The 72,089-nt window shown below is 34.7% G+C and overlaps 5 protein-coding genes across 5 annotated transcripts in view; 1 reads left to right on the top strand and 4 right to left on the bottom strand.

Annotated features, from left to right (window-relative positions):
• The window catches only part of LOC132543933 (F-box and WD repeat domain containing protein 10B-like), a 23,197-nt gene extending 13,156 nt beyond the window's left edge, over positions 1–10,041 (bottom strand). The window contains exon 1 of the mRNA XM_060207487.1: positions 9,456–10,041. Within this exon, the coding sequence (XP_060063470.1) occupies positions 9,456–10,041 (586 nt within the window). The remainder of the gene's footprint in view (positions 1–9,455) is intronic.
• Positions 10,042–21,242: 11,201 nt separating this feature from the next.
• Positions 21,243–29,907, bottom strand: LOC132543940 (uncharacterized). The gene is made up of 11 exons (XM_060207493.1): positions 29,838–29,907; positions 29,513–29,617; positions 29,121–29,175; positions 28,873–28,976; positions 26,266–26,386; positions 25,809–25,875; positions 25,355–25,382; positions 24,012–24,186; positions 22,727–22,862; positions 21,780–22,297; positions 21,243–21,354 (listed from the first exon to the last, which is right to left on the bottom strand). Exons 1-11 carry the CDS (start codon positions 29,905–29,907, stop codon positions 21,243–21,245), a joined length of 1,491 nt encoding a protein of 496 aa, XP_060063476.1.
• Positions 29,908–30,995: 1,088 nt separating this feature from the next.
• On the top strand, positions 30,996–44,453 carry LOC132543838 (epsin-2-like). The gene is made up of 9 exons (XM_060207354.1): positions 30,996–31,013; positions 32,413–33,067; positions 33,655–33,763; positions 34,090–34,295; positions 35,256–35,282; positions 36,871–37,126; positions 37,585–37,836; positions 38,420–38,581; positions 39,767–44,453. The coding sequence occupies exons 2-9, from the start codon at positions 32,570–32,572 to the stop codon at positions 39,970–39,972; spliced, it is 1,716 nt and encodes a 571-aa protein (XP_060063337.1). The 5' UTR covers positions 30,996–31,013; positions 32,413–32,569; the 3' UTR covers positions 39,973–44,453.
• A 10,830-nt stretch (positions 44,454–55,283) lies between these two features.
• LOC132543857 (inactive polypeptide N-acetylgalactosaminyltransferase-like protein 5) lies at positions 55,284–59,267 on the bottom strand. The gene is made up of 3 exons (XM_060207373.1): positions 59,104–59,267; positions 57,211–57,864; positions 55,284–56,235 (listed from the first exon to the last, which is right to left on the bottom strand). The coding sequence occupies exons 1-3, from the start codon at positions 59,265–59,267 to the stop codon at positions 55,284–55,286; spliced, it is 1,770 nt and encodes a 589-aa protein (XP_060063356.1).
• A 2,460-nt stretch (positions 59,268–61,727) lies between these two features.
• On the bottom strand, positions 61,728–65,638 carry LOC132543847 (inactive polypeptide N-acetylgalactosaminyltransferase-like protein 5). Its single transcript, XM_060207363.1, has 3 exons — positions 65,469–65,638; positions 62,880–63,530; positions 61,728–62,682 (listed from the first exon to the last, which is right to left on the bottom strand). The coding sequence occupies exons 1-3, from the start codon at positions 65,636–65,638 to the stop codon at positions 61,728–61,730; spliced, it is 1,776 nt and encodes a 591-aa protein (XP_060063346.1).
• Positions 65,639–72,089: the final 6,451 nt, after the last annotated feature.

The following is a 72,089-nucleotide window of genomic DNA, read 5'->3' as shown; positions in this document are numbered from 1 at the left end:
CAATTAAAACTATTAGATTATTGGTTCTTTTTCATTAATGGTCCTTTAAAACACTCCTCCACTTTTGATTCACTATAGGTTGTTGATAGCCTCAGACAATATTAAAACTCCACTTCATTGTATTCTGGAAAAACTTCTACCTGTATAATAAAAGCTTATTGAAAACCAGTTGAGATCAATCACTAAGTTTTATAGTGTGTTGCTTCTGTCTGAGCATATTAGACTTTTCTATCATGTTTGCAGTTTTTTTTTTTTTTACACAATAATTTTGTTCCATTTCCTCTGTATCCTAAGGAGAATCAATACAGTGAACAATTCACGTCCACTACAGTGAACAATTCACAGTGATTATGGCATCCAAGCCTTATCAGCTTGTAGAATACTTTCATCGAAATATTCAAATTAAAGATTTTTCAAAAATACTGAATTTCAAAATAAAGAATTGAAATGTTCATATATACATTCAATATTTTCACATAGGCTTATTACCAATACTGCATCAACAAAATCTTCAGTGAAAAAGAAATTCCTTGTATTTTATTTCATCATTTTCATCCTTTTTTTTAACAAAAATATGATTATTAATCTTTAAAACTTTTTATTCATTCTTTTCATGTAATTTTTTACATTCCCAATTCAACGAACCAATTTTGTGCTATTTACAATAGAATTTAGATTTCTTTGTCTTTGCTAACAAAGTTTTTGAACACATTTAATTAGTCGATAAATATCATGCACTCAAATGATTTCTCTTTCATTTTTTTTTAAATAAGTTAGTCATTTTATGGAAAATTTCATCAGTGTATACTGTTGAATCAAAACTACTCTGCCAAATACAATAGAGGTAAGATGAGAGACATATTACAAACAGTGCATTTCATTAATTCTTCATTCTGAATATCTTTTATCACTATATTTATGATTTATCGTTCTGTTTTTAAATCGTGACAACCTTAAAAAACACTAACTTGCTGGATTTCAGTAATACTTCTTGCCAACTCACTAAATATTGATGACTTGGTAATGGTGTATCATATTATACTGTCATTGAAAAAGGGGGTTCTCATGTGTATATGTTATAAAGCTGATAAAATGGAGACACATTTCTGTAAGTATTACATAGACTAGCAATTATGAAAAGAACAAAATTTATGAAGACAATGTAATAATAAAAAAAGATTACCTCTCTAAGCTAGCTGTTTTTAGGTAAAGTTTTAAATATTAAAGCCTTGTCAGTGTATCTTAACTGAGCAGCATGCAAGGATGTATTAGCCAGCAAAACAAGTGGATATATACATTATTACATACAAACACTGATGAAAAACCTACAACATTAGCCACCAAAAGAAGTGGATATATACATTATTACATACAAACACTGATGAAAAACCTACAATATTAGCCACCAAAAGAAGTGGATATATACATTATTACATACAAACACTGATGAAAAACCTACAATATTAGCCACCAAAAGAAGTGGATATATACATTATTACATACAAACACTGATGAAAAACCTACAATATTAGCCACCAAAAGAAGTGGATATATACATTATTACATACAAACACTGATGAAAAACCTACAACATTAGCCACCAAAAGAAGTGGATATATACATTATTACATACAAACACTGATGTGAAAACCTACAGTGTCATGATGAGAGATACATTACAATTTCAATCAAAGGAAAGTTCATAGGTAAAACAGAGAAAGGCAAGTGAACAAAAAGTATCCCTGGAAATCATAACTTGTATAAATTATCTTCTCGTACACTAAGTATGTACATGATACCACACTACACGATCTACCTAAAGTAAGGAAAGTTTTCAAGTATAACATATTTCAGTTGAACTTGAAATTTATCTCGTTAATGATATTGATTGATTGAATTCAAAGTTAACAAAAGAATACATGTAATTGTAAAATGTTAAGTTTATTTCAGATAAAACAGCTGGCTGATTGACAGCAATGTGTTCACTCCCATACCTGATAAATGACACTTAAACAGCAATGTATGAACTGGAAATAGCATTTTAAAATTTCATCTTTATTAATCTATAACAGAAAATATCTCAGAAGTGCTACTGCCATTAAAGGTTTGACTTTGAGGCAATTTAGTACTTTTTCATGATGAATGTTTATTGACAAATTGCATAAATGTTAAAAGCTTTCTTTAAAAACATTTATTTTATGTATGTCAAAATGAATAGCAATGTCATATGAAGGAGAGGTAAATATGTTCAATATTTAACAATGTATGCAAAGTATTCTAGCAACATAGTACTTTCTATCAGGAAAGTACAATGTATTATACATCCTTGTTTCTAGTAATTAGAACCTTACATGGATGAAATACAACAAGAAAATAACAACATGTGAACATAATCAAAATCCAACCTCAAATTCAGTAACACTAGGGCAAAATGCACAAAAAAGAAAGAAGAGAATAAGACTAGGTGTTCCAGAAAACTAAGCATCTTCTGCTTCGTCAATGACACCTGCCATGAAAATGTTGGTCAATTAAAGTAAGTAATGTCAGAACTGACAGACAAACTAATGACCATCAAAGAAATGGAAAATTCACAATAGGGAAATTGAAATAATCACACTTAACATAATGTTTGATGGTCAGTGCTGCATATGTAGAAAATATTTTTGACTTTTTCAATCATAAAAATAATATATGATGTCTTCCTTCAACAACTTTCTTAAAAGGAATTAAACATAACAAGTCTTCTTGAGTCAAGATATTAATAGTATCTCTAATTAGGACTATCGAAAAAAAACATCTACCACACTGCATGAGGAATATGATATTGATATGTTTTATATATCTTTTATTGAAAATCAATTTTCGAAAATCTGAAGAATGGACCAGACCAAAATGAACTAATACACCATAGGATGGTATTGTTGTAGTATACTGATATGTAGTTTATTGTTCGACGATTAAAAGAAAGAATACAGTGTGTTAATTGGTGAAGAACAAAATAGTCAATGTGTGCCTGACGCAGCTGAGTGATTCCACATGGGGTGATAAACAGTCATACAATTTAATGAAGATGACCTATGACAGGAGACCTGGAAAATGTTGTATCGGCTTGCTCTCACGTAGGCTGCCAGACTTAGACACAGATTGGTCGTTTTGTTTCCAGTTTGACTGACCCCGATCATTTTACCATAAGGTAGACTCAAAAGGTTCACAGATCTACATTTACATTTCACAGCATGTCGTCTCCCTCAAAGTGGTTTCTGCCAAACAAGGGCACAAAGTCAATAACATTGATTTCTTCACAAAGAGTTTCGATCTCCACAAACCCAGGGTCTTTATCTCGACAACATTGATTGTGTTATGTCGTCATGACGTTTACCGGGGTATTTTGTTGATAATTTGTTGTCACATTATCAAACGACCCACCGCATTTATCTTAAATTGATGTAGATTGTAGAATTTTTATACCAATAGATGACAAGACTTCCCTAAATAATAATAACTATCATATTTCAAGTTTAAGTGGGAGTATTTAATTTTCCAGTAATTACAAATGAAGATCAAGTTCAACATCACACAAAATTTAATTTGCTAAACATGAAGAATATGTTTATAGTGACTTCCAATGCTCCTTCGATTCTATATGCAAAATTATAGCAAAGCTTCAATCATCAAAGTTTGTTTTTTTTTAAATTAAAGGATATCTTTTACACGAAAATCTGAGGATATGATGAGCTTTGGGAAATTCATGATTTGTTATGCATAACTATACAAAAAAAAAGACATCATGACAGATCAAGGAAAAACAAAAGAAAAAAAAATCCTTTCTTTTCATATGAATAAATTTAGGCCAAATCATTGAAAAACAAAATACAGGATAAAATTATGACACACAATGGGGTAGCGTGTATATATGATATAGTACATGTACCAATATAGATCAATTTTCCCATGACAGGAGAAAAAATATGTGCATAGAATATGGTGTATACTTAATGAAATCCACTTCAAAAGACTTTGTAGATAAGAGCTTAATCCACGATAAATAAGTCACGTTCAGACATTGACAGATTTTTATAAGTTCTGATAAGACTTAAGTTAATGCCTGTTTGGGGGCCTCCACTAGTAAATCATACAGAGCCAAACCCTCTAATCTTAATCCATGTCCAATTACTAATATCTAAATCAATCCTGTATAAGCCTGTGTACTCGCGATATCTGTACAGCTTTACACAGACAATTTTCATACATATTTTGAGCAATAAAACTGGTATCAAAATATATCTGCTTTGTTCAAATAAATAATGTATAAATATATTCACTGCACTGTACATGAATTTCAAACCAAGAGTATGACATTTTTATGGAAATTGTATGGTCTGCCTTCCTGAAAAGTTTGCCACTAATTGCCAAAAGTTGAATCTACAGGCATTAATCAAGATCTTGGGCATTTGTCAACGAGCTCTGGGAAAGTAAATTTTTTCAATAAGTATGTATGTCAATTTATTGTCAAAAAATAACTTACTCCGAAGTTCAACTTCCATTTCACAACCCATGTAAAATGAACATGTATCTAGAAGGCTAATAGCCTGTAACCCGGTCATAACTATGGGAACCTGACATTACTAGTATTTACCCAGATCTACATGGTGGATGTCATTCACAATGTCAAGAAAGCAGAAGATGATTGCCCTTCTGTAACACCTGGTCTTATTCTCCTTGTACTTTCTGTTTGTTCCATATGTTGCTCTCATTTCATCAATTTTTTAGTATTATTTGTGTTGTTTATATATATTTGTATTCTGCCTTTTTTTCTTTTTTTTCAAATTAACTAATAATGCACATGCCACTGAGATTTAATCAAACATTTGTGCTAAGATATCACATACTTGTGATAGGTTCATTCAAAATCCAAGGTCTCAACACAGTTTTAACAATAGCCTTTTAAAAATGATTTGAAGCAGTTGTTTATAATGTAATGTCAATAGAAATAAAATAAAAAGGAGATACTGTCAATAACAAAACTACAAAAAAAAGAGGTCCAAGGGCCTTAACAGTCACCTGAGTCACAATGCTTCTTGTAACATGTCATGTTAAAAAAAGTAATATAACTTTAACTATATTGTACACACAATGCAAATGTAAATTGTGTATACATTAACTGCTGTCTCATGCTAATTCTTCTAATCAAGTTTGAATCAAAGGAAATTCCACACAAGATTTGAATTTTCCCATATAAAATCTTTCATCTAGGAACCATAGAACATATTTGAATTTTCAGTCAATTTGACCCATTTTGACTCCAACCATCAGCCCCTGGGGGTCAGCCAAAGTCAATATAAGCATCTCATTAAATGGTCATCTTAAACTAATAATTCTAACCAGTTTAGAATGCTTTCCAACAGAAAATAAACAAATAATGTTCAAAAATAGTTTCCTTTATAATCTATAGTAAATTTTACCCCCTTTCCAGGGGAAAATCTGAGACCTAGAGTCATGAAATTTACAATTTTGGTTAAGCATCTTAATGCCTTTCCATCCACGAAGAGTACTTGATTCTACCATACCTGGAATTTGAGACGAAAATTTTTGAAGTTTCAATCAATTTGACCAGTTTTGGCTCCACCCCTCAGGTCCCTGGGGGTTGGGGACCATATAATTTAACATTTTAGTGCATCTTTAGCATTGAAAGATTTTTTTTTCAATTTCACTGGCATCGGTTCAGGAGTTAGCCAGAAGTTAAAAATGATAAAAGCTTACAACGCACAACGCCAGACAAAAGGAGATCGCAATAGGTCACCCCGCGACTTTGTCTAAGGTGACCTAACAATACCTTATAAATATACATCAATAATTTCCATACAACTTCCTTTAAGGCTTTCGCTATCCGGCATTTTCTTTGATCACTTTTATCAATAATATCCAGGTAGCTCCTTGGCATTACGAAAAGAATTGAAAGAAGTCGTGACAAACCTTAGAATGAAGCGAAAATCTATTTGTATTGTAATATTACTTTAAGAAGAAATTATTACTTCAAAGAAAGCATTCACTCACAATATGCCTTTTGTTTCATTATTTTCCAATTCTGGGAAGGCAAGATATTGATTACAACAAGATGTGGTGTTTAGACCATTAAGATATATATCTGATAATGGATTCACATGCACATGTGTGATGTATGAAACCAACTATATTCTCCAATTACACAGTTTCCATTTGAACCATTTCAATTATATCAAAACAATAAATATTTAAGAAAATAATTTTAAACTTTTTTTTCTCATGTTTGCATTAGATTATTATCTTTTCAACAACTATTTGCATTCATTAGGACCAAATTTCAGACATCTATTTTTGTGTGTGTGTTTGTTCGCAGTGTGGTTTACATGTTAGGTTAAAAACAGTATATTCAACACAGAGTTATGTTGACATAGAGTGAGCATCAGTATAATAGACTTAAAGATAGATGTAATAAGGATTCGAGATAAATCATTGTAGTCTTTCTTCTTTTGAAAATTTATTCCCTTTGAATATGCATATTAGTTTCCTCCAAGTTTCGTTGTAAAGAGACTGTTCATGCATTCTGTTCTCTCTGAATAAACAATACATGTGATATTGTCTTTGAAATCTTTAGAATACATGTATATAATGTAATAATTTTGAGAACAAGATAATATTTAATCTTTTTAAACTTTTGTAAAACTTATCTGTCCTACAAATCTTTATTCCAACTCCTAGATAAAGCACACAATAACTGTTTTACAAAATTTTACAGACTTTGTTGAATTTTTTCCAACATGAATATCTGATTCTGGAGGTGTGACAGATGTCCTAGCCAATGAGAAAATCAGGCTAAGAAATGGATGCCCACAAAATATGCTTGAGTCATGAAATTATTTGTTATATTTTGTTAATTCAATGTAAGAAACTTATAAGAGTATGGATCTTATAGGTGAAGTATACACATCATCAGATTGTCTATAACTGCTAGCTATCTCATACTGAAAGTAGAACAGAAAACCCTTCAGAATGTGTTACTTCCTGCCCAAGGTGCGAGCATTCACCAGTTGAAGATATTTCATAGGGACCTCCACTGTACAGAGGAGTTTTGGGGTTTGTTTGTTAGCTTTATTGTCTTATCAACTGCAGGGATCATTCTGAGGCATGGTCTTCTTGAAGTACCTGGTGGCTACTTCACTGAACAACATGTGAGAGGCCCATTACATGCCATAGAGAGCAATTAGGTGATCTTCACCGAAGGATATGAGCCACTAGTCAGCATCAGAGTGGTATACTGAGTCATTAGTATGCACTGTCACCTACCATTTTAATGACATGGAACAAAACAAGTAAGATTTAAGATATAATAACAACCAAAACCATTTATTTAAGGTTTTTTTTCTGGATGTCAACAAAACAGCAAATCAACAGAATGTAGCCAGCCTTTAGGTGCTCTCGTCACAAATTTGAATTACAATGTTATACCAATATTCATTATTCAAACAAATATGTACAATTCCCAAACATATAGTATACACAAATATGTATAGTGCCCATCCTACCTTAGAATGACAGGTCTATATAGTAGAAGCAAACATACACAATACACACTTGAATTGACATCAAGTGAGATTTTCACACCAGTCGACCAATACCTAAATGTATCACCATCATATTTTGTTGGTTTTCAGTAAGGCACTTCAGCAATTTACAGAGGTAAACAAAAATGAATAGATGATATACATCTGATCAAATGACAAAAAATTCCAACAGGTTTTATTTGATAAATACATCTATATGTAATATATATCTAATCATTTGTTTTCATACAAATATGTATGTGTATACCAAGTATATATAGCTAGCTTACTGAACCTTTGGATTTTACTTTCATGGTGATGAGGTGGGGGTGGGTGGGGTGTGTGTGTGTGTGGAGCTGGGGTACCTGAGGAAAACTCACATGCTCGGGCAGGTGACCCCCCCTACCTGTTCACATTTAATAGGATAATCTAATCCCTGTTGCCTATGTTAAAGTGTTAAAGATTGAACCTCTGTTGCCTAGGTGAAAGATTAGTGAATTTTACTGTATCACCCAACCAACCATTACAAATATTCTGCCCCATGCTGAAACCGTAGTTCACGAAGGACCTATGCAAAGTTTTTAGATGGTTACTCAAATTATGAACATATAATTACGTAGATAATGTTATGAAACATCTTAAATGACCTAGCATTTAAATGCCTCCCTTCAAACTTTTTAATTACACATAATTACTTTAAAGGTTTTATTTAAAAACCTGATGAAACTATATACCTGGGCTTTAAAGCAATCTTTAACTAGTTCACCTAGAGGTCTCCCTAAGTACATATGTAATTTTGAAGTTGAAATTTATGACTTATAGGGGTGAAATGATTGTTAGACAAAAAACCTTAATTCTAAAAGAGCTTGAATTAATAGTTAATTCCATTTTGATTATAATTTTACCTCTATTCTCTACCTTTTTTGTATCTCCATACTTTACAAAATTAGATATCATGCTCATGTCTTGGATACAGTAACATAAAAAAAAGATTTAATGATAATCAATTATAAAATCTAAAAAAATACCGGTAGTTCCCTTTTCAAAAAAAGATATTTGAATCCAGCTGATTAAAAAGTCATTTTAATCTCATGATCATCATTTTTTTTGAGAAATTTGGAAGGTTTCCCAGAACTACAGGATAGTTTTTTCAAAAGGATTTGGGGAAGTTGGTTCCAGTAGCTTTTCACTCTGATTGTAGTTTCATTACACATTATTCATGAATGTAATTATCTCATTATCATTGAGTCTCGAGTTCTTCAGGTTTATTACACCAGTCTGTCCCTAAAGGTAGAATATAAGAGTAGTACCTGCTGCCCCCACTGCATGATTATAAGAGGGGATTAAACTTGGGATATCCATCTCTTCTTGTATTCTTTTACATCTTTCATATCATTTCCCTTGACTTTAACCTCACTTTTGACTTTTGAGATGAGCGCTGGCTTGAGTGAAGAAGGTAATGGATTTTACCTAAACTAGACTAAGACAAATCGAAGTCTGAATAGATTTACTGCTATCTATTTCAGTGTCAGTAATAATGCCTTGGGAGTAAGGACTGGTCAAAGAGCTGGCAGTATTACATGACCAGGTGAAATGTCATGCTACCATGCCATAATTATGACATTTCAGTGAGATGACACTATAAAGCGCCCTTGAGTGTCTCCTTTATCTGTGGATATCATCTTCTCCAAATCACCTTTGCTATTGTCAAGATATAATACACAAAATAAACAAGCAAACAAACCTACAACAGGATTAATTTTTTTCACCTTCACAACTCTCCTGTACATTGTACCATGTACATATTTTGCACCAGAAGGTTAATTTGATGAACAAAGAAAGAAATACTGTACAAGTGTACTTCTGGTTACATACCTGCTGCAAAGGATGCTGCTCGCTCTTCAGACACAAGAAGGGTTCGTGCTTGGGTCCCAAGAATATGGAGCAGATGGCTGTCACAAAGTTGCAGCAAAGACATTGCATAGTTTGCTTTTGACCAATAGTTGGCCTTCTGAAACCAATTCCATGTTGTCAAAATGAAAGCTTCAACATCTTTGGATGGAACAGCACGATCAGAACTGAGCGAAGCTGTATCAGTTTTCAGACTGGGCGTTGTTCGACTCCTGGCATATGTAAAATCTTTATATAACAAAGGCTGTAACAAAGTCACCATCTGCTGCAGCAAATCAACACTCTGAAACCGTCGCATTAGCCCTAACATAAAACGTTTTTTAGAATGGTCTCCAAATTTTCCCAACCATTCCTTAGCCTCTTTTAATTTAGTATTCAGCTGACAAGATTCACATTGTCCACATGCTTTTTTAGTGTTTACACAACGCATGTGCAGTGCCTGTCCAATGTTGAACTCGAAAAGCTCCACATTGTTATTTGGGTGTTTCATCACCCCATCACTCAGACTGGACATGCTGGTGTGAGGGATTTGTTGACACACCTCAACCATGGCCTAAGTAACACTCCTGATGACTCAGTGGTACCTTATCTGTAAAACAATTTGGACAGGAATCATCAACATGTTTAAAATCTTTATCTTTATTGACATTAATTAAATACGAGCAATTATATTCTGTAGTTTGATACAGCACTCTGTTTTACAGAAAACATTGATACTCTATACCATACAATCTCGCTCAATGATTCCCACCAAAATTATCAATGATTTCCTGTCGATCTACACCACAAACCTGATCAATAATTTCATTCCCATCTATAATACAAACATGATCAATACTTTAATTCTCGTCTACACTATAAACTTGATCACTGATCCCCTTCCCATCTACAAGTCAAACTTGTTCAATGATTCCCTTATCATTCACGTCACAAATTAAGACGATGATTTCCTTATCATTCACATCACAAATTAAGACAATGATTTCCTTCCCCGTACACACTACAGACTTGATCAATCACCCCCTCCCATCAACATTACAAATTTGGTCAATGATTCTCTTCCTATATACAACACAATTTGTTCAATGATTCCTTCTCCATCACAAATCTGATCAATAATTCCTTCACATTCTACACTACAAACTTGACGAATGATTCCCTCCCCATCTACAGTACAAATTTGGTCAATTATTCCCACACCATATACAGTTTGAACTTGATCAATGAATCCCTCACAATCTGAACTACAAACTTGATGAATGATTCCCACCTCACCTACAGTACAAATTTTGTCAGTTATCAATAATTCCCTCACAATCTAAACTTAAAACTTGACAAATGATTCTCTCGCCATCTACATCACAAATTTGGTCAATTATTCCCACACCATTTACAGCTTGAACTTGATCAATGATTCCGTCATAACGTACACTTCACACCTGATCAAGGATTCCCTCTCCATATACACTACAAACTTGATCATTGAGCCTTGCTTTTACTAGTATCTTTAAAATCTTATAAAAAAATCTATAGATTCTGTATCTAAAGAGTTGTTAAAATGTATCTTTTAAAAACAGTTTTAGCACATGATTTAAAGGTTTGTATAACCACCAAATTCAATTTTATGGTAGAAAATATTAACATATATTACCTGGTACCAGTATGTATCTACATTTACACCTATTTTAAGCTGTTATACAAATTCAAATTCTGGTTTAAAATGTAAACAAAGTGTTGCTTAAAATGTTAAAAACCAAAATGTTAATATCCTGCTAAAAGGGCCAAGATTTTAAAAGAACTAAACTTTTTTTTAAAGAAATCACTTAAATTTAATATGTGCAAATTAATTTTATTTCTTCTCTTTTAAATGTCCTTTTACTCAACTGTAGATTTTTGTTCACTACAATGAAGTTTGTACTTGTTTGTAATTTATACTTTGTTTCACGGTGGTTAAATGGGATCCAAATATGTATTAACACAAAGCCACTAACAACTACACTGGTTCAATAATAAATGAATTATAAAGCACGGCACAATCCTAACCTTATCAATACTGAACAGTTTGTCGATTAACTTTGTCAAAAAGATAAACAAATTTGTCAATGACAATTTTTCTTGGTGAGTCACAACAAACTAAGTTTATTATAACTAAATTATATACTAGAATTTATATGAAAACTTCACATTGGAAAAAAAACACTCACCTGGCAATGACAGAAACAATCACACGGGCACATATGCACATATTAAGCACACCTTGACTGTTTTATAAATACTGCAACACTGCCAACAGTTTCAGACTTGGCCTCTAAAGACTGCGATAGAACAACGCCTGTCAATCAAGTATCGATTTTGTATCACACAGACATCTCGCTCTCTGAATTCCGTGGAGATGGGTTGTGTATTGGAGTGTTCTGCCAGCTGCTTTAGCACTACATGATTGGTGTGTAACACAGTCATTACGAGGTGTAAATATCAGCCATACCGGTGCAACTACCTGTCAATGATGACGTCCCCAAGGTGACAACGCTTGTTTATGTCGCATACAGAGCCATGCGTAGCGCACTTGGTCGATAGTTTCGTAGTTGTCGCCTATGTTAGTTGTATTTTCTTCTGTTTCATAATTCAATTCAATAATTCCTTTACGTTTCAGCTATTTCCAGAACTTTGTGTTTATTTCCAAACAAGTTTCATTAAGAATTACCATCTTTTAAAATATCTAAATTTTAAACGGTCTGCTGCAACGTTAACAAGATTAGTTAGCTTTTTCAAATAATGATAATAAAATGAAATTCTATTTTTTTGTATTTTTGTACGTCATTATATTCAAAATTCATTAAGGTATCTAGAGAATAATTGTATGTGATATAGTATCAAAGGATATAAGTGTGACAAATGTTAAAATGTTATCGATGACATCATGCTATTTCATGAATATAGACATGTAAAGCTTGTGTAATAAGTATTGTTATTAAACCATAGGCTAACGTAATAGTTTACCATGCTCAAGGAATGTCGTGGAATTTAGGGAAACAGTCAAAGTCTAATTGGTTCCAAACTTGAAAGTCATGTTCAGGGATTATTTAAGAATATTGTCCACTAAATAGAATATATTAATCACCACTATGTGACATATTAACTAGAATTCTATGATGAAATAGGTCTAAAGATCCATCAGTTAGACAGAAGGAGAGATATTATGTTATAATCAAATTGGAAATTTACCTGGAGAAAGTGTATTTTTTAAAGTGGACATTGTCTGTCGGTATTGTAGGTGAATATAACAAAAAGATTTTTTTTTAAAATCAGTCTAGAATTCGGAACATGATGTCAAAATAATTAAGCAACTAAATGCAAAGGAATATATAAAATTACTGCTTTCAAAGTGATACCTGAGTGTGGCACATTCTTCCTATACCATTGAATAATGAAAGCAATGCGATCCATAAAGGAAATCATGGGCAAATAAAATCTGAGACAAGTTGGCTATACAAAAGTAGAGACATTATATGGAAGCAAATTTTCTGTTTACAGTAATACTGACCTTAAATTTTAACCACTAAAAACGAAAAGCAATTCAAGTGAACATTTTCAGCACAAAGTCAATGCATAAAGACTGAGAGGAACAGAGCCCACACAACTCAATATTGTTTGGGAATCAGCTGAAGTCTCTGTTGATAGTAGTACCAATGACCTCTGACCCTTGGGCATGAAAATTAAACCTGAGCAAGTGCTATTTGCAATAAAGTACTGTATGATTTCTGAATGGAATCATTGTACAGAACTTAAGGTATTGTGTGGAAACCAATTTTCTATTTAAAGTTATAATGACCTATATCAGTCTTTGGTCATATTGACTTACATGTTGAGGAGGCAGGTTTGTTCTAATTTTCAACAAATGAAAACAATGCATAATTGCAGGTACCAAGCAGAGAGAAACGGTTTGACTTTTATTGGACTACCTGTGAAGTCCCTATCCAGATAAAATATTCTTTTCAGGAAAAGCAGAAATAACTAGGTTTTCTAATGGTAGCACTAGTAGCAATCCTGCAAGTGACACAGGTCCTAACTACTTACTATTTGTGAACCACCCACATTATTGGAAGTCACATCTTTTGCAAAGGTTTAAATCTTATCAAGGAACATCAGTAGAGTTTTTTTTACCATATAGAACTTATAAAACTTTCCACTCAAGAGAAGTAGCAATACATGTACTTCAAAAGAGATTTCCACTGAGAATGCCAATCCCATCATCTTAAACACAGCATGTGTCCACAATTACAACACATAAGTGGGAGTCCTATCACAGCAAGTTTCCCTTCAGAAAAAGAGTAATACCAGGTAATAACAAGATTTTCAATATGGCAGCAATAGTGGCCATCTTGAAATCAGCTCTGATAAGATTTTTTATCTATGAACATCAGTGAACCATACACCATTTGTAAGTGAAAGTCCTGTCTTAAATATGACTTTTAATTCAGGAATAGTGATACCAATATTTTCAAGGTGGCAGCCATCTTGAATATCACATTGGTCCAAGTTTTATTATAAGGACCATTACAAGACACACTTGAGGCAGTTCTGACTATATATTACTCTCTGTTTAGGAGTAGTAATGATAACATCTAATTTCCATTTAGAGCATCTCAGTGATGGGCGATCCCACTTCTGAATCATCATCTATTAAGGACTAGCAACAACACAGTATTGTTATTGACAGACAGACTGTGCACTATGGCCAGTAGAGGTGAAAAAAGTCTGACGTAAAATTATAATATCCAGATGAATGAAGTCAAAGGGGCAGCTATATTATGTGTGAAGTTTCAGTGAAATCAGCCCAAAGGTTTAGGTGTTGTTGTCTAGACAAAGATATGTTTTATAACAAATATCCCATTTGCAGAGAGAGGGTGGTTATGAAATGTGTTAATTTTTTAATGAGTTTAGTTGTCAAGATAAGATCCAGGAGACAGATGGGCAAGTTGATTCCAGCCCCCATATTGATCATACTATAACTAATACAGGCATATACATATTGACTAATATACTGTACCTATAACCAGTACATCATTGGTAACCTTAAAACTGCAATAACAACAAAGATTTATCATTCTTGATAAAATAAGTTTATTAATTAGTCAAAACTGTACGTTCTTTATCATGTAAGCAGCAAAAAGCACTTCATAAAATAATTGATATGTTGTTACACCCAGTTATTGACCCATGTAAACAGACAAGCGTTCACTTTTTTTCAAACCAAATAAAATGGACTGTACATTAATCTCACTATCAAAAATACCTATCAAATATATATCTATTTACAATAAGATCTTCCCGTAGTATTTTAGTGGGGTTTTTTTCACTGCAAGTTATCAATGGATTGGTTAACACTAATCTTCACTCACTGGATACTAGTGACTTTAACCTGATAAATATTGGTTTAGGTTCATATCTGTTCTCAAACCAGCACTTTTGAGACCATAGTCCTATAATGGTAAAATTCCACTTATAAAAATCAATTTCTTTTTCAATTTCAATGAACAGCTGAAAAAATATGCTCAATGACAATTCATAAGAACTTAAAATTCATAACAATGTGCACTAACTACATTTTAAAAGATATGTAGACAAATTAAGTAAAATACAATGTGTGCATAGTGATCTAAATAAAAAATAATAAAGTCTCTTTTTGCTATCAGTAAAATAAAATTGGAGATTCATAGAAAAATAATGATATTCTTTAGGATATGTCTGTGTGTCATCACAAGAATTAGTACCCTGCTTCCTTTTACAGTGAATATTTGACAGTAAATAACAAAGTAAATAAATAGATAATCCATTTAATCATATTCTGGAGAAACAATGTGTTATGTGTGATCAACCTTTTTTACCCATGTACTGACTACACATACAAACTTCCTTTATAAACCAGACTGAGAACTGAATAATAGACAGATATAGAATTCACAGGATAAAGGTAACTACATGGGAAGTCAATCTCGGACTGACAGGTAGAGTCTTTTTATAAAGGAAACCTATAAATAAATGGTCCCTACCATAGTAATTATTTTCATACATATTTACATTACAACAGCACCATCAAATATACATAGTAATGTACATTGTATATACAATTTTGCTAACTATCTCGTAAGATACAATTTTGCTAACTATCTCGTAAGATGTAACAGAAAAAGTTTGTCACAAAAAGTCTATAACTTGTATTCCTTTTCAGAATCAAATCACATCCAGAAAATATGCCAGCTGTTAAACATCCAGATAAAATAAACTTAAGTACACAGTATGCTGCTGTCTATTTGAAAAATTTTGCCCCATTTCAAACTATTTTCTGTCCTTGTATCAAAGACAAATTTTTCATACACAATATAATTATATGTTTATTCCAAAATTGATACCAGTAAACAGTGAATTTTATCAGTGGAGTGCTAAAGTTACTTCAAAATATTGTTTAACATAGATGAAATACATCAATATGAATTTCTTTGTGGCACAACTCAATTAACTTGTTAAATCCTATCCACACACATGCAACTATGTAAACAACCCATTTTATCTGTAGGAAGGACGGAACAGGAATAGGAGGACCACAGTTAAGTTACATCTGGCTTTAGAGTGCAAAGCAATTCAATAAACTTAATTTCTTCATTTTTTTACCACATTTTCATACATTACAATTTATTTCTTTTCTTTTTTTAAAATGGTTTAATAAGTTACTTAAGTTTCTTTCTTCTGACCACTTGAATGTTTTAAAGACATTAAAGAGTGTAGTTTTCTAGAAATAAGTTACATTACACTAAAGTTACATGTAGTAAGCAAAACGACAATATAATCACTCACGATAAAGGAAAACGTAACATATATGCTATAACTGTATTAGATTGTAATAAAAATAAGTTGATATACAGTTCTCTAAATCTAAATATACTGGTAACACCACAGAGATCTAATCTTAACCAACCCAGGGATTTGTATTGGTCTTGAGACACAACAAAGAAAATACTTTTGAGACATTATATCTTATTATGGAATTCACTTCAGACATTTAGGAAGAAACCAAGATAATGTCACAAATACTGGAACATTATATACAGATAGAAAATTCTAATAGCTGTAATAATATTGGGATATTCTATGAGATATTTGTATTTTTTGTAAGAATTATAAACAAGCTTTAAAAAGAGATAATACAGAATCAATGAAACATCTTCTTGGGAAATGTGTACAGGTATTGAAGAGGTACTCATAGATCCTTTAAAGTATCAGTTGATTAAATAATGCATTGGATCCTTGAATTGAACTACCTGGTATTGACAACCTTGGTTCTATCAAATCATGAATACACGCCAATGAGATATTTATGGAGACAATGTAATAATCACTATACAGTAAGTAAATCCTGAAATCTCAGGTGGAATTCAAAGATTTTAAATAATTACTAAGCTTACAAATGAGTTCACAACATCAGATATCAATGGAACAAGTTACACAATCCACCTAAGGAGGATTGCTCAGAGACAAATTTCCTTTTTTCCTGAAATGTCAAGGTCATCCAGTTGTTTTTCAAACAGTGCCTTTTTAGCCAGGAACAAAAATTTCTGAATTAACACACATTAATTTTCAGCAACCGAAAGAGAATAATTGTACAAGCAAATTAAAAATATTGTTACCTAGTGCACAGAATACATGTATAAATATCTATGTTACCTTGCTATTACTATACTATTTCAAACTTACAACGTCTACAAAATACATACATGTACATATTATATTGAGTTATTATTACTGATATAGAGAATATAGTATATGGATATGTAAAGAAAAATGATATATGAAATATCTGACAGGTAGTACCGGTGTTTCCAGATTATTTTGTTTTTCTTTCAACTGAAATTTTATTCTAATAGCATATATAATCAATGTCTCATAATACACGTTGTACTTAACAATGAGATAAAACCGTCCTTTTGACATATCCTTCAAAATAAAAAAAATAATTTAACTGGCAAGAAGTGGAATATGATACTTGACAGCTAAATATTAATTAAAGGTAGAAATGGCAAACTGTGGATTAATATTCTTCAAACAAAACATCTTTTAAAATCTTTTTAATGAACACCTATATAGATAAAGAACTACAAAGATAACTGTTAAAAGTATGTAAATATTTCAACAAGTGCAAATCAGTAAATAATGTATAAATAAATCATGAAATGATTAAAATCTAACCAGGAATGATTAAAGATTCAATTTAGTAAAGTATCTTGAAAGAAAAAAAGTTTTAAAACATCCATGATATTAAGACCACAAAGTTTGAACTATTCAGAGTTGAGATGGATAAGTTTAACATGCAGATAAGGAAAATTTGTCACAACCACTATATAATCATGTATTTCCTGGTACTGGATTTCTACTGACCAATATCTGATGTAATGAAAGGAGATACATTTAAATAATACAAATACATTGTAATACTTTGTTTTAAAAGTTATTTTGTTTAGGCAGAACCAACTTAGCAGTTAACTGTATTGTCTTGACTGAATTTGTGTAAATGAAATGAGGGATACATTTACTTGTAAATAAAATATAACTGGAATGATAAGCATCAAAAATACCTTTTCAAAATTACCATCTACAAACAAATAAAAAAAAAATCATTCAAAAATTAAAATGAGACAAAACACACAGTCAACAAATACAAGTGTCCATTTCAATTTTACAAAGGTAAATACCTGATAATACCCTTACTGGTCCCTCCGAGACTAATAATGCCACATTTTGATTAGGTGTAAATTAACCCTGTTTAAATCAGAAATCTTTTATTTAGGATATTGTATAGTTTGTATTTGCAATCATTTTAATTCCGCTGTTTTTGTGATTATTATACATCGTGTGATATTAATTACTCAGCAAGTATTTTTACATTGAATCAAAATCTTGGAAAATATATGGTTCTTTTTATGATCTACCTATCTTGGCGCACTTCTTTATATTTGAGACAATCAAGAATAACATTGATCTCTGATACCAATACATTATTTCGGTTCTTAAAATAAATAATTAATATGGACTATGTTGATATTCATCCAATAAAGATAATCATATGGAGTCATAATGTAACAATTTATAAACCAATAAAACATAGTGACAAAGACAATTCTTGAAATGTAAAACAACCACATTAACATCTACAATAATGGTAGTTACACTGCAAATATTTCTATCACACACTTCTGAAGAAAAGTGTAGGATTGATATACCAACTTAAAAGAGTTTGAAATTTTTTTAAAGATATATAGGAATCACTTATGTCAGTGACTTCATAATAAAACAATTTAGTGCGCATCAACGAATTGGAGAGAAACAGAAAGAGATGATATTAATCTAATTGGTTATAGGAAGGATATCAACACATATCAATAGATGTGGAGGAAAATCTACAGGATTCCTGGAGAATAAAAGGTATCACTATTGTAAATATTGCAATAAAGTAATGTGAATCACTTAGTGAGCTTTTTATACCTGTCATGTTTATATGGGATAAAAAAGACAAATTCAAACATTGTTTGATTATTTACAAGTGGTTTGTAAAATGTTGTCAATAGTAAAATAGAAAATACAAACAAACAAAAGTAAACAAAGCCCTATTTCAAAAAGAGGGAAGAGTTGTAAGAAGTTTAGATAAAACTCTGACACAAATAGATTTTACACATATCATACATTGCACACATATCATACAATGTACACATATCATACATTGTACACGTAACATACAATGTACACATATTATACATTGTACACATATCATACAATGTACACATACCATACATTCTACACATACCATACAATGTACACATATCATACATTGTACACATATCATACAATGTACACATATCATACAATGTACACATACCATACAATGTACACATATCATACAATGTACACATACCATACAATGTACACATATTATACAATGTACATATACCATACAATGTATACAAACGATGTACAAATACAATGTCTGTGCACATACAATGTCATTAAATATACAATGTACACATACCATAAAATGAACTCATACATTGTTAGTACATATACAATGTACACATACAATGTCACTTCACATACAATGTACACATACCATACAATCTACTCAAACAATATCACTAAACATACGATGTTCAATTACAAAATTTAAGAACCACTTCAATCATGTACATAAATTTACAAATCATTCAATGTTCTACAAATATTTCTCTTTCAATTGGATGTATTTTTTTTCAAAAAATTCTTTCTCTTGTTATCAATGTTTCTATAACACATGTATATTTCAAAGTTAATCAACTGTTTGTACATGTAAATTTTATGTGTATCTTAACAGAACATCCATGTATGAATACAAACACACAAACAAGTAATAAACAAAGTGTGATTGTCAACAAAGTTTCAACCCTGGGATTTCAACAGAAAGAAAAGAAGCTAAATGATAAATAAAAAGCATAGTGTCTATTTTTTTTTGATAATTCCCTAATCAACCTTTATATCTGCCTGGCCAATTGACAGGGTCAGAATCTTGATAAGTTTCTTCCAACAGAAGTTTTGCTAGTCCCACCTTCTTCTGGTTAAAGTATTATATCTTAATGCTATAATAATTACAAAATTCTTTCACAAACAAAATTTCTATTTTACAAAACTGTCAATTGATAAAAAAACATCTTGTTTACTGATATGTCATATGAATAAGGATGCAAATATGAGTGAGGGAAACTGGATAATCAGGTTAAAACTAATATTAGAGCAAGAAATGAACAACCACCTCTAATAATTTTTAATTACTTGCCAAGCTGACAATGAAAGTCCATTATGGCTTCTATCATTTTTCAATCTGTTTACTACCATCATTAAACAGCTATCTGTAGTATACAATGATACTTTTAACTACCATCATTAAACAGCTATTTGTAGTACACAATGATACATTTCACTGCCATCATTAAACAGCTATCTGTAGTATACAATGATCCTTTTAACTACCATCATTAAACAGTTATGTAGTATACAATGGCAAACATTTATTTTGAAATTGAATTCCAACATAGCTATTTAATAATATTCAGGAGAAAAGACAGCTATTGCTATTGAAGTAAAATAATAAAAAACAATTAGCAAAATAAAAAAGCACCAAATGATTAAAATATAATTAAAATTGCATTCTTATAGTAAATGGTTTCAAGTAAAAATGACTCACTGTTTTGATTTATTTCTTATAGATTTAGCTCAAAACTATAAGGACACATACATTTCCAAACAAGACAATAATATTGCTTTAAAAAGATAAGAACTCTCTATTGCAATACATCAATTTAGAATTTCCCAAAAGCTGACAAAACAAGCATGTAAACATTTCAGATGCAAGAAAATAAATACTGTCATCAACAAATTGGTTTTAACATTTACATCATAAATACAAGCATTTTCCAGCATTGGTTTTTTTGGAATTATTGCATTGACATGTATGATTCAGCAAGATATATTTTCTGATGAACCATCACAACCTATCTCATAAAACCACAAAATCAACACCATCAACATTAGTATTCATATCAATGTAAAAACAACACTCTGGGAAATTAAATAACTTACAGTATATTCATACCCATACACAAATGTGACAACTGTTATATGTGATGTTTACATCACATGAAATGTGGATGTCCATTAACATCAGCAGTAAATTCAGACTTCCATTGGCTCTGTAGCATCCTTTGGGTCAAAGGGCAAAGCCTCATTGTCACTTGTATCTTCTTCACCATCCATATCTCTGTCCTCTCTCTCTGAAGCTTCTCGCCTGGATAAAGTTACAAATGATGTAATAATAATTTGAATGCAGCATTAATATGACTTATTGGTGTTTTTTTATATTTAAAGCTTGAATGTAAAACTGATTATTAAAAATAACATCAATGAAATTAGTAACATTGTTACATGAAGTTTATGACAGTACGTAGTCACTTATGAAAACAGAGAAGAGTGGTATCATCAGAAATAAATAAAATAACAGATATTAAACAAACTGATGGTTGATTATATTTCAACTTCTGTTAAATGTTTAATTTTCTTATTGAAAATGAATTACATAAAGGAGACCATTTAGAAAAGAAAACAATGTTAACATCACGAATTTATTCTTTCTGACAAGTTAAAATCATGAAACCATGTCCCATCTACAGAGTTATCTCCCATTATCAAGAAATTAAAATATTGGTTACATACAAATCATCTGAATTGCCAATCGATGAGGAGTAAGACTGAGCGTGTGGAATGGTGACTGCCTGGAATGTTGACAAGAGGTGGTTACTGCGATCACTATAGGAACTGGCAGGAGCATATATTTCATGTTGTGGAGCTGGTTCATAATATCGTCCATTTGTAAAATAACCCATGGACAAGTCACTTCCCTGAAGATTGTGGTGTATATTGGTGGCACTCTTAGCTTTGCGGCTTTCTTTCTTGGTGGTTTTTGAGGATTTGGGTTCTGGATGGAAGGAACTGCGTGTGGCTGGGAGGGTATTGCTATGGTATTCTATCGGCACTGGAGTACTGCTATAGTAACCAGTGTCTGAATGACGAGAAGCGGTGGACGGCTGTTTGCTGTGGCCATTTGTGGCCTTCTGACGATGTATATGGGGAATCGCATACTGGTGGTATAGACTCTGACGCTGTTCTTCTGGTACCTCAATGTACGAAATCTTACTGGGTGGGGCCTCCTCTGAGGTGGGTGTGGTTTGTTCCTGTGGAAATTCAATCATCATACTGATTGTGAAATTTTTGCTTAACTCATTACTTGATCTTTGACAAGTTAAGTTTAAAAAAAAAACAAAAAAAAAACACATTCAATACTGATTCACCAGGATATTAAATGAGATGAGTGAATCATAACCCACTAAATATTGTTTATATATTTTATCATCAATACTTCATCCACAATATATATTATCTAACATTATGTGTAATTTTTGAATATTTTTTTTAAACCAGGAATTCATTACATTATACAGATAATGATTTCAAAATACTTCACCATTTAAGAGCAAATAAGTCAATACAGCTCACTTGCAAAGGAAATTCTCTGTTCTAAAACTTGTTTTCATCTTTGAACATTGCAGTTTTCTGCTAATGAAGGTCCATTAAAGAAAATGAAGTAATACACATCCACTAACCGGATTGTCAAGCTGATAATCCTCGAGAAGCTGATGAGCCCACTCAAACAATCCTAGAGCGTCAGCTGGAATGCTGGTCACTGGTTCTTTTTTATGGAGCAGTACCAGTACTCGACACAGCTGATGGATGACACCCCTGTAACAAATACTGACATACTTATACAATGACAAATACATGGATTTGTAATCATAACAATATCACATGATAGCAGGTTATCTGCAAAACCATGGACTGGTAACCATGTCTACAAAACACACTGCCAGGTAACCTACAGATACATGGACAGATAACCATGAACACACCACACACTGCCAGGTAACCTACAGATACATGGACTGATAACCATGAACACACCACACACTGCCAGGTTACCTACAGATACATGGACTGATAACAATGAACACACCACACACTGCCAGGTTACCTACAGATACATGGACTGATAACCATGACTACACCACACACTGCCAGGTTACCTACAGATACATGGACTGATAACCATGACTACACCACACACTGCCAGGTTACCTACAGATACATGGACTGATAACCATGAACACACCACACACTGCCAGGTTACCTATAGATACATGGACTGATAACCATGAATACACCACACACTGCCAAGTTACCTACAGATACATGGACAGATAACCATGACTACACCACACACTGCCAGGTTACCTACAGATACATGGACAGATAACCATGACTACACCACACACTGCCAGGTTACCTACAGATACATGGACTGATAACCATGACTACAAAACACACTGCCAGGTTACCTACAGATACATGGACAGATAACCATGACTACACCACACACTGCCAGTTTACCTACAGATACATGGACAGATAACCATGAATACACCACACACTGCCAGGTAACCTACAGATACATGAACTGATAACCATGACTACACCACACACTGCCAGGTTACCTACAGATACATGGACAGATAACCATGAATACACCACACACTGCCAGGTTACCTACAGATACATGGACTGATAACCATGACTACACCAAATGATGGCAGGTTACTTAGGCACTTGAATTGGTAACCATGACTACATCACACCATGCCAGGTTCCCTACAGATACATGAATCAGCGGTAGATAAAATAGCTTTAGTATACATTACCAATTTACTCACAATTATAAATAGGACTTTTCATACAATTGGTGACCCAGGTTTTAGAGACCAATTGGAATACTTCTTTGTTACTAAGGTTTTAGAGACACAATACTTATTTGTGTAATGCGGTCAGACTACCTACTTGTATGTAGGAACACGAGGATCTCCATTGTCCATGGCTCTAAGTTTACGTCGGATTTGGTTAAGGAGCATCAGCAGGACTTCAGCCTGTGGGAGCAGCTTCTCATACTCTGCCTTATACTGGTCACGGTCCACCACACTATTTAGTCGTGCCCGCAATATATCTACATCTGGCTCTGGAATTGAATGAGTTGCAATAATTTCAAGAAAGGATTTTTATAGATTTTGTACAATAAACTCTTTTTCCTTTTTAATTTACAATGTTTTGAAGTCACTGGTTCTATTTTAACAGGACACATGTCACTCTAATGACTACTTTATAAAACACCCATCATTTCATCCATGCATTAGAGGAAGTTAAATACTATGTGCAAGAGATGTGTAGTCCTCAACGGTCATCTGACAATCAAACATCCAGCAGATTTCACTTCTATAGAGAGAATAAGTTTGAAACAAAGAAATAAAAAAAAATAATCAGGACAAGACATGATTGAACATTTCTATAGCCTCAGGAGACAAACAAACCTCATCAATTTAAGAAATAAATGTCCTTCCACAATGTTTCAGTGAAAATTTGATTGAAATCCTCACTGTTTAAGAAGAGTTTTAAAGCAATATATAGTTAAATTACTTGCAGGCACCTCCCAACATCTCCAGAATTTGATTCAACCTTGTTTATTCATGAAACAATTATCCTCCCCTAATAATGTTTCCAGTCAAATTTGGCTGAAATCCACACAAGGCAAAAAAGGCACTAATGAGGAGTGATGTTTTAAAGCAAATTTTTCAGTTTTTTTCCCCTTAGAGCCTTGGGGCTTCAAGATCAAATCAAATTTCAGTTTTTAAAGAAATGATTGTCATCAATCAATGTCATTTCAGAATAACTTGTAGATAGAGAGTTTTAAACCAAAATTTTGGCTAATTTCCCTTTCAGTGGTTGAATCATTGCCCTACCCCATTGATTTTCAGACTATATTTAATTGAAATCCATACAAGCATTAAGAAAGAAAAAAGCTTAAAGCAAAATTTCAGCTTTACCCCTTTGTCTCTTGGTTAGAATATGTACAGGAATTGAGATAAAAACAATTTAAGGCCTAATTCAAAAATTTTCTCTATTCCTAGCAGGCTTTGCCCCCTCTACCCTTAAGGGTCACAATATGTAGTGCTACAATCATCAAAATTATGACTACCCAAAATATGTTTCAGGAAAAAATTTGCTGAAAGCGGTTCCAGGAGAAGAAATTTAAAATGACGATGAACAGAACTCACTATAGAGATTCCACAGGTATCAGACAAAGTATGAATCACAATTACTTATATTCTTTATATCACACTAATACTCACCATAACCTTTGTTATCATATGTAGGAATCTGAAAATGGATGCAGAGATAAAATATGAAGTTTAGAACCTTTTCTTTGACTTTAAATATTTTACTAGAGTTGATACATAAATGTTCACACATGATAAAAAATATATTTAAGCCAAACTGCATTATTTTTCCCTTCAGGATTTTATATCAAATAAATCGCAATGCAATTCTGACAGCAGTTAAATTGTGATTATTGTGGATAATTCATTGACACTAGGGGAATTACCCAGAGTTACAGGTGTGCAGAGTGTCAACTATTTTCTCAAGCTATAAATCAATCCAATCTGTATATAACCAGAAAATTGCAACAAAATCAATCTTAATCTTACATTCATTAAAAACCATCATGAGGCATGTTATCTAAGGATCTATCAACTGTCACACAGGATTTTATAAAAATTTCCAAGAAATAAAGTTGAAACTCACAGCTGTTAATTTTCCTAGTTGCATGTTTTCAGCCTTGTACTTCTGTTGTTGTAGATGAATTTTCTGCCTGAAATTGATAAAGCATAATATTTACTTATATACAAAATTTACTAGCATTTCACAAGGGACTAACCCTTGGCTGAACAATGGTGTTTTAAAACACTAGTTATAGGCCCAAGGCAAAATATAACCAAAATACATGAAGAACTCCAAAAATTTACAATATGTTATATAATAAAAACCGTCTTTTTTCATCTGTGTTTAATATCATTTTAATTACTTTTTTCAATGGCGAAAATCTGATATGTATCAAGTTAGATATTCAATTTTGTAATTATTTTGCGAAATCTATGTGTGACAAAATAAACTCTTTTACACTTATCACTATATTCCCTTAAGTGGTAGTACTATTTTTTGTCTAACCAGGGTACAATAAATCTATTAATGCCAGACCTACCTGTTCTTCCTTAGGTGGCAGTACACAATGATGCCCATGATAAGACAGATGATAATGGCAGCAGACACACCTGCCGCCACACCGATAATAATGTCAAGGTTACTGTCATCACTTTTCACCTCTAAAATTAACAAAAAATAAAAAGAATAACTATGGCCTGTTGATAATATAAATTAACTAAAGCTTAAATTAATCAAAGCTTTTCATCTCTCAGTAATGGCAGCAAAATTAAAAGATACCTGAAATGATTTACAAGAAGTTACTTAGATAATGGTATATCTTAACATCACTATCCAGTTCTTCAAGCAAAACGAGAGACAGATTTTGGGCAAAGAATACTCTGAAAATATATTTTATTGGTTTTTGCATTATCTTACTACTAAAGGTGTTCATCTGGGTACAAAAGCATGTATGTTTGGTACAAGAGAGTTTTACAAAATATGAATAATACAACTCATATACCAGACATTACACACATGTAAAGATAATCCACAATACAACTCATATACCAGACATGGCACACATGTAAAGATAATCCACAATACAACTCATATACCAGACATGGCACACATGTAAAGATAATCCACAATACAACTCATATACCAGACATGGCACACATGTAAAGATAATCCACAATACAACTCATAAAACATGGCACACATGTAAACATTACACACACACATGTAAAGATAATCCACAATACAACTCATATACCAGACATGGCACACATGTACACAGATAATCCACAATACAACTCACAATACACACATGTAAAGATAATCTCATATACCAGACATGACACACATGTAAAGATAATCCACAATACAACTCATATACCAGACATGGCACACATGTAAAGATAATCCACAATACAACTCATAAACCAGACATTACACACATGTAAAGATAATCCACAATACAACTCATATACCAGACATGGCACACATGTAAAGATATTCCACAATACAACTCATATACCAGACATGACACACATGTAAAGATAATCCACAATACAACTCATATACCAGACATGGCACACATGTAAAGATATTCCACAATACAAATAATACAACTCATATACCAGACATGGCACACATGTAAAGATAATCCACAATACAACTCATAAACCAGACATTACACACATGTAAAGATAATCCACAATACAACTCATATACCAGACATGGCACACATGTAAAGATAATCCACAATACAACTCATATACCAGACATGGCACACATGTAAAGATATTCCACACTACAACTCATATACCAGACATGGCACACATGTAAAGATATTCCACACTACAACTCATATACCAGACATGGCACACATGTAAAGATAATCCACAATACAACTCATATACCAGACATGGCACACATGTAAAGATATTCCACAATACAACTCATATACCAGACATGGCACACATGTAAAGATAATCCACAATACAACTCATATACCAGACATGGCACACATGTAAAGATAATGCACAATACAACTCATATACCAGACATGGCACACATGTAAAGATATTCCACAATACAAATAATACAACTCATATACCAGACATGGCACATGTGTAAAGATAATCCACAATACAACTCATATACCAGACATGGCACACATGTAAAGATATTCCACAATACAAATAATACAACTCATATACCAGACATGGCACACATGTAAAGATAATCCACAATACAACTCATATACCAGACATGGCACACATGTAAAGATAATCCACAATACAACTCATATACCAGACATGGCACACATGTAAAGATAATCCACAATCTGAAATAATCTGTATGTCCTTAACCTGGAATTACTCTGAAATGCTTATTTGCAATGAAGTCCTTAATACATGCACATAATATATTTAAGTTGATGACAATTATCACAACAATTTTTTTAATAAAATTACAGGGATTTCAGGCAACTTGTACAGAATGAAACACTAAAACAGAATCATTGGAATATGCATCTATAAGTCTCATCAGAATATTTACATTACTTCTCATAAAATTATTGTCTTGACTTTGGAGTGTACTGATGTATCACACTTGAAATCCTGTCAGTAAACATATGTACTAACACACAGACGTGATACAGGAAGGTAATTATCCTGTAAGTACCTGAGGCTATGTAAGTGTAGCTACCTGGGGTAGGATCACCACAGTCTAGGATATGACATTGACAAACACAGTACTGAACCTAATAACCTCAGGTACTACACCTGGTCACACATCACTAGCCATCAATGAATCATATACCACAGGTAAATCGAGGTATGTAAAGTTATCAAGGTATTACAGATGTCTGTACATAATGTGATTCTCTATAAACTAATCAGTAATTTCTTTCTTACATTACAGATAACAATATTTTATTTGAGTCTCACCTTTCATATTAAAATATTTACAAGCACAATAAAACATAACATCTAGAATTATGATAAAAGGCATCCTTTAAAGTGTTCTGAGAGACTTTTTGGTACATGACAGCTACACCAAGCCAATTCATCATTGTATTGAAAAAAAAAACCTGAAAGTGAAGTGAATTGACAGCATTCACCACATGTATCACCTATGAGATTCTACTGATACCTACCTGTACATACACTTCCCTGAAGGTCTCCTCGCAGTAGTATCTTAGCCTCACCATTACACTTCAACAAACACTCGCGACTTTGCTCTGATAAGAAATTTGTACATCTGAAAAAAAACACAAAAATATAAGAACAATTTTTATGTTGATGTGGGTTAACAGTTTTATTGGAGAAAACTGGTCTTAATTAAAGTTGATTCTATGGTAAATAATTTACATGTATCCCAAAATTTCAAACAAAAGATAATTACCTTTGGCATTTGTTTTCGGCATTACACTCTAAACAGTCCTCTCCAGTACAAATAGCTGAAACCGAAACAATAATGCTAAAAGACATCTTCATAATCAGATGTCTGAGACACAATATTCAAGACTCCACAATCTATCTAACCTGGTTTGATTCAAGCTAGTAATGAATGGTAGTCACACCCTCCCATTCCTATTACACACACACTATATATATACCTGTATCATTATCAAGTGTATTTCACTTGCCATAGCCATAATAAAAAAAAAAAACAAACAAAATGTAACATGCATTGCATTATATCATAATTCTTTCATACCCAATCACAGCCACATTTCATAGATATATTTTGTTTCCCTGACATGTGTAAAAAATGATCACAAAGTTGAATATCACCTGCTTTGCAATCTCTGTGGTTGGAATGAAGGTTGTACCCTGCTGGACACTCGCATGTGCTGTTCCTGCAATCGGCTTTCCAACCACATTGAGATGGACATAATGCTGAACAAAAAATAGCAAAATACATGTATAAATTTATGCTAATATTATATTGATGAAAAAAATATGGTAGATTATATTTTTTATATACTGTTAATGTTATTTTTACTTTTAAATGTATGATACACAATCTCACAAAATAAAATAAACCAAAGGCAGTTTTGTATTTTTTTATATATATATATATATATATATATATTATTGAGTTAATACCTATACTTACCATTAGATTGGTGTATATTGTAAATCAGTACAAGGAGAAAAAACATCAACAAGGAAGCAGATGCCTTCATTTTATTTCCTGACTTCTACACCCTGACAATCCTCACAACAGCCATACTTTATGTCATGGCGTGGCTACAAAGACAATGTGGTAATCAGTGAAATTAGAGCCATTTTTCAAGCCGGTATTCTGTACCCTAAAATTGTTCAATTCAGAATAGGAAGTACCTGGTATGTTAATTTAATTCAATTCAGACAATGGATGTACAAGATAAATTGTTTATGTGATAGATAATATTATGCCAGTTCAACTTGTCAAATTCGAGATTTCATTTTTTATTATCAACTCTGTTCCCCATTTCCTTCTTCGTTTTGTTTTTTGTACCAAGGATATTCACCAAATATGAAACGAGAGCAATGGACAGTCTGTTTTTCACTTTTACTTGGAGCATGCATGGCGCACCACAAAGCGATTGGACAGTGCTGTAAAAGTCACGAAGACATAGTCACGATGTCTATAGTGAGTAACAATAACAAGAGAATTACGTCCAATTTGATTTGTTTTGTAGATTTGATAGCTTGATAATACAATACTGCTCATTCAGGATACTACATGTACTGCTGGTCAACAGATTTGGCATAATCAGATCTAGATCATCACTTGGGATCTGTGATGATTGTTGATAGCGTTTGCGGTGCGAATCGTATCATCCCGCGTTTAACGACACAAGAAACAATCATTTTATGTGAACAAACCTAAGTTATATTACACTGATTGTTTTTGTCCGAAAAACTAATAAACAGATAAAGAGAGAAATACACTACATACCCCATCTCAGTTGTTGTCAGTAAATGAGAACTCTTTTACGCCTGAGGTAAACAGCTGTTCGGTTTACCACCCCTTTAAGTTATGACAGTGAGGTATACTTAGACAACCTATTGTCGTATTTCAGAGTATTATCAAAGCTATAAATGTCGAGAGAAATTATATTTACACTTTACAGTAGACAAACAACAGAATAGTATTGCATGACAATCAATATATAACATGTGATCAAATAAAAAGTACAAAGTCATACGGCTGTTCTGATTACCTCCACTGTATCTAACTAAACAGGAAGCTGCGGCCATTTTGAGAATTTATCATTTCCTGCTTTTCTTCGGAATTACGGAAGAGGTAAAAAGCGTAAAAATATCTAGTTTTGTGACGATTTTAGTCACTGTAATTAGAGTCTTTGCTTATAGGCCCACACTGTACCAGTCACCAGTTGAAATGATTAGATATTGTTAAATCTATACATAATTTTAGTTATTTTATGTGACACTTCTTACAAAATTATATCGTGATGTCATGACTTTCTATTCGCTCAATGTTAATTGACGGACACGTTAAAAAGACCGTTCTTACACATAGTATTCTTTACTAACACACAACTTCTTTATCTTTGGATGTGGACGCTGGGAGACTGAGAAGTGGTAATCATACCGTATTGATTTATTGTTATTTATAATGCTAAAACATAAAGGTTTTTTGCGTGAACGATTACACAATAGCTATTGTGTTGAGACAGGTTGCCAGACTGGTTCTCTTTATGTATATATCTGAGGTTATAAACATTCCACGTGTTAACACTATGTGTGTTTCTGTGAGAACCTCTTCAAATTTCTATTGAAGTAAGTCAAATCCATATGTTAACTTGAAAACCGGATTTTATGTTAAACCCAGTTATTTCCCAATCATAATATCAGATAAATGTCTATAACAATGAAAAGTCATCACATGAATCACAAGGCATACATATATAGATGGCAAAATGACAAACACAGATCTTACAAAATTCACAAACTAGATTGTTTATTGTAGCTATAGAATAAAAAAATTATAATACACAATAGCATTACTCCAGGCAGTTTTTTAACCAATGGGTTAAGTACCCTTACTTTTTGATCTGAAGAGTAGAATATGATTTCATTCATGCTGTGTGAATATGTTTTATTTTTAACATGAGATATACAACCATTAGTTTAGTGAATATGTGCTTTAGTGTTGAAAGCAATGAAATGTATATAAAGCCACAGTAATCTTTGTAGAATTATTTTCTGGTGAGTGAGTCCCACAAGGAAAGCAGGAGTGCAGGACTCCGATTATTGAGTCCAAAAAATTACTACAGCACAGAAGGGTTTACTGTTTTCTGTGATGTCATGGTGATTACTGATTTCAAAAAGAGATAAAATCAGAATCATTTTAATAATTACATATCTAGAGTGGGGAAAATCCTTGATATTAAGTATTCTGGCATCTATAGTTATACAAAGGTAGAAAGGGTGTTAAGTAAACTATGTCAAATATGCATGGTTAAATGGAAATGTGATTCCCTAATGGGTACACATAATTCTTTTATTTTCAATACATATATCATCAATTAGTAGGGTAAAATACCCTAATGTGCAGCTTACCTGTAATAATTATCTGGAACTTCAAGCCTATTTATATAACGGATATTGATTACTTATTAATGTAATACTTATATAATACAGATGAATTCATTGTTTGATTTTCTGTTTTTGCTTTGTAGATTTGTGTACATTTTTGAGTGTTTGCAACAAGTAAGTGAAGCATTGGGTTCAAGGCATGCAGATTTACTCTCGATAAAGATTAATAGCTGCTACTGACTACAAAACAAAAAATATAAGGACAGTCTGCAATTTGACTGCTTTCACATAAAAATCATCATGTCTAACATGCCACCAATTCGCCGGACAATTAAAAATGTTGTCCGGAATTACTCTGAAGCTCAAGTTAAAGTGCGTGAAGCAACTTCAAATGATCCATGGGGTCCATCTAGTACACTGATGGGAGAGATTGCAGACTTAACATACAATGTTGTTGCATTTACTGAAGTCATGCAGATGATCTGGAAGAGATTGAATGATCATGGTAAAAACTGGCGCCATGTGTATAAAGCCTTGGTATTACTGGATTACATAATTAAGACTGGCAGTGAAAAGGTTGCTCAGCAATGTAAGGAAAATATATATGCTATTCAAACACTGAAAGATTTTCAACACAAGGAGGATAATAGAGATCAAGGCATGAATGTGCGAGAAAAGGCAAAACAGCTTGTGGCTCTGTTGAAGGATGATGAGAGACTAAGAAATGAAAGAGCAAAAGCACTCAAGGCAAAAGAAAGATTTGCACAAAGTGCCATGGGAATAGGAAGTGACAATAAGGTATATAGCTGAAATCAAAAAGTTGATTTTATTTACATGATGATGAAAAGAAAAGGATAAAATTTAAATATCTTAATTCTTCATTTTTATTACATAAAAATCCAAAGAACAAAAAAACTCATGCAAAAGGTTAACTGCAATGAGACTCGTTAAGCTGACATTAAAATATTGTTAAAAAAATTAATTGATTGATAAACCATAGTAAAATAACTTAGTTATGTATATCATATTAAAATAACCCTCTATACTGTTTTCACTTCTTCGGACAAAATGAAAAGTACATGTAATTCTCACATAGGACTATTCACAATGCCAGAGTTAAGATTGGCATGAAAATATTTAACATTAATGAAAATAACTTTTATACAGATGTGCTTATGGTAGTAAAATGTATTCATAATTACTATACTCTTAAAAGTTTTTTAAAAATGCAGTGTTTGATTGCTTTGTGGTACAGCTGTAGTAATGTTAAAAACTTTATAATGTAGATGATAAGATGGCATCTCCACAAAACTTCTTTAGCATACCAGTATCTCATTCTCTACAGGTAGTGATATCAGCATTTAGTAAAAATTTCCTTGTTGTAGATAAAGTATGGTGCTGGGAGTCCAAGCCTTGAGACCAGCTCTGGAGGGTATGCTGATCCATATGGAGGTGCTACAGGCGATGCACTTAGTGGTGGAGGCAGTGAAACTTGTATGTCTAGACAATAGCTATATTTAGAGTACTATATAAAGATTTACTATCCAGTGATTGATACTTGGCACCGTTATTGTTTGTAGTCCTATGTACATATATATCCACATATTGTTCAAATGCATATAATTAGCATAGAACAGTTGGTTTTGGTTTATTCAGATGTATTAAGTATACTTCAGTCAGAGTGTAACAAAAAAATTGTATGCCTATACAGAAATTGATAGTTACTTGGAATTGGAATTATAACTTCTTGTTATTTGGTGTTTTAACTCTCTGAATTGTACTTATAGTATTTGTATGACCTATGTATCTATTCATTACAGCATCTCCTACAGAGGGTGGCGGGAGACGTTTGTCTACAGATGTTGAGTATGCACGGCCTTCCTCTGTTGGGGAGGAGGAGATTCAGCTACAACTTGCTCTGGCCATGAGCAAAGAAGAACATGATGAAAATGTCCGCAAACAAAAGTCAGATGATATCAAACTTCAAATGGCCATAGACGAGAGTAGGAAACAAGCTGTGGAAGAAGTAGGTTAAATAAAATTGATGATTTTACACTACAGTATAACTTTGGGATCTTAATCTTATACCGTTATTCTTGTTACCTATTTTCTGTGAGATAGTTCTTGTCAGTGAACTTATCTACAGAGGTAGCCGACGACTGTATTAGAAGTACGGATAAAAAAAGTGGGTTCACAAAGTTAACTCATTTTGCTGCTTGTTTAAATATTTATTTATACATTAGTGTGGCCAAGCCTGTCACAAAATAAAATTTTGATTTCAGAATTTAAACAATTTCGTAGTAACATTACAAACTATTAAACCTTTCACAAGAAGAACATGCTTCAGTAGTGTGTGTCATTCCAGTTTCTTTGGTTACTACATTTGAACCTGACATTCTTGGGTCACCTTTGAAAGTATAATAATGTCATTTTTCACTTGTAACACTTTTCATTACCACAGTTAATTGTCCAGGTGGTATGATGTTATGAATGAATTTGATATATATTCAATTAAGTTGCTTTTTCTCTCAAAACTTAAATGAAAAGCTATCCAGTAAATACAGTATCAGCCTACAGTTTTTAATGACATCTGTCGAGTTTGTTTAGAATTAATATTGAGTAAGTTTGTAGAACTTGTAGTCCTTGGTAATCAGCTATTAAGGTGGTGGTCACAATAAGTTTGCTACAGTACAATCAACTAGCGCACAATTTTCATTCTCACTCACACTGGAAATTGGACTTTCAAATTTGCATGTTTTAATGATTAAGTTCAATTCATTCAGACTTTCTGATGATGTTATACATTTCTTTACAGAAAAAAATCCTACCTCTCAATTTCAGTTTTTAACCTTTTCTGCACATTTAGAAATTTCTTGAAACACATGTACAAATTTTTTCTTTTATCATTTGTCAATAAGTATTTGTGGAGTTTGCTTTAATTTTTTCTTGTTGGGATTTTCTTTTGCTTTTTTCCATGTTCCTTTAGGAAAGGAAGAAGGAGACAAGTAAAAAGGTTAACTCAAAATTTTAGTTCTACTTTCTGTTTATCATGTTTTATTGTCATTGAAACAAAGCTCTCCATCATTGCACTATTTCTATCCATGGTTTGTAATATTTAGTGACTTTCCCTTGTGTATGTTTTATTTTTGTTTTGCTGGAATGCCTTAAGCTGTTGTATATGCTTGTTACATAAACAATATTTTTCATCATCTAGATATTAACTTAAAAGTTTCCCTAACTCCTTATAGACAATATAGTACACATATTGCATTTAAGAATGAAACTTATGAAATCTTAATCATGTGATGTTTACATATTAATAACTTAGATTTAGATATATATATGTACAATTACACATTGTATTTTCTTGTGTAAAGTTTTTAAGAGGTTTTTATATGATTTATTAGGCAATGGTTTATATTTGAAAGCAGTGAAGACTTTAAATTAGCATTCTGATAAATGAATGTTGAGGTTCTGTCCTGCTTATCCTTCCAGCCGCATGCTTTTGCACTGCAAGATGGTTGTCTCCTTTCCCTCATCAAACATACAATTGTTTGTGCTTGTATGTCCTGTGATGTCCTTAAAGGGTATCATGTTAACCATTGTATTGAGTTATCTGAGTCAATTTGACCACTGAAAATGCACTTTCCACACTGTTTACATACTATATTACAATCTGAGACCAATGAATATGATACCCGAGGCACAATTGCTGCAATAGATGTTGTTTGTGTTTTTTCCCTGAAATATAAAAAAGTTTACTTCCATAAAACATTTAACTCATATATCATCTTACCCACTTTACAGAAGTTCAGAGTAAATACATTTTTCCAGCATGAAATCATTTGGCAAAATATATTTTTTTTTTTTTTGCATTTTGCTGAAGGATTACAAAAGTAAAAAAGTGGGTAAGACTATAATAAACCTTGTGATTAAATACACATGTTAATTTTCAAAGACATTATGCTTAAGCTTAGGCACTTAAGGATACTTAAAATAGATATTGTTTTCTGCACCCACAAACCAGATGATTTTGATAAAAATTCAAACATTTTTTTCCTTGCATTCATATCTCTCTTGCCTTTCTTGTAAAATTAGTCCCATTTACAAAGCCCTTTATGTATCTTTAATGAAGCACCTTGATTTGAGAAGGCTTGTGACCGTTCATAATACTCTCGTTGACAATTATCAAATGAACTTAATCTAATGAATGAATTATGACTTTTTGTAATTGAGCACCTACATGCCCCCACCCCCATCCCTGAGATTGAAATTGTATTATTATTTAAATGTTTGTTTGAAATACTTAAATGTATGCAATATTTCAGGTGTATTTATGTTTATTATTTTATCATCAGATAAGTTTTTTTATTCTTTACAGAAATATTTGTGTTCTTAAGTTAGTTTGGCTTTACTAAGATCCTTTTTTTTATTAAACAATGTGAATAAGAAATATTACCAATACAACTGACGAAATCTTTATTTTACTTGTAATTTCTAATTGATAATGCTTATTTCTTTTAACTCATAAATTTATGTTTTGGTATTTCTACACATACAAAATTCTCACAATCTAATCTGTATCTTGGTTTTATTTTTAGGTTGATCAACCGAAGCAGGTGAAGGCTCAACCGGCAGATCCCTGGGGAGTTCCTGCTCAACCAGCACCAACGGACCCTTGGGGAAGCCCATTACCAGGACCACCAGGCCAGTCCCCCAGGACACAGCCACCACCACCCACTTCAGCTGCAGCTGATCCCTGGGGATCGCCTGCCAAAGTTCCAGCTCCTACAAGTAACACTGATCCTTGGGGAGCTCCAGTGAATGTCAGTCCTGTGCCACCCCCATATCCCACAGGTACAGTTAGCCTGCCTTTTAACGCTTGACATTGTTGTTATCGTTGTTGGAGTCAGCCTACCCAATTAGACTTTGTGGTTATTTGTCAATGTTATAGGTCAAAGGTCACCTTTGACCACTTTTGAAATAAAAATCTTGTGTACTATAGATCTCATTAAGTTGAACCTCTTATGACAATAGACCCTTATAGTTTTTGATCAAAAAAGAAAGACGAGGGTGTGTGTCTTTGTGTGCCCATGCTCATTTGTTTTTATTTTGTAAAATGGCCAATGTTCTTGGAATAATTATCTTAAATTTTCAATTATACATGGATGTATCATAATTTAAGTATATTGTTTAGGTTGTATTACTGTGTGTTTTTTGATAGCTTATCTCACAAACTGATTTGATATTATGAATGATTTGATCCAAGTACTGTACATCAGAATTTAGAATGTGTTTTTTCAACATGCTTACAGCTACCAGCACTGATCCTTGGGGAACATCAAGTGGTACATCCAATCAGAGTTCTCCATGGGGATCCCCAGCTCCTCCACAGCAAGCTGTGGCAGACACACCATTTGATTCCAACTTTACAGCATCTGGAGGTCCATCACAAGTCACAAATGGATCAGGTGTGGATGATGGATTTGATCTTATTGGCACCAGAAGTACAGGAAGTTCTCCAGCTAAAACTAATAGAGAGTTAGAGGCATTTGATCCTTTAGGAGGTAATGAGATACTTTTTGGAACAAATTTTACATAAATTTATCACTGCTATCCTACACAAAACCCTGTGGGTCAACAAAGAATATTTGACAAAAATACTAAGCAATTTGTAATACATAGATGAGCTAATTACCAGACATAAAGATGGAATGCTTTTTTTTGTTGTTTGATTTTCAGCTGTTAAAGCTTCATCTCTGCTGATAAAACCTCATCTCAGCTTATAGATCTACATCTCAGCTAATAGGTCTACATCTCAGCTGCCAGATCTACATCTCAGCTGATAGATCTACATCTCAGCTGCCAGATCTACATCTCAGCTAATAGATCTACATCACAGCTGATAGATCTACATCTCAGCTAATAGGTCTAAATCTCAGCTGATAGATCTACATCTCAGCTCAGATTTGGAAATTACTGGGTATGCTGTCATATTTTCTCTATTGAAATTTCTAAAGTGAAAATAGGAAGTTCTTTTTTTCAGCACTATAGATTTAACAGTATGCCAGATGAAGACTTCTGTTGGGCCCTTTTCTCAAACCATGTAAGTGTGTTGTGAATTGATCTGTTTTACTACTATTCCTACAGAACCAAAGAAGGAGGATACATGGAACATGGGTGGCATGAGTGATGGACTGACCAATGTCCAGCAACAACAACAAAAACACAGAAAGACTCCACAGGAGTTCTTAGGGGACAATGCCAGCCTAGTTAATCTGGACCAGCTTGTTGCTACAGAAAACACTCAAGGTACTCACTTAATACTCCGATTGTATTGTGTAATGGCAAAAAATTTCTTTAAATATAGGGATTTGGACATTAAACTTTCTGACTTGGAAAACAGTCTATCAATAGCTGTTAAACTAGCAGAAAATAGCCATATAGGAGAACGCATTTCACAGATATAATGTACTTAATAATAACTTAACTTGGGTTAAAAATGTTTCATCAAATAGTTGTAAAATGTTCATGGTAGACCGGATACTTAAAAGTACATTAATTCATTTTGTGGTTGTCTCGTTGCTGAAGTGCTTATGGACCCAAATTGGTTGATTATGTGGGTTTAGAATATAAGGACAAATTTCACCTAAGTGTGGCGTATCCCTAAAAGTTGGACAGTAGCTTCTAAAACTGTAGAATAGGAAGGTCTTACTGGTTTAGTCATAGTGAAGGAATTATCAAGGTGCGCACTAGATAAACAGAGTTGCGGTGAAGTTTTGTGACAAGTACACTTGTGCTTCTGGATTTGTCCCATGTTGCAGTCTTTTTGTAGGATTGCTGGGCATGTTTAAGGGTTGGCCAAAGAAGTAGGATTTCCAATAGTAACCATGTATAAATGTTCACAAATAAGCTACATAAGCTACAAGGATTTGCTTTGTGATCTAACAATGCAACTTGTGACTCGAAATCTGAAACAAATCATGAAAATGCTTGAGAGCCCAAACCCAGTACAACATATTTTCCAAGTTGACCCTGTGGTTTGCCCTCGCCGAAGCGAACTTTATTCCATGGTTGAAATTAAGAAACCAATACCTTTTTGTATAATTATTTTCTCAGTATGAAACAGTGGCATTCTATTCACATTTGGTACTGTTAATGTAAATATTTCAGCAGTAATAATAGAAGTGCTTTTCATGCTGAAAGCATTTCACTAAATGATCATTGCCTAATTGCAATTTCTATATGCTGGTTATAGTGTTGTTTTGGATTGTCAAATTGATCATTGTGCTAAAGTACATCAATTTTACACAAGAGGATTCTAACCGTGTGTAATGAATTCATGCTTGGGCATGACTTTGCATAACTTTATATATCTTCATGAGGTTATTGTGATTTCTTAATTTCCAAATGAATGGTCAAGCCATCTTATGCTTATTTAACATATATGCTGTAGTATCTAGAGTATTTGAAATATGTTTTCTTATTGTATTTCAGCTAAAAACCCATTTGCTGCTAAAACTACCAATCCTTTTGAACTTCAACAGCAGCAACAACAACAGATGACAAGAATGACACTAAATCAGATTCAGACTAATACATACAACTCCGGATTCTCACAGCCAAGCTCTTCAAGCTTACTACCAAACCCTCTTGTTCCACTCAATAATGGCTCTATGCAATCGCAGAACCCCTTCTTATGAAAATGTGATACATTAAGATTAATATATTGATAAACTTGTAATTATTATAAATATATATATACATGATTGAGTTGTCTGTATATTGTCGTATCCCATACCACATGGAGTACACCACGATGTGATGAATCAGACGCCACATCTTTACCTGTAAATTAGATAAGGAATATGTTTCATGCTTTTTGTGATGAATTGTGGAATGAAGGTGATATTTGCCCAGCCTGTTTTGAAACGGAAATGTGTTTTTCTTGTTTTATTGGAGGTGAACCGGAATTTCCACCCATGAAAATTAGCTAAAGACATGATTTTAATCATGTGTTAAAATGGATCAAGTTACTCATTGCAAACATATTTCTTCTTTAAAAAAACGTCAGCTTTGAGAAGAAAGACATATGTGTGTGGCATACTCTATTGTGTATTTCTGTAAGGATGGTTTCATTTGTGATCAAGATTAATATGGTGTTGAGGAATAACCTTTTGAAGTGCTATGTAAAAACAAGAATAATAGACTTATCAGACTTACAAGGTATTTATTTATTTGTTATTTTCTGTTTGTGTGTTGTAGTTTGTGCTCATATATTTGACAATGTACACCATCATCTGATTATGTGAACTGTAATTGAAAGTGTAACACAGGTAAGATAGATTTGGTATGTGATCAAGCTAGAGAGCCGTATTTGAAGACCAATCTAGTCCATATGTCCACACAAAAATGAGAGCAAGCGTATTTCATGATAACATTTTGGTATATTTTACCTCATTAGTTGGAGCCAGTAACATTTGTTGAGAATAAAAATTTAAATTGGAACAAAAGTATTTCAGGGTATCCTATAATGATTTTTTTTCATGACCTGGTAATGTATTCCATTTCAACATAGTCAAGTCCTGTCACTGTATATAATGTGACGCATCATGTTGCGTTGACAATTTACTCTGTAATATTAGTAAAAGATTCACAGTACGTAATTTGTATCATTTTGATACTGTATGGGCACTGGTCTACAGGTAAGTGGTATGACACATCTTTCAATTACTAAATACTAATGATCATCATATTTGTGTAAGTTTAGTTAAATTTTAGAGCTCAATGTACAAAACAGGCTGGGCCAAATTAAACAAATAAGGAGAGACTTTCAGAAAATCTAATGATGATATTCAATCTGTTATATAGATGTAGTATAACCAGAAGTGTAAACTGCTTAAATGGTTGGTTGTATTTTTTTTTTCTTGAACTCTGTATACATATAATATTCATAGGTGTATTTATAACATACTGTGTCGTTTCATTTAATTTGTCATATGAATGTATATTGTTGACTGGTCATGGTAAATGTGTGAATTGACTTATTACATTGGAATTTAATGTGAGTATATGTTTGCTTACTTTCAAATTGGAATCAACCACTTCCTGTCTACAAGTATGTATGCCAGGACTCGTTTTCTGTAGATTACATGAGTAAATTCATATCTGAAGAGTTTTTCGGAATTAAAAGGAAAAACTTAGTTCCTAAGTATACTATAATTATCAAGCTATAAGCCTATGTCTGGTAATAAGTCCACCCATATCTATCGCTGTACAAGAAAAGTACAAACCAATACTATTTCACTGTCCTGTAATAAGCCCATGTCTGGTAATAAGCCCACCCATATCTGTTGCTGTACAAGAAAAGTACAAACCAATACTACTTCACTGTCCTGTAATAAGCCCATGTCTGGTAATAAGCCCACCCATATCTATTGCTGTACAAGAAAAATACAAACCAATACTATTTCATTGTCCTGTAATAAGCCCATGTCTGGAAATAAGCCCACCCATATCTATTGCTGTACAAGAAAATTATAAACCAATACTATTTCACTGTCCTCTAATAAGCCCATTCCCTGACTTTGATATGTTGTATCAAGGACTTATTGTAGGATAAATATGGTGGTATTTTGTAAAGTTCTTAAGACCTAAATGATTAGATTCTGAATTATTTGTGTGATGCACTCTTCAGTCCTGTCAGTTAAGGAATGAGCTGTATTGAGATGAATTGTGGTTGTGCTTGAAAAGTGATGATAAATTATGACTGAAAATTATGTTAACCTTCGGAATTAAGTACTAGTGGTTTTGGAGGGGATGGGGAGGGGGCAGTGTTGGAATTGTAGGGTATCAAACTCTGTTCTCGTTTACAACCGTTGACTGTATGTAATACTATACAGTAATGTAATACTTGTAGTTGCCGACTGTGATTCTATAGTGTATTATGTCTTTGGGACACTTCCACAAAATAAGCGAGGGAAAACAAGTCACATGATGAAGATATTCAGAGCTGATCAAAAAAGTCTGTTTTTTATTTAGATATTCAGAACAGATATACATGTATATTAATAGAATGATGTGATGTTCATGATGACTGTAATTGACTTTGGTCTGAAGATTGATTAATGAACTGTTTCTTGTTGTGCCAAATGCTTTTTGACTTTTTAAGTCTTGCATGGATATGACCAAATATCCGAGATATAAGTCAACTGTTTGGAAAACTTTGTGTTTGATTTGAAAAGGTGTTGGAATCATATAGGCGAAGTTATGCTTACTTAGAGATATACTCTTTTCAGAGTGTAAAGTGAAAGGAGCGGACATAAGTTTTTTCCAGTCTGTTTGTGGAGCAGTTTTCTGAAATAGTATTTCATGTACTTCTCTCTTTTTTCAAACAATTACAAAATTCCTGCTTCTAAATAAGTTCCGTCCTCTCTGATGCAAATGAGCATGAATGGTCCAGAGTTTTTAGCATTTTTTAGAAAATTAAAAAAAAAATTAATCCAACTGTAAATGTGCCATTGATATCCCTTTTCATCTTAGTCGATTCAGTAATGTGACTGTGTGTGCTCTATAGATATTTTGTTATAGTTTTATATGTTCCCCCCCCCTTGAATTTGTTTTGTGGGAAAATTACCATATTTCTTGTATGTTCATCTTAGGTGAAGATCACTTTAATTAAAAGATGCAACCAAACTTTTCAAACAAAAATCTGATTATCTTTTAATTAGATTTAAAATGAATTTGTGCTATGTGTTGTGTACCCTACATGTAACAAAGGGATATATATGATAACATGGTCGGTAGTATTTATATAGATCTGATGATTTTCACTGACAGCTGGTGTTGCACGGTAAACGTTTTAAGATCTGATAGTAATTTCATTGTTATACTTTGTTGTTTGAGGTCTTATCTTGTCACATCAACTTAATCTTAACCTGTTGTATTTTTTTGTTAAGACATCACTGTAACAAGCAGTTTTCATTTTAGTTGGCCAATGCAATTCACAGTAAATGATCAAACAGTTCACAGAGCTATCACAATCTATCCATTAATATATTACCAATGTACTTGTTTAGTTAAGAAGATGCCTCAATAATGTCTTTGATATGATCATGAAATATGATTTGTCCCGGTTAAGAAAATGGAAATTGTCACAGCAAGGTGTTACCTTGCTGTTTGGAAATTTTCAGCAGAGTTCTCTACTATTAATGTGTATGGACGTGGAGATCTTGTTTGAGAATCTGTACTCCTGTGTTTAGGGGTGAATTTAGATAAACCATGTGACCGACAGAATTAACTGTTGAGGTCAGGTTAAAAACTCTTACAGAATTGGCTCACACAGATTAACATTTTCAGCCCTGTACTAGATCACAATGTGTTTTACCCTACAATTGTACATGTATTTTTTTGATGATGTATTTTTCATGTGTTAATGTTTGCAATAATAGGTCTGTACACGGCCGTAAAACCTGTCTTAACTGGCACCTGTCCATTCTGATTGGTTTCAGTGTGATGCAACATCCACCTGTGTGATACCACACCCTAGTGAATTCCTTGAATCCTATTTGTCAGATGAGACAGGTTTTTAACAATTTACCTCTAATATTAATTTGTCATGTTTTATACGTATAGGTCATGTCCTTGTAACTTGGTAATAGTGATTTCTTTGTCGTTATCTCACATCTGTATTATATACTTCATACCACAGTCTATACATGCTGTATAGCCTGTGAGAACATTCATATTATAATTAAATCATTCAAACATTAAGTATGGAATTAAAAATCTCAAGTTATACCTGTAGCTATTGCTGTTATCACTGTTCAATTGAATAGCTAAATGTAGTCTGTAAATCTTCCTTTAACCAGCCCTTGTCTGTTTCCAGTATTACTCTAGAACACTAGTAACTTTATCATAAATGATGCTCCTACAGAAAATGTCACTGTCCGTCTATTTGTTTTAACTCAAGAACCAATCCTGGACAATATTCCTTGTTCCAGACAGACGTTGGTTTTTACACTGAAAGTATTTTGGAAAAGAAAATCTCTCTACTGAGTGTTGCTTTGAAAATAATGCCTTAGGTCTAGTGAGATATATTTTATAACTATGAAATTTGATTTGCAAACTTGCAATGTTATCAGATATGACTTGATAATTAGTCATTAAATATCTATGAAAACAGTCGGATTGTTGGTTGTTGTGTGTTGTTGGAGGTAATGTGATGCTCCAATATGTTGCTGTATGTTTTTATTCAGAGCCAAGGTCTTCATTGCAAGATTTTCAACAATTTTCTTTAATACCTTTTGATCCTGACTATTTATTGATCAAGTTTAACTGCTGCAGAAGAATCAATTAGAATATGACTTATTCACTTTGCATTATACCTAGGTTCATGGACAACACATCATACAGCTTGGCATAAGCTTTGGTTCATGGACAACACATACAGCTTGGCATAAGCCTAGGTTCATGGACAACACATCATACAGCTTGGCATAAGCTTTGGTTCATGGACAACACATACAGCTTGGCATAAGCCTAGGTTCATGGACAACACATCATACAGCTTGGCATAAGCTTTGGTTCATGGACAACACATACAGCTTGGCATAAGCCTAGGTTCATGGACAACACATCATACAGCTTGGTAGAAAGCTGTCCCTGTTTGTTCCCATATAGGGAAATATCTAGGTAAGAGGAATTTTGGAGTTTGGGAATTAGTGTCAAGTGTGCAGCTGTTACAAATGGCCAGCAAGTGGCCATCTTGGATTTTGACTTTGAAAGTTTATTATCGCTATCTTTTGAGAAATACTTTATAAATCTTTCTCAAATTTTATGTATTGGTTCCTTTTGGTCTCTAGTTATAGCTGTTTGTTTTTTGGACTGATCGAAAAAAAAATAAAATGAGCTGACAGGCAGCCATTTTGGATTTCGCCTAGTAAAGATTGTTATCCCTATTTCTTCAGAACTACTGAACTACTGTTACTTGGACATAAAATTAATTGTATGTTTCAAGAGAATAAGTTGTGTATGTGTTTTGTTTACTTGCTATGTGCACAGTGTGACCTGTTGTTGCACATAGGGTGCAACTAAGTGAAAATATGATGGTTCTGAAAATCTTTTAACCAAACAGCTTTGGCTACTCTTTGTATACATGTTTACATTTAATCCTGTAAAAGACACTGGGCATGGGTCAATATCAGGTCAAGAGATATTGAGTGTAAGCTAACGTGGATATATTGAAAATTACACCGATTACTGAATTTAGTCTTTGGAGGGGTGAGGTGGGGGGGGGGTTGATGGGATATAATGACTGCATCGTGATATGATATCAGAACACATAACTTGAACAGAGACCTATATTACCTTACCTGACCTAACCAAGGAGGGACCAGAAGATATCATAAGTCAATGTTATTCTGTGCTGGAAGTAGTTCTCTTTCGTTCCTGTTAAATTGAGGTTTTTTTATTGGGCCATACATAATTTCGATTCGTGATCAATTTGTTATGAAAATAAAAGAACTGTTTGTACAGTAAAATATTCATATTTAATGATATGACGGATCCTCATTCTTAAAAGCCATACAATTTAACGAAATTAACAACATCATGCACGTGATTAATGATTAAATACCAGCATATGTTGTCTAATTACAGAGACAAGTGAAGGAGGTATACAAATCGATTTCATTGATTACATTGAAGATGTCTTACTTGACAGATGTGGGTTAATCCAGGTGTTGATGCCGTATCTTCTATCACGTTGTTCCCAAGGTCATGAATTAATTACAGTAGATCACACATCGAAGACCAATAGAATAGTGTCTCGGCACGTACGTCCTGGAACGCTACAGTTCAAGTGCTATCCCATGCTGATTAACTATTTTATACAACCCTTATATTTCGTGACCATGGTTATTGGTACTTGAATTTTAAAAGAAATGTTGAAACACGTGCAAGTATCGGAACGATCTAACTTCGACGCGGTCAGTGCAGTAGATAAGATAACTAATTAAATCATTTTCAGGAGGATATAATTATTATTTAAATATATATCTTTAAAAGTACTGCATGTGAAAAAGTTGACTGATAAAGCTTACATAATTAATTTTAGGTGCAAGGTGTATATAAAACGTCGCCTCGGTTTCACTTGTTGCATGTCGCCGAACCTAAGAAAGCAAACGTTTTAGCAAATGAGACTGGTAGTGATTAGAGTCTGATAAATAATTCGGTTTTCACGGATCCCTCGACCTGCAAAATCCTGTTACTGCTAGGGGAATATTCCAAAGTGGTAAGTAAAGAGAATAATCAAGTATTCGGATAATGTCTGTTCCGAATCGAGACGACAGGGACCATATACCGTCGCACATTCCACCAACTTTTCAATAAGCTAGTGCTGATTGATTTCCATGGATGTTTCTGTACATGTTAACACGTAACATAAGTTCGGGATTGTCAAATCGACCCCATTTCGTTACAATATGGTCGCCATTTGGTTCAACCAAGTTTACACGTGATTAGGAGAGTACGCGGAATGACTTGTCGATTCGATAGTCACCCAGTACACTAAACACTTCGGTGTACGTATGCATTATTTGGCGAGAAATGGCGGAGTGAAGTCAATGTTTCATCACACATTAATTTCTGCATCACAATTTTACATACTTTAATAATCAGAAGAAATAAACATATCCATACTTTACACCAAACCTAAATATTTTATTTAATGTAGATGTGGAATCAGATGATAATGATGGACGGAGGGTCTACTTTTGCTGACGGAAACTGCAATAAGTTATTACTGAGTTGTTAACAAAATTCATAATGTACTGAACAAATTGATATACAAAATGTAAAATTTTCTGATCTAATTTGCTCATTAATGTCATCAAATTACTAAATTCATATTAATATTAATAAGAGATAAACCAAGACACGACTTGACCTACCTAGGTAATTCATTGCCATTAAATACACGTTATAGACATAAGACATATTCTTTTTTACATTCTACTCACGGATTTCAACAGGCATAAGTTCATTCTTTTCAATAAAATCACTTTTCTGAAGCTGAAGTAGTCACTCACTGAAACATGATTAATTACGTCCACTGAGAATTATTTGAGCCAGTTGATTTTCTCACTAAGATGTCTAATGATATCGATCTTGCCATTTACATAGCCGACCCACAAATGGCCTTGACTATCTATAGCAAGTGAGGTAGGCCGAGTACATTCGTTAAATAGAGTACCAAGCAACTGACCTTCAGCATCCAACACCAGCACCGCTTTCCGGTTATGCTCAGCAATAATGATATTGTTACTGGGGTCGAAACACGCGTCTACAGGAATAAAGCGGTTGTCGTTAATTGAACAGGAAGCTGTCACGGTGGCGCTGGTCGTTTCACGTGGTGAAGCTGAAGAATTAAAATCGTGAATATTAGCTGCCGTGTAAGTGATTTTGCCATCAAACAGAAACCGAAGATTCAGTTCTTTATCGACCACAACAATTGACGACGGGCCCTGTCGATTGATAATGATGATGTCGTCATTGCTTTCGTTAGCCCTGACTTTCCAAGGATTGCCAATAAGGGGTCTGTGACGTCCTTTGCCGTCCAGACATTCAAGTACGTTCCCCTTAGGGTCAATCAGAGCCACCCTGGACGTTAGGTAATGACAGACGACAGTGTTACCAGTACTTAACTGGCACAAACTGGTCAAATCCTCGTCCGTTTCGAACTTGACTACTGATTTGTCAACGGCCAACATCTGCCTCACGACGCTGTCGGTGCACGTGACAAGTATTCCATCAGTCCGGTCAACAGAAATGTCCACTACAGCACGTGGGAACCCAGACGTTTGAACCACCTTTCCGAACCTAGAGACCATTTTAATTGCCCGAAACACGTGTTTACCTTTCTGTCGTGCAATCCATGCACACTCACCTGAGGACAAAGGGCAAATTGAAATGACTTCATCTCCGCCTTTGACCTTAAAGGTGTGCAGAACTTCGAGTATGTCTTGCGTTTCTGCAGGAGTAGTTTTGACTGGCGGAACTCCATCCTCCTCACTGCCAACATCTATACTGCTTCTACCTTCATTTAAGCCTTCCCGCTCAAACATGTCGTCCCTCTGCTCAGTACTGATGTCAGGCTCCTTATGTGTATCCTCTGCTTTATGTTTCGATACTTCGGTCTCTTTGACATAAGTTTGCACATTTTCTTTCGGATGTTCTTTGGACACATCATTTTGTTCTACAACTTCCTTTGTTGAACCGTCGGTGACTTCCCTTGCTTCCTGTGTAGTAGGCACAGAATGGAATAATGCATTCGATTTCGCGTTGTAGTTTGCTTCTACGCCAATGTTTTCTGTTACGTTAGAATGGCCAAACTGTTCGTCCAGTGTACCATCAGGAAAATCTTGTTTAATTGTCTTTACGTCAAATGGTATAGACGCTTCTCTTAAAGGGTTCTCTACAGTTCCCGATGCGAGAGAATCTTCCTGACCTGATTTGATTTCTATGCTCTTCACTGATGTTTCGCTGTCACAAACATCCTCTTTTGACTCCGCATTCCCAACCAAAGAGCGTTCCACTGTGTCTTTCACAATGTTGTCTTTAACTTCAGAAATCATGTCTACGTTATCTTTGACTTTTGAATTATTACTCGTTTTTGAAGAAGCCACTTCTTCATAACTACTTGCGTATGAATATTTAGACTTTTCTGACTCCGCTTCCTCCTCAGTATCTCGCAACATGTTTCCATCATCCTCTTTTCCAAGGATCTCGGAAGTGTCTGTCATATCTAGAGTTTCCTCTACGAAATCTTCTGCAGCTGATTTCTCGACTGATTTGTTGTCTTTATCAGATGGATCTTTTGCACCCGATTCCGGTTTGGATTCGTCAGGGGTATGTAAAATTCTCTCGTATACAACTATTTTCTGACCCGGTACGGAGTCAACATTTGCCGAAATCATTTCGTCTTCCGAATCAACAGCACCATGTACCGACTTTGATGGTTCTGAAATCTTTTGCTCGGACAGGTTGTCAGAATCAGCAGCACTTGCTGACATGTCATAATTAATTGTAGAATTTCCTACTGAATCTTCGGCTTTGTCGTCCAGGTCTTCAAAATCTCCATGATCACTTTTCGCGCTCGTTTCAAAACTTTTCTCCGAAGCAATATCCCCTTGAATTGAGGTAGATTTTGGGGTTGCTGGATGTTCAGAATCAAGAAGCGAATTTATGTCGGAGTTATCGTCCATATTCATTTCCAGTAAAGGAGCTTTGTCTAATGACTCAACACGTCTCTCGGGAATAAGTATGTCCTTGCTGCAAAATTTACCAAAGAGGTTTTTCAGCTCAGTTGCTGCAGTTTGAACCGGTTCAAAAAAGTGTTCACGAAGCTCAATATTTGGAAGACTGGTTTGATTTAAAAGTTTGTCTAGCGATTTAATGATAGTTTCCACCTCCTGAAGGCTACCAGAATCGCAAACATCACTACATTTTGCAGATTCGGTCTGCAGTTGTGACAAGAATGAAGAATAATCTTTCTCCATGTTTGTGATATGCTCTGTTCTTGTGGTCTTCATTTCATAGCATTTTGTTTCAAATTCCGTCACGAGTGCGTCAACCTCCTCCTTGAGGTGGCGCCCTCTGTCTCTGATGACCTCTAACTGAAGGTTTGTCGAGTCCTCATTTTTCATCAGTTGGTCCCGAAGGAAGCTAACTTTGTGTTCCACATCCTCCGTCCTATTCTCTACCTCTTTCATATACACATCAGTTAAAGTTTTACGGTTATACTCCAATACTTCGTCCATGGCTAGATTCTCACTGAAACTTCACGAGGATGTAAACTCTTAATTCCTTTTTAAGAAATTACACATCAATGCAGATAGTTTTCAACAGACGAGCAAGTTTTGGAAATTCTTAAGTCATTGAAGTGTTGCCAATGATAAACTATTTACAACATCGCTGCTTATTTTGGCACTCAGTTTTTATCTACACCTTACAAACACAACAGGGTTACTGTAGAAATGACTTACACACGCATGTGCATATACGGCATACGATCGATAGGTCAGCTTCAGTACCAGGGCGTGTATAACGTAACGATCGGGATCGGGGCTGGGAAGATCCGGAATTAATAATGCATCCCTACCCACTTGTAGGACTGTATCAGGTAGAGCGATAAGTATGTCGCTGAGATAGGGTTTGGTTGTGTGATGAATTAACGCAGATGATAATCCAATTGTTTACATGTGGTATACATTACCTGTATATGGACAACAGGTGGCATTCTCCCGAGGACTGGTCCCGAATTCCCTATAGTCTTAAAGGAGTTATAACGACAGGTGGCAGTTATCAATGGATAAATGGAAGCAAAATATCTATGTCCATCATTTACCTGTCACCGTAGTCTCCGTCTTTATAACATACAGTATACATTTGGAGTTGAACACATATAAAACTGATAAAGTATAACAAAAGTTTTTAAGACACTAAAACCCAATTTTTAGAGCCTGGTGGTGACTTTTTTGCTAACCTTACTGACACATTGAATACACAGACAAAAATATTGGTGCGTGATTGTGTCTGATTAGACTTAACTGTATACTATAATTCTCTACTTTGAATACCTATATTTAACTGGGAAAGACTATACTTTACTGTGACTGACAATACTTTACTGTGACTGACAATACTTTACTGTGACTGACAATACTTTACTGTGACTGACAATACTGAGCTGTGACTGACAATACTTTACTGTGACTTACAATACTGAACTGTGACTGACAATACTTTACTGTGACTGACAATACTGAACTGTGACTGACAATACTTTACTGTGACTGACAATACTTTACTGTGACTGACAATACTTTACTGTGACTGACAATACTTTACTGTAAATGACAATACTTAACTGTGACTGACAATACTTTACTGTGACTGACAATACTTTTCTGTAACTGACAATTCTTTACTGTGACTGACAATACTTTACTGTGACTGACAATACTGAATTGTGACTGACAATACTTTACTGTGACTGACAATACTTTTCAGTAACTGACAATTCTTTACTGTGACTGACAATATTTACTGTGACTGACAATACTTAACTGTGACTGACAATACTTTACTGTGACTGACAATACTTTTCTGTAACTGACAATTCTTTACTGTGACTGACAATACTTTACTGTGAATTGTGACTGACAATACTTTACTGTGACTGACAATACTTTACTGTGACTGACATTACGTTTCTGTAACTGACAATACTTTACTGTGACTGACAATACTTAACTGTGACTGACAATACTTTACTGTGACTGACAATACTTTACTGTGACTGACAATACTTTTCTGTATCTGACAATACTGAATTGTGACTGACAATACTTTACTGTGACTGACAATACTTTACTGTGACTGACAATACTTTTCTGTAACTGACAATTCTTTACTGTGACTGACAATACTTTACTGTGACTGACAATACTTTACTGTGACTGACAATACTTTACTGTGACTGACTATACTGAATTGTGACTGACAATACTGAATTGTGACTGACAATACTTTACTGTGACTGACAATACTTTACTGTGACTGACAATACTTTTCTGTAGCTGACAATTCTTTACTGTGACTGACAATACTTTACTGTGACTGACAATACTTTACTGTGACTGATAATACTGAACTGTGACTGACAATACTGAACTGTGACTGACAATACTTTACTGTGACTGACAATACTTTACTGTGGATGATAATGTTTGTTTATACTTGACAATTGATGACGTTGCTTGACCACTGATGACTTTACTTGACTGTTGGTTAAGATATCTGACCTTTAGTGTTTTACTTGACCATGGTTGACTATATTTGACCGTTGGTGACCATACTTGACCATGATTGAGTAAACTTGGCCGTTGGTAACTGTACTTGGCCCTTGGTTACTATCCTTGACCGTTGGTGTCTATTCTTGACCGTTGGCCACTAAACTTGACCTTTGGTGACCATACTTGACCATGATTGAGTAAACTTGGCCGTTGGTAACTGTACTTTGCCCTTGGTTACTATCCTTGACCGTTGGTGTCTATTCTTGACCGTTGGCCACTAAACTTGACCTTTGGTGACCATACTTGACCATGATTGTGTATACTTGGCCGTTGGTAACTGTACTTGGCCCTTGGTTACTATCCTTGACCGTTGGTGACTATTTTTGTCCGTTGGCAACTAAACTTGACCTTTGGTGACTATACTTGGCCATGATTGAGTGTATTTGGCAGTTGGTAACTTTATTTGGCCCGTAGTTACTATACTTGTCGTTTGGTGACATACATGACCGCTGGTGGCTATAAATAAGGACAGGTAACCATATGTCAATGCATGAACCTGTATACCAAGTCTGTCTTACAGAAGAGCCAAAAATTATCGCTGTTAAGGTTACGTTAATCTAACCTCCGTTGGTTTTATAGAACTACTTAGCAATTAACTACGCATTGAAAAGTCATGTTATGGCGTTTATGGTAGTTATAAATCACAGATCTTTGAAAGCAAACATCATACTCCTCTCTAGTGTGATATATGATACTGTAATTTAAAAGGCTTTATTAATGCTATGACAAGGCAGTTCAAATTTTATATTTATATACCCTTCTCATGTCGCTGTCGTATACCGCTAAATATCTGCTTAAAAATGGATTTAAACTTAAACTCCCGGTCAAGATGAACAATCATTTTAATGGCGAGTCGACCACCATAATGACGTCATAACGACCACGTGATTAGTATCACTTATCGTAAATTACACTTCTTGTTGGCTGGTTTATAAAAGAAATAAAAAGTATTAAGAATTATTTTTAGATTATTCACGACATCAATGTAATATAGATAATGCACACGGCGAGTAAGAAATGTTCCACTTTTCCTTTTCTTTAATTATCTAACTTAATTTCTCATTGTTTTAACTGCTGTAATGCGTGTTGTCTTTTACTATAAAACTTGCTTACTTGCTTTTACAATTTGCAATAAGACAATGGAATTGATTCATAAAAATACAGTTCTTTTGAGAATTACTTGTAGAAAAAATAATAAATATTCTATTAAACTAGCATTATCTTCACGCACAATTTAATATGACTGCCATGATGTGTGTGTATGTTGTATGTGTGTGAAAGAGATATGTTCAATGTTACTTTATAAAATGAACATAGAGACGCGTAGCAAATACGATGCTTTGACTAGTGTCCTTTACATCACCTTAAGTTGTAATAAACACATAATGCATTATGGATCGATCTCTCTATCTATCTCCACCTTTCACGAATGATGCTATTTAAACAGAAAGGTATGTTTTACAGCTAATGAAAATCTTTTCATATGTATAAATCACATTGTACGATAGTACCGACATTATGGCCATAATCCTTATAATTGCCATTAGTTTTGAGCATGTTTCTGTAATATCTGAGTTAAGATTGTATCTTATTTATAAGTCAACATCGAAATATTGGTTCTAATCTAAAAAAAAGAGGGGACTTTTCAATGAAAATTCAAAATATTGACATACTGTGTCCCCTGTGTTGACAAAATATTGAAAGACTGTGTCCCCTCCGTTGACAAAATATTGACAGACTGTTAGTGTCCCCCCGTTGACAAAATATTGACAGACTGTTAGTGTCCCCCCGTTGACAAAATATTGAGGGACTGTTAGTGTCCCCACCGTTGACAAAATATTGACAGACTGTTAGTGTCCCCACCGTTGACAAAATATTGAGGGACTGTTAGTGTCCCCACCGTTGACAAAATATTGACAGACTGTTAGTTTCCCTCGGTGACAATATATTGAGGGGTTAGCGTCCCCTCCATTGACAAAATATTGACATACTGTTAGTGTCCCACCATTGACAAAATATTGAGGGACTGTTAGTGTCCCCACCGTTGACAAAATGTTGAGGGACTGTTAGTGTCCCCACCGTTGACAAAATATTGACAGATTGTTAGTGTCCCCACCGTTGACAAAATGTTGACAGACTGTTAGTGTCCCCACCGTTGACAAAATGTTGACAGATTGTTAGTGTCCCCACCGTTGACAAAATGTTGACAGACTGTTAGTGTCCCCACCGTTGACAAAATATTGAGGGACTGTTAGTGTCCCCACCGTTGACAAAATATTGACAGACTGTTAGTTTCCCCCGGTGACAAAATATTGAGGGGTTAGTGTCCCCTCCATTGACAAATATATTGACATACTGTTAGTTTCCCCCGGTGACAAAATATTGAGGGGTTAGCGTCCCGTCCATTGACAAATATATTGACATACTGTTAGTGTCCCCCACCGTTGACAAAATATTGAGGGACTGTTAGTTTCCCCCGGTGACAAAATATTGAGGGGTTAGCGTCCCCTCCATTGACAAATATATTGACAGACTGTTAGTTTCCCCCGGTGACAAAATATTGAGGGACTGTTAGTGTCCCCACCGTTGACAAAATATTGACAGACTGTTAGTTTCCCCCGGTGACAAAATATTGAGGGGTTAGCGTCCCGTCCATTGACAAATATATTGACAGACTGTTAGTGTCCCCACCGTTGACAAAATATTGACAGACTGTTAGTTTCCCCCGGTGACAAAATATTGAGGGGTTAGCGTCCCCTCCATTGACAAAATATTGACATACTGTTAGTGTCCCACCATTGACAAAATATTGAGGGACTGTTAGTGTCCCCACCGTTGACAAAATATTGACAGACTGTTAGTTTCCCCCGGTGACAAAATATTGAGGGGTTAGCGTCCCCTCCATTGACAAATATATTGACATACTGTTAGTGTAAATGACATACACTGATTTAAATGTGTACTACAGCAGTTAACAATATACACAGGGCTGAGTACACAGCCTCTAATTTCCTTAGATATCTTATAACATACAAGGTGAACTCAGTATCTTTCTGCTTTATTTGGCATCTGGATGACATAACTGAAACAGCAACATGTCACACATCGGAAAGTCTGTACATGAAATACCAAACCTGAAAGGCAGAACTGCTGTTACATGTCGTACCTTGTGCCATCTGCTCTTTATAATGGACTTTCGGTATCGCTCCCGTCACGTGAGTCACACATAGCGCATTTGTAGTGTTATTAGTCTCAAACTTCAGAGTTCCTGTTTTAGATATCGAAGATGCCGTTTGAAATTTCCACTTTCCCAAGAGCACATTTCTAGTTTGGTCACATTTGCCTTTCTTCAGGTAATAATTTGTGGGGTCAATAAACAAACAATCATTTTCAAATTTAAATTCACCTTTTTTTGAAAATGTAAACGAGTTTTCAGGTATGATTCTATATCTAAAACATGCATATGTCATCCCTATGAAATTATCATCTAGGACAGCAAGACAGGCAGAAGTTTTATAATTGGTTATCTCCCCATAGAAAACGGCGTCGATAGGGGGCACCTTCTGCTCCGGGATAATGTTCTTGAGGTACCAACTGAATGACTTACAATTCAAAGTCTTTATAAAGTCTTTTCGTAGCGTTATAGAATTATTGTCCAATTTTGGAAATATCTTATTTTGTCCAGCAGTTACTCTGTAGAAGACATCTTTATAATCATCTAGCCATATTTCCGCTACCCTCATAAGATTTTTCAGTATGACGGTATGTCGATCACCACCAAAACTGTAGCTTTGTACTCCTAGTTTAAAAAGATGTCCGACTTTGGAGCATGGCACTGTCAAAACTCTTCCGGCACACAACCAGTTTTTAAAGGAAAGATCAAAGTGTTCCCCTCCCCAGATATCCAGCCCTTCGTCGAAGCCCCCTATTTTGAAAAAGTGATCCCTTCGTACGACAATTGCGTTTCCCACAAGAACTGGGGTAACAAACGCTTCCATTTTAGACTTCAATGCTTGTTCAACGAATCCCGGAACCTCGAACCACGCATATCTGCAAAAGTCCAAAACAACAGAGAAAAAAATACCATTATGAAAGCAGAATTTCGATTATCGCTCAAATTCGATGAAACGAGGGCAAAATCATCGTCGGACGTCGGGGCAAAACATCAACAAAAGAAAGACTCATACAGAAGCTCCTAAAAAGAGAATAAGACAAGACGTTCCGGAAGAGTCAGCGTCTTCTGTTTCTCTGTGAATCTAAGTGAAATCAAGGTTTACAACAAACGAGGAAATCGGATAACAAAACAACATAAGTTAAAATAAGATACAAAATAAACGGGAAATAAAAACCAGATAAAATTTGTAAATGACGATAATATAAATCTAACAGAGTAACACATCGGTAGTTTGTGTTCAAGCGTTGGAAGAACACTTTCCATCACTCCTTTCAATAATTTTTTCTCTACTAGTTACATAAATTGCCTTTCCTTCGTCACTAAGGCATCGGCTTTTGGACTTTTGCCATCATATTCAAACACCAGAAGGCAATCACATTGTCCATTGCTTCATAATAAACAAATGAATTCAGACCTAATTGAAGCTTTAAAAGTGAGAAGGTAACTAATATCTTATTAATTGAATGTCCAATAGTTCTTTTGAAATAGTTACTGATTTACCCGATGTAGTACTCGTATGAAGAAGACTGAAGTTCAACTAAAGACAACAGCTCGACAGTACGGAACTTTCACGTTAACCTATCATACTGTACACCTAGGTGGTTCGAAAAATGATACAAGTTGCAGACGAATATTCCAAAATAAAAAGTTTTTATCCATCAGAAGAGACCTCTCAAGCTAAAGCATTCCAAAAGGAAACGTTAGGTTTGTCATTTTTCTTTTGATCTACCAGGCAACAGATCGACAGAATCTCTTACTTGACAAGCACGATTCGCCCTGCGAACTAAACACCGACCGAGTGTAACATTATATAAGCTGATACTGGCAGTTTTGTATAAGTATGCACCTACCTCAGGTCCCAGCCGAAACCTCCACGAGAGCGAAGACCGCTGTCTTCGTAACTGTAATATTCCATTGTTTTGCCTTTTATGATATCGATATCTGGTTGTACAATTGCAGTCGGTTCCTCCTGAAGCGCATGTAAAAGTGGCTCCAACCAGCGCGTGTTACACTCCATGTGTGCATCAAAGAACACCAACACGTCACCACTGGCATTCCGAGCTCCGGCCATCCTTGACCTGACCAGTCCTGCCCTGTGACGGTTCCTTATCACTCTGGCTTTGGGTACCAGGGATAGATACATGTCCAGATCGTCCTTAAGGTACGTCATAGTGCTGGCGTCGTCCACGAGTATCACTTCCTTGAGGATTTCCTCGGGGGACCTATCTATAACGCTGTGGACAGTCCGGAGCAAAGTAGACAGAGCCTCGTTGTGGAAGATGGTTACAACAGATACAGTGATTGAGGTGTCAAACGAAAATTTTGTATATTGACATTCCGGATTTCTGTTATCGGGGACTGGACGTCGGACAGACAATGTATCCCCAAGAGATACATTATACCGGAAGTTGCTTGTGTCCACCGCGCCACGATGGCGAGCTAGGATGGTTTGGAGAGTTTGATCCAGTTTTGCCGTGTATTTTTTGTCTTGAATAACGCCTAACCTAGAAAAAAAATGAACAAAACCGATTATTTACTTGAACTTGATAACAGAGGTATTGGCAAATCCTCATATCAATATATCACTATATGACTATGTTAAGACAATTCGTCCCACAGGAAACTGGAATTGGTACTTTTTCAAGAACTTGCTAGGAAATATCACATTTCATCGACATCCAATTTTACACAAACATTTCTTTTTACACCCACCCATCCCCAATTTTTTCATTTGAAATTTCCAAAAAAAGGGATAAATGTTTTCCTTTCACTAAACAAAAAATACACACAGAATTTTAGAAAATCCTCTTTTGTCACCGTCTGGTTCATTCCAGTGGCGGAGGAAGCGAAGGAGGGGTGGGGGAGGCAGGAGGGGGCTTGCCCCCTCACTTTTTGACAACTTCCTACGTCACTGAGATGGTCAACTGTCGGCCATTTATTGTACTTTGATGTGCACGTCAAATTTTGCGACTCACTTTAAAAATAATTGATATTTGCATATTTTCAGCGTTGTTACAAAATTCATTAGAATTATCTAAGAATTTCATAAATAACTTTACCTTGTTAACGATATTACCATGTGATCAAGAACAAGAAGGAGAGAAGAAGAGGAAATCTCAAACCTAATTATAACTAGTTCATACGATGTTGGATGCTAATATCCATCCGGGATCTTTTTGGATTTACCTCTTGTTCTGTATTTGAATCTATAATATGCATTTGTACAATAAATGATATTAACTTTATCATTAGTCTATGTATATATCGCTATAAACATTTAGTATAGGCTTTTGTGAATTAGAGCCAGAATTAGGCTCTAAAATATCGTTATACATTCGTAGATTACATGATGGTGACGTCTCTATGGACACACTAGATATAGGGCCGAGATGATTTTTCTGCAATATATGCCAAAAATATCGATCATGTGACGAAAAGAATCTCACATCGGTTCCTATTTCATGATTTGTATTCCTTCTTCTCGATAACATGAAAATTGCTCATTTCATAAATCACAAAAAAAAAAAAAAATGGAAACTTACGAAAGCTTCTATACACACATAACTAACACGAAAAAGGGCGACACAGAAACTCTCATGAATATATTGTATAAACCATGATTTTGTACAATTAATAAATGAGAGAAACAGTGCTATTTTTAGAAAGGCGAGAAGGTCAATCTTGGGTCGATTTTACAGGGATTTTACATGTTAAAAACAATGGCTGTCAACACAGACATGTACCTTACTTCCCTGATGCGTTTCAGGGTGGTAATGTCTCGCTGGTCATCCTCAAGTCTGCGGGGGGAGTTGGGCAGCGATATCAAAATGATCCACGTCTGTCCGACAATAAACAGAACTATTGCGGGTAGGAATCCACACCGCCTTGCACGGCCCGACTTCGCCATCGTGTCACGTACCTGCGCACGTGGAATCGTGTACATGAGGTGTGACCGTATACACAAATCGCTTTGTGACCCGCCGAGGACACGAGCAAATGCTCTTTATAAGGAAGTAAATGGGACCCTGCATTAAAAAAAATCGTTCACTTTTTTCTTCACTTTATTTTGACAATTCTATTTAAAAGTGAGAATACAAATACAGCCCTAGAGTTTTCTCTAACGGAACAAATATCAAATATCTAATGTATCGGAATATTAGAAAATAACTTCGAAAAAATAAAGAGGCCGAGTGGGCTTGTGTCGTTATCCTGTGTATTGAAGTAATCATCACAAATTGCCAGAACCATAAACAATATTCTCTGTTTTCCTTGGGAACAGAGTTGTTGAAAAGCAAAACAAAAGTAAGTGAAATATTTCAGATATATGTAATCATGCGAATATGTTACGATGGTTGCTTATGAAGTTTCCTGACAATCGGACAAATGTAGGTCGAGTGCATACTATACTATACAATGCTATGCTATGCTATTTTATTCCATGCTATATTATACTATACTATACTTAAGCTGACAATACATTACAGAGACAACCTATACTTAAATTTAACCCTAGAAGGCCGGGACATGAATTTATGCAAGAATTCACGATTGTGATTAAGTAGACTTTATTTCATGACAATCACATAAAAATTGATCTGTCGGTAAATCAAACATGTCGTTTAAAAAAGTCCACTTACAGCAACAGTGATTTTGATTTTATCCCCAGAAGGTCATGCTCGGCGATTGTTGTTCAATAGATCTGGTTGAGATGTTGGTTCCCGTCGTTGTATGATCTTTACTAGTCCTATGTATGTTGGATATATCCCATCTATACTCTTATAGTTCTTATACTGTTTGTGTGGATGATAGGTGAACCAATCAACCCAACATACGGCTCCCACGAAATTGAAGAAAAAATTCTGAAATACTCTCTGAGAAATAATCATGATTATCTTGATTTGTCAGTATCCAAGATGGCCATTTTTTGCACAAAAATATCCAAAGATAACCTAGATATGAAATGTGATCCGGTTTAAAATGTTTAGCCACCAGTAAGTAAAATGGAAAAGTTACATGTGGAATTTGGGAAATTTCCATTTACTACTTGTCAAGAAACAGCGATAATAACCTTCATCTGTCAAAATCCAAGATGGCAATCTGTCAGCCATTTCATTTTTCTGATCAGTCTTCAAAATTAAAAGGGAACAGCTAAGCACTAAGTAAATCCTACATATTCAAATTTGAGAAATATTCTTTAAATACTTCTCAAGAGTGATACGGTAAAAGCCCCAATTGACAAATGACAGTTCCTTTCACAAAACAGCGATAACTCCATGTATTTTAAATATTAGCAAAGGGCTGGTAACAGACGTTCAGATGACGGACGGACGGACACAGGGCGATTAACAGTCTACCATCAGACGATGGTCCAAAGTCCACAGAGCGAGGACGTGGAAAATCTATTTTTGGCAAGTGATCTCGGTAATCTTCCAGACTGGTCAGGACGTGAACTCGTGCACGAATTGATTGGTTATAAATACAAGTTTTTGGTTATTTTCGAAAGAATCCGATATGAAAATAATTTAGTCATATGAAATAGATGACTGTGACTTACTCAATTAGTTTTCGCCACTCTTTAAATACATTAAACCTATCTGAGAACAAAACATCTACATACTTATCTATGTTCACTCTGATGTTGGGGTTCGAAGAACTGAAACAATCAAAATATTTATTTTGCTTCCCCCTCCTAACTTTGACACCCAAAATATGTTTTGAAACACATATTACATGCAGTGTACCTTAAAGTATCTTTTCATAAACAGCAGGAGGTGTAAATGTGAGGTCCCAGACTGGTCCGAATCAGCATCCATCCGTTTTTGAGAACTTTGACCTGTATGCTTTTCCTCTACATACTTGTGCCTAATCCCGATTGTTTGATGACAATAAAAATGTTTAAATCAATCAATCAATCAATCAATCTACGTTTTTTTGATAAATCAATCCTTTGGACCGTTCAGAAGTGATCAATTTCAAATAGTTGAAAAGGGCCAAATAACATTGTATCTTACATTGACATTTAACCCTTGCGTAGCTACAAACCCGTAGTGTTCAAGAGGAAGACTTCGTTGACCTTTGACATGACCTAGGATATCATGCCTAATGTTTTTTAAGGAAGAGGAATACCTTTTTACAGGAAATGCTTCTTGCAAAACTTTGTTGTAACCCGTTGAATATAAACTTTGAGAGCAATCGTTAAGGAAAAAATGAGAGGACAGATGGACGCTATAACATAGCAGTAGGTCACATGACCTCAGCGAAAGTTATTAAAAAAACACTTTAGTTTTATGCCTTTGGAACTTATTGAATATGAAAATATAACAAAACCACACTCGTGCATTTCACATGTTGCATACATTTGTGATTTTCATGCAAGTTTATACATAAAAGCCCAATTTTGGTAGAGCGCTCCGGAGTTCGAACTACTATTGCATTCTACAGCTTGCACCATCTGTTCTCTAAAATGGACGTTGGGTACGACAGCTGTCACGTGTCTCACACAAAGCATATGAACTCCAGCCATTACCTCGAATTTCAGATTTCCCGATAACGTGGCAGGATTATCGGTTTGGAACAACCACCTTCCGGCTAGTAAACCTGGTTTTCCATCACATGCGTCTACTTTCAGAAACAGGTTCTGGCTATCGACAAAGATACATTTATCGTTGTATTTGAATTCACCGTTCTTTGTAAAAGTAAACGAATTAAAAGGCAGAATTCTATACTTAAAACAATCAAAAGTGATGCCTATGAAATTGTCATCCAAGACCGTAAAGCATGCCGATGTCTTGACATTGGTTATCTCCCCATAGAAAGCGGCGTCAGTAGGGGGCACCTTCTGTTCCGGAAGGACCGTCTTAAGGTACCATCGAAATGGTTTACAGTTCAAAGACTTAATGAAATCCTTTTGTTTTTTCAGGGATTTCAGGTCCAGCACTGGGAAATTAGCATTCCGTCCACCGCTTACTTTGTAGAAAATATCTTTATACTCGTCCATCCATATTTCCGCTACTCTCATCAGGTTCTTTCGAATAATCATGAAGCGGTCTCCTTCGAAACTGTAACTATGGCCCTCCTTGAAAAGATGTCCGACTTTGGAGCATGGAACAGTCAACACTCTCCCTGCACACATCCAGTTTTTAAAGGACAAGTCGAAGTGTTCCCCTCCCCATATATCCAGCCCCTCGTCAAAGCCACCAATCTTAAGAAAGTGATCACTCCGTACAGCAATGGCGTTTCCCACGAGGACGGGAGTTATGAAGGGAGTAGTCTTTGATGTTATGCCCAACTCCAAGTATTCTGGCATCATAAACCAAGAGTACCTGTGATAGTATAAGGAAAATGACAAGTTTGATATACAGTTGTTAAACAAAACATTTCATACACTTGTTTAAAAACAAAAAAGGTCTTCTAATATTGATATTAGGGTAAGTTACGCGTTTGAATATCTGCCAGTTTCCTTCCTTCGATTCTAATACGTATGAATACGTTCGGAGAATAACTTTGGTGGATCTCTTACCTTAGATCCCAGCCGAATCCCCCACGGAACCTTGGTCCTCTGTTGTAGGCGTAATATTCCATCGTCTTAGCGGCTATCACGTCAACCACAGGCTGTAAGATAGCTGTCGGTTCCTCCTGGAGCGTGTATAGAAGTGGCTCCAACCAGCGCGTGTTACACTCCATGTGTGCATCAAAGAATACCAACACGTCACCACTGGCATTCCGAGCTCCGGTCATCCTTGATCTGACCAGTCCGTCCCTGTGACGGTTCCTTATCACTCTGGCTTTGGGTACCAAGGATAGATACATGTCCAGATCGTTCTTAAGGTACGTCATAGTGCTGGCGTCGTCCACGAGTATCACTTCCTTGAGGATTTTCTCGGGGGACCTATCTATAACGCTATGGACAGTCCGGAGCAAAGTAGACAGAGCCTCGTTGTGGAAGATCACTACAACAGACACCGTAAGTAGGGTATCTATGGTATAAGTGATGCGTTGACATTCGGCATGCCTAGTATCAGGAACTGGACGCCGGATGGATAAAGTGTCTCCAGCGGAGATATTGTACGGGAAATGTTTGATGTCGTCTGAGTTCCGGTGACGGGTAAGGATGCTTTGCAGAGTTTGGTCCAGTTTTGACGTGTATATTTCCTCCTCAGTGACGTCTCGTCTGAAACGTTTAAATACAACCTATTGAAAGTTTTCATGTTATACGAAGGTTTTGATTATTGGTGAAATGGTTTGATTTTCCTTTCCGTAACTTGGTTATTTTGGTTAAAACAGTAGTATCGCCACGCGTAAGAATACACATACATTAATGCAGTAAAAGTAGTCCCAGAACAAGTTACTCCGCGTGTCAATTGTACTACATACGCAACAGAACGCAACGTTGTCATAAACTATTTAAAAACAGATATATCCAGAACAAATTTGTACAAAACATTAAATCTGTAACTGCCTCACCTTCAACCAGGGGGTTCGGCGTATTTAGTATGAATCTTGCATAATTTGGTCTACACGTGCAGCATTGCAGCGAGTATCCACTTCGAAAGCACGTGGTAAGTGATGAATAAGACATCCACGATTTAAAAAAAAACTTCTGAATAGCAATCTGGTGCACACCGTTACTTGGTGTAAGACCATTGAAGATACAGTTTTCTGTATCAAAATGCGTCCAATTCTTTAAATAACTGGAATTACACGCTATGTTTAGAATGTATGTGACAAGATATGAAAGAATTGACATTCTACATCTGAAACAGAATACTGTCGTTACCAGATAATCTGAAGAATCTAGGAGGTTTTACTCACTTGTCCCTGAAACATATTTATACGAATAAACCAAATTAGGCACAATGGTGTTCTCTGTTACTGCCCTTTTCCACTATACCCAGGTGACACTTTGACACATGTTTAACTCTGTTACTGCCCTTTTCCACTATACCCAGGTGACACTTGGACACATGTTTAACTCTGTTACTGCCCTTTTCCACTATACCCAGGTGACACTTGGACACATGTTTAACTCTGTTACTGCCCTTTTCCATTATACCTAGTTGACACTTGGACACGTGTTTAACTCTGTTACTGCCCTTTTCCACTACACCCAGGTGACACTTGGACATATGTTAAACTCTGTTAATTCCCTTTTCCATTATACCTAGTTGACACTTGGACACGTGTTTAACTCTGTTACTGTCCTTTCCCACTATACCCAGGTGACACTTGGACACGTGTTTAACTCTCTTACTGTCCTTTTCCACTATACCCAGGTGACACTTGGACACGTGTTTAACTCTGTTACTGCCCTTTTCCATTATACCTAGTTGACACTTGGACACGTGTTTAACTCTTTTACTGCCCTTTTCCACTACACCCAGGTGACACTTGGACATATGTTAAACTCTGTTACTGCCCTTTTCCATTATACCTAGTTGACACTTGGACACGTGTTTAACTCTGTTACTGCCCTTTTCCACTACACCCAGGTGACACTTGGACATATGTTAAACTCTGTTAATTCCCTTTTCCATTATACCTAGTTGACACTTGGACACGTGTTTAACTCTGTTACTGTCCTTTCCCACTATACCCAGGTGACACTTGGACACGTGTTTAACTCTCTTACTGTCCTTTCCCACTATATCCAGGTGACACTTGGACACGTGTTTAACTCTCTTACTGTCCTTTCCCACTATACCCAGGTGACACTTGGACACGTGTTTAACTCTCTTACTGTCCTTTCCCACTATACCCAGGTGACACTTGGACACGTGTTTAACTCTCTTACTGTCCTTTTCCACTATACCCAGGTGACTCTTTGATACGTGTTTAACTCTGTTAATGTCTCCCTCCAATTATAGACAAAGAGGGATAATCTTGGATTTTTTTCAACTAGTTTCAAGCTCCATCCGTTGGGTTAGGTTCTAGGAAGTCTCGTGAGGCGAACAATGTGGGATCTGTGCTAAATCTACCTCAGACAATTGTAAGATACATTCATAGACATATAATTTGTTTCATAATTCCTTTCACCATTTACAATGATAATCTGTACCGCAGAGTGTGGAAGTCCAGGTCTAAATATGTAAACACATCAGGTAAGACTTACTTATATGTCATTTCACTATGTCTCTGTGCCAGAGCTGCGTTTTCCATCGCTATCTGACGGAAGGATTGTGGAAGGGACATAAGGATGATCCAGGTCTGCCCTAGAATGAACAGGAGAAGAACAGCCAGGAGTCTCCGGAACCCACATTTTGCTCGCGCTGACCTCGCCATTGTGTGTCACGTGTCATAGTAAACTACACACGCACGTCAAACAGACACAGGCGGTCGAGAACCTGGATATGTGATCCTTTGATAATGATTGGGGCCGTGCCCTGCAAAGTATTAGTTTGAATGGACGGTTAATAACGTAGCCGTAATTACGACGAAGAGAATTGTTTTTGATTATAAGAATTTAGTTCTGAGTGACAACACTAGTATACATTTATATATATTTTTTTATTTTTCATTCGCCATTTCTTGATGAGAACATCGGACATTTTCGCTTTCGGAAAACTACGTCAAGAGTATTTCTCTTCCGAATCTGTATCGCACACTGTTGAAGTTGATGCTGATGTATGAACAGTACAAACTTGGTGAATGTCCAGGACCCTATTACAACTCCGAACATATTGCATGATGTTGTAACAGCAGTTTCCATGTTAGAAATATGAAGTATATCAGTGTGTTTACAGTCAAGTGTGTAATAAAATTTCAGTGTTTTATACTCCAGTGTGTTTAAACTCCGATGTATTTATAATATTTAAACCGCAACGTTTTTACAATCCAAAGTGTTTAAACTGCTAAGTGTTTACAAACAAAAGTGTTTAAACTCAGACGTGTTTACAAACAAAAGTGTTTAAACTGCGACGTGTTAGCAATCCAAAGTGTTTAAACTGCGACGTGTTTACAATCCAAAGTGTTTAAACTGCTAAGTGTTTACAAACAAAAGTGTTTAAACTCAGACGTGTTTACAAACAAAAGTGTTTAAATTGCGACGTGTTAGCAATCCAAAGTGTTTAAACTGCGACGTGTTTACAATCCAAAGTGTTTAAACTGCGACTTGTTTACAAACCAAAGTGTTTAAACTGCGACTTGTTTACAAACCAAAGTGTTTAAACTCCAACATATTTACAATCCAAAGTGTTTAAACTGCGACGTGTTAGCAATTCAGTGTTTAAACTGCGACGTGTTTACAATCCAAAGTGCTTAAAATGCTAAGTGTTTGCACACCAAAGTGTTTAAACTCCGACGTATCTGGCGTATTAATAATCCAAAGTGTTTAAACTGCGACGAATTTACAATCCAAAGTGTTTAAACTCCGACGTATTTACAATCTTAAGTGTTTAAACTCCGACGTATTTACAATCCAAAGTGATTAAACTGAGGGGTGTTTACAATCAAAAATGTTTAACTCCGACGTGTTCATAACCCGCTGGGGTATGGCAAATCAAATGTTTCTTCACTGAAGAAAACTCACTACTCTAGTGAGCGTGTGGATTTTGATCTTATGTGTAATGTTCATCTACTTTCATAATCAAATAGCGATGAAAATTATTCGAATTTGCCAAACTTACTTAAGTGCCGTACGCTCCACCGAGCTGAATTGAAGTTCTTTTTATCCTTAGCGAGACTTCTGGTTTATTTGTGTTTAAGTTTGAACTACGGGCAAAATTTTGTGCGTTGAAACTAGTAAACTAAAAACAGAATTTAAAACAAAATGAATAGATAAATTAATAAACAAACAAATCAATATGCTTTTGTATGCTGATTCCAATATCCATAGTAATCCTCTTTTCTGATTTTTACTCGACGCGTTTTCTTTATTTTACAAATAACCATATTCGTTAATCCTGGTATATGTGTGACTGCCATGAAACCTGCTTTCCTGATTTTTGCTCGACACGTTTTGCTTTATTTTACAAATAACCATATTCGTTACTCTTGATCCACGTGTGTTTGACATGAAAAATATGCTTTATCAGAATGTTCAGCTTTCTAAGTCGACGGACGAACGGTAACAACCATACTTTTCTTCATAAAGCCGATTAACTCTCGTAAACGATTTGATTTCTGGTTTACAGGTTTTCAGTAAACAAACCTCTCCTACACAATGGACTAGTTTATGTATCCAAATTTGAATCAATAGGCTACAATATGTAAAACTAAGCTGATTTTGCAGTTAAATGTAAGTTAGGTTTACTGAATTCTGTGGTACCACTGTTGCTGAACACTGGCGTTAGAGTTATCTCTCTTTGTCTCAAATTTATTATCAATAGTTAAAAGCAGTCCAGGTTTGTTTTGTGGGGGTGTTGGGGTGGGTAAGGAAAGGGGTGTTGGGAAAAGGAGGGGGGGGGAGGGGGGGGAGAGAAGTTGCACGTGTTCATGCAATTCCATAACATATCGCGGTGGAGCAGTTCTACAGACATAAAATGTGATGATTATTTTTTTTTAAGTTTTTTATTTAAACATATTTTATTGTCAAGAAAACAAGCAAACGTGTTAGGCACAAGTTATTACAACATTATTTTAGCCCTCTCAACAAATTATAACAAACAAACATTATGACAAATGATTTATTATTATTTCCAAAATCAAAATATAGAGGTGGCTGGTACTGATTAGAAGACATGTTGTGTTTAAAGATTTTTCACGAAGAGTTGAAGGTAAAAATGAGGCGTTTGAACTGGAAAGTCTATAGTTATGAATTAAGAAATCGAAGTGGTTTCGTAATGGGTATCGAGTAATTTGACCAACAGCATGCGGCATGATAGAGTTAAGAAAATCTGGAGTTAACTTGTTTTTTTTCATTTTATATAAACGGAGTTTACGCTGTTTCCTCCTTTCAGAAAGTGGTTCTAATCTAGTTTCAACATATAAAGATTCACTGCTTGCGAAAGATGGCACTCCTGTGATTATATGGATGGCTTCACTTTGGGGTTTTTCTAATAAAGTTGATTCATATACAGTAAAGCCAGCCCATCCTTCACAAGTGTATTCAAGGACTGGTAGTATAAAACACTTACATATTTTAAGTAGTGTGTCACGCTCGAGTGTATATCTAAGTTTACGTAAGACAATAACTTTATTCCTTACTGATTTATATATACCTTCAATGTGGTAATTCCATTTACCTTTAGAATTGAGCGTAATCCTAAGTATTTGTGGCTTACACCAAAGTTTAGAAATTCATTATCAAATTGTAACCCCAGATTTTCTGTTATGTTGTAAGCATTTGAAATAAAAAGTACATCAGTTTTGCTAGGATTAAAATCTACTGACCATTTTTGTCCCATTTATTTTAAAGATTCAAGGTCTCGGTTCAATGAAATTTCGATCTCTTGACAAGATGATTAAATGGACATCAGTGAAGTATCGTCTGCAAAAAGACGATAATCTGAATGCAAAACATCAGAAATATCATTAATTAAAAATAAGAAAAGGAAGCAGTCCAAGAATAGACCCTTGGGGAACACCGGCGTTTATAACACCAGTATCAGTAAATGAGTTTGAAACTAATACCTTCTATTGTCTATTAGATATATCATTTTTCAACCAATTTAATAAATCTCCTGAAATGCCATATGATTTTAGTTTAATCAATAATCCCTTATGTCAAACGTGATCAAACGCCTTGGACATATCGCAAAATGTTACGCATGTCTTTTTTTTTTCTCAAGAGCTAAACAAATACTATGATATATCTCAGTTAATTGGTAAACAGTAGAGTGGTTTGGCATGAAACTGGACTGGTACTTGTATAAAACAAATGGTTTTGCATGAAACAATTATGAGTATGTTTATATGTTACTCCAAAATTTTACCTATCGCAGATAGTAATGAAATTGGTCTGTAATTACACGGAAAGGGTTAATCACCATTTTTAGATAGTGGTATTACCGGTATTTGCAAATAGATGGGTACACACCAGACGGTAAGGAAAACTTTAAAAGTATTTCAAGTGGTTTAGAAACCATTTGTGTTTTACATTTTCACATTTGATGATTTTCTGTCGTGACCAGAGGCTTTACCTAGTTTTAAGATTTGGAGGATGTCTATTATCTGAGATTATTTTACCTTTAAAGAATTCAATATTTTATCGTTTAATCCTCAATAACCGGTAGCTCAGCATTTATATCGTTAACATAAGTAATAGAGCAAAAATAATTATTTAGAACATTTGCTTTATCATCATTATCTTTTTAACTACAGCAAACACGTTATACAGATCTTTGGTTACCTCTCAGAATATCACGCCTTCGCTAGACTACAGGGTAAACATGATTTAACAGGGAACATGGGTTCGTTTATCCGCCAAAGACCTGCATAAAACCATTAAAGACTATATTCCAATCCGATGAAACTAAAGCGACTTATGAACAAAAGAAAGATTTACCTGAAGACTTCAGTATTTAAGAATAAGACCAGACGCTCCAGAAGTTCAAGCATCTTCTTCCTAATTTACGTACGACACTCGCCATGTAAGTCTTGGTCAGTCTAAGTAAGAAATGCCACGTTCCGAGATGAAAGCACTACAAAACAAAAGACAGGTTGAAAGATACCAAAGGGGCGTATTTTTTCTTTTGGTGTTTTAAGTCAGGTTGGAAAGGTACCTTGCGGTTGCTATTTCAAATTTTAGATAATAAAACAACTATCTTATAACAATAGAATAGAAACTAAAGAACATTGATGGTGTATCAAGTGAAGTGATTGTTTAGGTAGGTAAAAGTTAATGAAATAACTCACGGGCAATGTTAATTATCATTAAAGTTTCAGACTTTTTTATGAAAACTGATGAAATTTCAGTTTATCATTTTCACAAAAAATAGTCACTTGGCCAATTGTAGTTGGGAGGGAGTGCTCCCGTTCAAACTGGTGACCAGTGAAAATGTATCGACCTACAAATATCCCTTCAAGGTTTCCCATGTAAATGAAAACATACTAATAGCATTTTCACCAATCTAGACAATCTAGATCAGGGCTCGTAAACCTTCGTCACTTTCCTAAAACGAGTAAATGTGTCGAAAATTGCTAAAGGGTCCTAAGCTGGCATGAAATTAATTGAAAGGTGTTTTTTCACGAGTGTGCATTTTACACAATATTTCACATGTCGAGGGGCACCACTTGTTAATCATTTTGCATGCATATGCCAAAATATGATGGAGATATATATTTTTTCAATGTTGATGAAATTTCATTTGAAAGGTCTATAAATCACGTGAGTGAACCATGACAGAAAATTTGAAATGCTACATTTAAATAAACATTTTATTCATAAATTTTTGTCCGCTTTAGGCAGTGCCTATTTCACATTATATTGCATATATAACATATATCTATAAGACTAAACTTAATAATTTAACTCAACTACCAGCCTAAACTAGAGATACAGAACAGATTTTGCCCATACAAAGTATCACTAAAGATACTGCTAAAATGTCAGTGAGACATGGATTAACGTGTAAATGTTAATATACCGCAAACGGTTTTAAAGAACCCAGACTACAAACTCATTCAGAAATATCATTATAGGAAAAAAACTAAATTATACTCACTAAATCACACATATTGCTTTCAGGATAGCTTACAACATACATAAAAAGGAACTGGAAACCAGAGGGCATTGAAAATATAACAATATAGCTGAAATAAGACTTGGAATATTAACAGCCAAGGGCATCCCACACACGGAGCCGCCTGTTATATTTCCTGTAACTTTCCTCTTTACGCATGTCAACTAGAAGACTGTGGCTCTACCTGGAGTTAGTTACCGTTGAAGACGATTACAGATGTTCTCGCTTTGTAATATGACGATGACTGATATTTGGGGCAAAAACAACAAAAACATATTCTGGTATATTGAAATCCGAACTATGAATCGACACAAGGCCATGACAACACAAAACAGAAATTCACATTTCAGTCAACGAAAATGAACAAGACGGTTAAGACCTGGCTTTCCATAAGGGTAATATCGCACAGAGAAATGAAATATTTTTCACATCATTTCTCCTTGATAAAGATAACTTCTCTTTAAAGTTGACAGAGAAAACTTTTCATCTCCTTTCTGCTATATGTTTCTCGAACTACAATAGAAGTCCTATTTCAACGCTTTTATTTTCTGACACATTATGAGAGTTTTGCTGTGAAAGTCGTCGTTTGAAAGTTGATCAACAGTCTTTTAGCGATGCGTAATTATGTTCCTAAACGAATGTGATAATTGCATGCCCTGTTACAAACCCTCCAGCATACGTATGCTAGACCTGGTCTGTGTGCCACCAACAAGATGCATGTTATTGTTTCAAAACGCACGGGAAGGTTGGAAACTAATGCTCATCAGGGTATAATGACACTTTTGTCCAGAGTCAAGGAAGCATGGATGTTAATAACTAGAAATGAGAAATTCACAACAGTAAAAATCGAAATCATCACGTTTAACATAGAGGTCGGTAGAAAGCTGTCCATGTTGTTTTACAGTCTGAAAATAGTCTGTCCAATTCTTAGGGTATATACAATGGACAAGATCAGTATTTTTGTGAAGTAAAAACAAGATATGATCACTGTATATAAAGGCAAAACTGAAGGTAAAGTCAGTCTTCTATAAATTCTGCCTCGTCTGAAATATATCAATTAGCGAAGATGACACACGTCTTGTAGCGACCATAAGTATAACCCAAAATGATTG

Source organism: Ylistrum balloti, unplaced genomic scaffold (assembly GCF_031769215.1).
Source record: "Ylistrum balloti isolate Yb309-2 unplaced genomic scaffold, AGI_CSIRO_Ybal_v1 Utg369772, whole genome shotgun sequence".
Classification (NCBI taxonomy): domain Eukaryota; kingdom Metazoa; phylum Mollusca; class Bivalvia; order Pectinida; family Pectinidae; genus Ylistrum; species Ylistrum balloti.
Note: the sequence above shows the minus strand (reverse complement) of the source record. Positions and strands in the feature narration are given on the sequence as shown.

What these genes read in the sequence shown, in the direction of transcription:
- LOC132543857 (XM_060207373.1), bottom strand. Translation starts at nt 59,267, where the DNA reads ATGGCGAAGTCGGGCCGTGCAAGGCGGTGTGGATTCCTACCCGCAATA. An exon ending in AAACGCATCAGGGAAGTAAG is followed by an intron (nt 57,865 to 59,103) that starts GTACATGTCTGT and finishes TTTTTTTTCTAG; the next exon opens with GTTAGGCGTTATTCAAGACA. An exon ending in GGTTTCGGCTGGGACCTGAG is followed by an intron (nt 56,236 to 57,210) that starts GTAGGTGCATAC and finishes GGACTTTTGCAG; the next exon opens with ATATGCGTGGTTCGAGGTTC.
- LOC132543847 (XM_060207363.1), bottom strand. Translation starts at nt 65,638, where the DNA reads ATGGCGAGGTCAGCGCGAGCAAAATGTGGGTTCCGGAGACTCCTGGCT. An exon ending in CATAGTGAAATGACATATAA is followed by an intron (nt 63,531 to 65,468) that starts GTAAGTCTTACC and finishes TAAACGTTTCAG; the next exon opens with ACGAGACGTCACTGAGGAGG. An exon ending in GGATTCGGCTGGGATCTAAG is followed by an intron (nt 62,683 to 62,879) that starts GTAAGAGATCCA and finishes ATACTATCACAG; the next exon opens with GTACTCTTGGTTTATGATGC.
- LOC132543940 (XM_060207493.1), bottom strand. Translation starts at nt 29,907, where the DNA reads ATGAAGGCATCTGCTTCCTTGTTGATGTTTTTTCTCCTTGTACTGATT. An exon ending in TCAGGGAAGTGTATGTACAG is followed by an intron (nt 26,387 to 28,872) that starts GTAGGTATCAGT and finishes TGTTAATTTTAG; the next exon opens with AGGTGAAAAGTGATGACAGT. An exon ending in AACTAGGAAAATTAACAGCT is followed by an intron (nt 25,383 to 25,808) that starts GTGAGTTTCAAC and finishes ATCCATTTTCAG; the next exon opens with ATTCCTACATATGATAACAA.
- LOC132543838 (XM_060207354.1), top strand. Translation starts at nt 32,570, where the DNA reads ATGTCTAACATGCCACCAATTCGCCGGACAATTAAAAATGTTGTCCGG. An exon ending in GAATAGGAAGTGACAATAAG is followed by an intron (nt 33,068 to 33,654) that starts GTATATAGCTGA and finishes TCCTTGTTGTAG; the next exon opens with ATAAAGTATGGTGCTGGGAG. An exon ending in TGGTGGAGGCAGTGAAACTT is followed by an intron (nt 33,764 to 34,089) that starts GTATGTCTAGAC and finishes TATTCATTACAG; the next exon opens with CATCTCCTACAGAGGGTGGC.